This window comes from Aegilops tauschii, chromosome 7, assembly GCF_002575655.3.
Source record: "Aegilops tauschii subsp. strangulata cultivar AL8/78 chromosome 7, Aet v6.0, whole genome shotgun sequence".
NCBI lineage: Eukaryota > Viridiplantae > Streptophyta > Magnoliopsida > Poales > Poaceae > Aegilops > Aegilops tauschii.
In genome coordinates this window covers 196,011,356-196,083,444 of record NC_053041.3, presented here as the reverse complement: position 1 = coordinate 196,083,444, position 72,089 = coordinate 196,011,356, and the positions used below count along the sequence as shown (strand labels likewise).

At 48.8% G+C, this 72,089-nt stretch overlaps 1 protein-coding gene across 2 annotated transcripts; it reads right to left on the bottom strand.

The window, feature by feature from the left end:
• Positions 1–32,259: 32,259 nt before the first annotated feature.
• On the bottom strand, positions 32,260–38,005 carry LOC109739042 (probable inorganic phosphate transporter 1-10). Of its 2 annotated transcripts, XM_073505885.1 has the most exons (3): positions 37,045–38,005; positions 34,542–35,526; positions 32,260–32,667 (listed from the first exon to the last, which is right to left on the bottom strand). In XM_073505885.1, the coding sequence occupies exons 1-3, from the start codon at positions 37,953–37,955 to the stop codon at positions 32,359–32,361; spliced, it is 2,205 nt and encodes a 734-aa protein (XP_073361986.1). In that variant the 5' UTR covers positions 37,956–38,005; the 3' UTR covers positions 32,260–32,358. The 2 variants fall into 2 exon arrangements, with proteins under 2 accessions (XP_073361986.1, XP_020153712.2); XM_020298123.4 differs by lacking the exon at positions 32,260–32,667 and having other exon boundaries at positions 34,437–35,526; positions 37,045–37,997.
• Positions 38,006–72,089: the final 34,084 nt, after the last annotated feature.

Genomic DNA, 72,089 nt, shown 5'->3' with positions numbered 1-72,089 from the left:
ACACCTTGTAGTGCGAGAAATCCAACGGAGGAGATCGAGTCTTGTGGGGAAAAGTGCGCGAACCTCTGCAGAGTGTACAATCTAATCATGGTTAGCCGTGTCCCCGGTTATGGACAATCTTGAGTATCTAGTACTTGGAGTATCCTAAGTATCTCATCACTCTAAATTAATATTGTTGGGTTGATAATTACTTTAATTTGGATTGAGTTGGAGGAACCTTCTCAATGATGTTTCAACTACCATGATAGTTAAAATAAAACTTATTACTTTGTTGTAGGGAAAAATTGGCTTTTCGCAAAAACTATAACCATAGAGCTTTCCACCAGCCAAATATGCATGTGGTGATAATATTATTCTGTTCTTGCTCTACTGTGTTATATTGCCAGCATATTCCATGTGCTGACCCATTTTTGGGCTGCAACGTATTATGTTGCAGACTTTTCAGACGAAGAGTAAGGTTCGTTAGGTCGTTGCCGTGCAGCTCAGCTATGCTGTTGGAGTTGATGGACTCACTTTATCTTCCAAGCCTTCCACTGTTATTGTATTAGATGGCCTTAAGCCATATTTATTGTAATAAGTTCTCTTTTGAGACATTCGATGTAATACGTGTGTGATTGCTACTCTGTTATAAATCCTTCGAGTACTGTGTGTGTCAGCATTACCGATTCAGGGATGACACTGAAGCACAGAGACTTGACCGTTTGAGTTCGGGTCGCTACAGTATTTGTGAGGATGTGCCTGTTGTGGTTGCAAACGTTACTATTTTAACAGACTTTGTTATTCTTGATATTCCCAAGGAGGATAGTATGTTGATTATCCATGGTAGACCCTTTTTGAATACTGCAGGGGCTGTTATTGATTGCAACAAAGGCAATGTCACTTTTCATGTTAATGGTAATGAGCATACTGTACACTTTCCGAGGAAACAACCTCAAGTCCATAGTATAAATTCTATTGGAAAATTTTCAACAACTATTATTGGAGGTTTTGAATTTCCTCTTCCTACTGTCAAGAAGAAATATGATATTCTTATTGTTGGGGACATGCATATCCCCGTTGAGGTAACCTAGTGTTATTCGAAATTTCTCCGGTTCCATGTTATTCGAAAAGAGTTTGTTAACAAGACTTGATCAACCTTGTTAGTGGATTCCTTTTGATGAGCATGAGATGGATGAAGTTAGAAAGCACAATATCTGTACCCTCCTTTTACTTTCTATTATTTAGATTAAATAAAGAAAAAATAGTATTTTCTGTCTGTTTTCTGAATTATCCTTGCAATAAAAAAATACCCCGAAAATAAATGTTCTCCAAATGTCCTGGAAATGAAATATGATTTTTTGTAGAATATTTAAGAATATCTGGCACTGAGAACACACCAGGGGAGCCACTACCTGGCCACGAGGGTCCAGGGCGCGCCCCCTGCCTCCTGGGCCCCACGTGGCCCCCCTCCACTTATTCCAGCACCCACTCACTCCTTCTTCCTCCAGAAAAATCCTCCCATAGCTCAAACTCGTGTTCTAGCTCATCTTGCTACCATTTTTGATCTCCTTGCTCAAAGCTCCATTCACAAAACTGCTTTGGGGGATTGTTCTTCGGTATGTGACTCCTCCAATGGTCCAATTAGTTTTTGTTCTAGTGCTTTATACATTGCAAATTTCTGCTGCTTAGGTGACCCTGTTCTTGAGCTTGCATGTCAAATTTATTTGGTCCAAAGTAGTTTTAATGCATGATATAGCCTCTAGGCACTTGTGGGAGTAGTTGCTATCAATCTTGTTGAGTTTGGTTCACTTTTATTTTGAGTCACTAAAAATTTCAGAAATTTTTCAGAGGAAGAAATATGTTTAGGAAAATGTACCAAGGTGCATCTTCAAGGAAGCAAGGGCCCAGGCTCGCGATACGTGAGCCGGACAATGAACTACCAAGGGAAGCCCAAGTGCGGCCTTGTGAATGGCCGTCAGAAGAGTTTATGGCCCGGACAGGCTTCAAGGAAGAATTTGATGCATATGTGCGTACTGCTGATCTTGAGGGCTTCGTGTCAGATAAGTGCCCTCAATACCACTACCTAACTAATTCCTTTATGAGAAGGTTTAAATTTACATCTTCGTGCAATTCTCACACTATTTTATTTGATTTATATGATAAATCATATACCATGGACCTAGAAGATTTTAATGTTGCTTGTAAACTCCCGCAGTGGAGTAATGTTAGTGAACCTCGCAAATCTGAATATAAAGATTTTCTGGCTAGTATCACTGTGGGGGAATCTAGAGAAATAACACAAGCTACCATAGGGAGCATTCATTTTCCTTCCATACATTATTTCTCTCTCTTCATAGGTAGATGCATTAACGGTAAAGATGAGGCTTGTCACATGTGCGTTCCAGATCTTTGTGTCCTCAAAAGTGCGGTATTAGGTGATAAACAATATAACTTGGGGGCTATTGTTGCATGAAGGTTGCATCTTGTGTAGCTAGTTATCTTGAGGTACCTATACATGAAAATGATATTAGGTTGCCTCCTACTTATCTAGATTATAATGCTATGGTTCGCCAGTAGTTTGTTGAGAGGAATGAACAGTCCCTCCTGCACCGACTAATCTTCAATAGACGTCGCACTGTCCATATTGCTCTCCCTGCTTCTACTTTCTTTGACTTTCAGGCAAAAAGGAGATATGTTATAACCAGGGAGGAGGCGAACGAGTACGAGAGGAGGACGGAGGCAGCTCGCCTCCAAGCTGCAGCTCTTGAGGCAGTAGCTGCTGCATCTCAGTACGACCCCAGCTACAACTTTGGATATCCGCCAGGCTAGCCGTGGCCATAGACCAACTTAGGCCAAAAGCCTAAGCTTGGGGGAGTACGTATTTCTCACCGACATTATATTCATGTTCACACACTCATTCTAGTTGTCGGTGCTCATACTTTTTCATTGTACTATCCATGCTAGTTTATTTTCTGTTTCTAGTCTTCTTCTTGTGTGTTTGAAAAACCTTAAGAAAAACCAAAAAAATTAGTTGTAGCTTTTAGCTAGTTTACTTTCCACGCCTGTAGTAGTAGTAATTAAAAGAAAACCCAAAAAGATTTCTCGTTCTTCTTTTGCTTGTTGGGAGCTTTCCCGTGTAAATAGTTTTATTTTATTTCCTTTCTTTGGGGGTCGAGAGGAGAAGACCATAATGAAAATGTTGAAGTGGCTCTTATATGCATTATTGTTGATTCAACCAAGAGCCCATATTACCTTGTCTTCTCCCATGTATTAAATGCTTGCAGATTCCAGCTTAGTCCAATGCACGTGCACTATTATTATTATCCACACCGTTCGCTCGTGCAAGTGAAAGGCAATAATGACGATATATGATGGACTGATTGAGATGAGAAAAGCTGGTATGAACTCGACTTATCTTGTTTTTGTAAATATGATTAGTTCATCGTTCTTGATTCAGCCTATTATGAATGAAACATATTTGCAATGACAATTAGAGATTATAGTTGCTCATGCAATGCTTAATTAGTTAGGAGTTTATAAGGGTTTATCTTGCGTGCCAACATGCTATTAAAATGGTTGTGATGTGGTATGATAGGGTGGTATCCTCCTTTAAACGACTCGAGTGGCTTGACTTGGCACATGTTCACGCATGTAGTTGAAACGAAATCAACATAGCCTCCATGATATTTATGTTCATGGTGAATTATATCCTACTCATGCTTGCACTCAGTGTTGATGAATTTTAATGCATGTTCATGACTGTTGTCGCTCTCTAGTTGGTCGCTTCCCAGTCTCTTTCTAGCCTTCACTTGTACTAAGTGGGAATACTGCTTGTGCATCCACTTCCATAAACCCCAAAGTTATTCCATATGAGTCCACCATACCTTCCTATATGCGGTATCTACCTGTCGTTCCAAGTAAATTTGTATGTGCCAAACTCTAATTCTTCAAATGAAATTCTGTTTTGTATGCTCGAATAGCTCATGTATCAACTAGGGTTGTCTGTATCTTCCATGCTAGGTGGGTTATTCTCACGAGGAGTGGACTCCGCTCCTCATTCATGAGAAAATGGCTGGTACCGGGATGCCCAGTCCCATGCTTAAATCAAAATAATTGCAAACAAAACCCCCCCAGGACTGTTGTTAGTTGGAGGCACTCGTTGTTTCGGGCCAGCCATGGATTGATGCTTGTTGGTGGTGGGGGAGTATAAACTTTACCCTTCTGCTTGGGAACCGCCTATAATGTGTGTAGCATGGAGATATCGAGATCTCTCGGTTGTTATGTTGACAATGAAAGTATGCCACTCAAAATATTATTTATCTCTGTTTCAAAATCGAGCTCTGGCACCTCTACAAATCCCTGCTTCCCTCTGCGAAGGGTCTATGTATTTACTTTTATGTTGAGTCATCGCCCTCTTATTAAAAAGCACCAGCTGGAGAGCACCGCTGTCATTTGCATGCATTACTATTAGTTTACATTGAGTATGACTGTGACTGGATCTCTTTTACCATGAATTACAATGTCTAGTCAGTCCTTGATCTTCAGGGGTGCTATGCATTTATGTTTTGCGGTCTCAGAAAGGGCTAGCGAGATACCATCTTGTTATATCATATTATGATTCTTTTGAGAAAGTGTTGTCATCCGAGATTTACTATTATTGCTCGCTAGTTGATTATGCCATTGATATGAGTAAACATGAGACCTAAGTGTTATTGTGAATATGGTTAGTTCATAATCTTTGCTGAAAACTTGAATGATGGCTTTACATATTTACAACAACAAGAGCAAATAGAATTTGTAAAAGTTTTTATTTTTCACTTTCAGTTTGTCAACTGAATTGCTTGAGGATAAGCAAAGGTTTAAGCTTGGGGGAGTTGATACGTCTCCAACGTATCTACTTTTCCAAACACTTTTGCCCTTGTTTTGGACTCTAACTTGCATGATTTGAATGGAACTAACCCGGACTGACGCTATTTTCAGCAGAATTGCCATGGTGTTATTTTTATGCAGAAATAAAAGTTCTCAGAATGACCTGGAACTTCACGGAGAATATTTTGGAATTAATAAAAAATACTGGCGAAAGAATCAACACCAGGGGGCCCACACCCTGTCCACGAGGGTGGAGGGCGTGCCCACCCCCCTGGGGCGCGCCCCCTGCCTCGTGGGCCCCCTGAGGCTCCACCGACCTCAACTTCAACTCTATATATTCATGCTCGGGGAGAAAAAAATCGGAGAGAAGGATTCATCGCGTTTTACGATACGGAGCCGCCGCCAAGCCCTAATCTCTCTCGAGAGGGCTGATCTGGAGTCCGTTTGGGGCTCCGGAGAGGGGAATCCGTCGCCATCATCATCATCAACCATCCTCCATCACCAATTTCATGATGCTCACCGCCGTGCGTGAGTAATTCCATCGTAGGCTTGCTGGACGGTGATGGGTTGGATGAGATTTATCATGTAATCGAGTTAGTTTTGTTATGGTTTGATCCCTAGTATCCATTATGTTCTGAGATTGATGTTGCTATGACTTTGCTATGCTTAATGCTTGTCACTAGGGCCCGAGTGCCATGATTTCATATCTGAACCTATTATGTTTTCATGAATATATGTGAGTTCTTGATCCTATCTTGCAAGTCAATAGTCACCTACTATGTGTTATGATCCGGCAATCCCGAAGTGAAAATAATCGGGACCACTCCTGGTGATGACCGTAGTTTGAGGAGTTCATGTATTGACTAAGTGTTAATGCTTTGGTCCGGTACTCTATTAAAAGTAGGCCTTAATATCCCTTAGTTTCCAATAGGACCCCGCTGCCACGGAAGGGTAGGACAAAAGATGGCATGCAAGTTCTTTTCCATAAGCACGTATGACTATATTCGGAATACATGCCTACATTACATTCATGAACTGGAGCTAGTTCTATGTCACCCTATGTTATAACTGTTGCATGAGGAGTCGCATCCGACATAATTATCCATCATTGATCCAATGCCTACGAGCTTTTCACATATTGATCTTCGCTTAGTTACTTTTCCGTTGCCACTGTTACAATTACTACAAAACTGCTACTGTTACTTTTGCCACCGTCACCGTTACTTCCATACTACTTTGCTACTAAATATTTTGCTGCAGATATTAAATCTTCCAGGTGTGGTTGAATTGACAACTCAACTGCTGATACTTGAGAGTATTCTTTGGCTCCCCTTGTGTCGGATCAATAAATTTGGGTTGAATACTCTACCCTCGAAAACTGTTGCGATCCCCTATACTTGTGGGTTATCAGATGTACTTCTGCAGGGTCTCTCCTGGCTGCTGCTTGATGCGGCGTAGGTCACCCGCGGCTGGCGGGCAGTCGCGAGTGCCCTGGAAGTTGGCGACGAAGCGGTCGCGCATCTCACCCTAGGAGTAGATCGACCCCGGGGACAGATTCAGGAGCCACGAGCGTGCGCCATCTTTGAGAGCCATGGGACACCAGTTCGCCATGACTTTCTCATCGCCGTTGGCCGCCTCGATGCTCAGCTCGTAGAGCTGCAAGAACTCCGCAGGGTGGAGGGTGCCGTCGTAGCGCGGAGGCAGGTCTGGCTTGAACTTGCGTGGCCAAACGACGCTACGCAGCTCCGGAGTGAAGGCACGGCAGCCTGCTGTGGCCACCGGGGCCCGCCGCGGGGGCGGAGCTTGGTCTTGATTCCCGCGCACTGCTGCCGCCGGTGGCACGCGGTCTTGATGTGGTGGCACCGGGAGTGCGGGAGCGTCTTCTTGCGGTCGGGGAACTTCTTGGCAGCTTCCTTCTTCATGCGCGGGCGCCCGGCGCGGCGGGTCGCGCCGAAGGTCCGCGCGTCTTGGTGCTAGGGCGCCGCCTTGGTGTGGAGGCGGCGGAGGCGCTCCATGAGCTACATCGCCCGCAGCTGGAGGAGGGCGAGGCAGCGAGAGGGACGGTGTGGGGGAGCCCCCAGCGGCGCTGATGAGCTCGGCGATGCGGTCCAGCCAGTCCTCGTAGAGGTTGTCGACCGGGCTGTAGCGCAGGAGCTCGCGTGCCATGAGCAGCGCGGCCTGCGCGTCCATGGGGGCGCGACGAGCATGGGACGATGAGCCGGCCGGAGTCAGCGACGGGGTAGCGGTGCGGCCGTCCCGCCGCACAGAGGGGTGCAGCGAAGATGCTTGCTGCTTGTTTCCCGCCGGGCCGGTGGCGGCGTTGGCGGCGGGTGACGGAGAACGACGTCGAGGCCCGCCAACAGGGGATGTCTAAGCGACATTGGCGGCCAGGGCAGCCCGGCGCTCGGCGCGAGATCGACGCGCGTCTGCCATGGACGTGGTGGAGCGGTGGAGCGTGGATCGATGGAAGGAAAGCTTCAGCGCACCCCTACCTGGCGCGCCAAATGTCAGATTACAGGTTCCGGCAAAACCCTTGAGGTTCGAACTCTGGGGTGCGCATGAAGATCTCTCTCCCCCTAGCTCACGTTCTCACCACGATCTCAAAGCCTAGCTCGCCGAACCCGAGGAACAAGGGACACAAGAGTTTATACTGGTTCGGGCCACCGATGTGGTGTAATACCCTACTCCAGTGTGGTGTGGTGGATTGCCTTGTAGGCTGGGATGAACAAGTACAAGGGAAGAACTACCTCCTGAGGAGAGGTGTTCTTGAGCTCGGTGAGCTTGTGTGTGTGTGGATGGAATGGATCTGATCCAAGATCAGTTGCCTTCTACGGTAGTGGCTAGTCCTATTTATAGAGGCCCGGGTCCTCTTCCCAAATATTAGGCGGGAAGGGATCCCACAACGGCCAATTTGAAGGGGGACAGCTAGTACAAGCCATCCTGATAAAAGGTGGTCTTCGCCTGCCAAAGGCTCTGGTGGTGACGCCGTCGTGGGCTCCGCGATGACCTCCATCCTGATACCTCGGGACTCCTCGCCTGATACCTCGGGACTCCTCGCTGGTCTTGGTCTCGTTGCACCGATATGGAAACCTTCGCCTGATACCTCGGGACTCCTCGCCTGCGCCTGCTCCTTTAGCACCAAAGAGGAAACCAGTACTCTGCGCCCGCTGGCCCCTGCCTGGCGCCTGCCTGGCCTTGGTCGTCATGGCTCACGTCACGAGAACCTCACGAGGTGCCCCTCGCCTTGATCTCTCCGCTCCTCGCGAGCCAGCCTAGCGAGGCTGCCCCTGAGGAGGTCTTGTGTCGCCCGCCTCGCGAGGGTCTTGAGTGTTTGCTGGTGAAGATGAGCCGTACCAGGCTGCTATTGGAGCCACGCAGTGGGCCGCAGGCAGGCAAGTCTGGAGACCCCTGGTCCCAGAACGCCGACATACGTGATGAGGGAGATCCTCTCGATAGGTTTACAAACGTGTTCGATTAGGAGAATAACCGAGAGAGAGGAGGAAACAGATTACAGGAGGTTAAAATAGAGACTAGTACAACTTAAACAGAGGAGATCATATCTATCTCTATCTATCCTGTGTGGCGCACAAGGCAAGCTAGCCCGGCCCAACATATGACATGTTTAACAACTGTCAGTCTGAATGTCATTACTAAATATTTTCTCTGTTGTGTTTTCCCATCATATATATCTGTTGAGTTCAGTATTAGTATTGTCTGCCAATTTTGAGCTGTATGGATCATATGGGCCGACCTCGATCATCATCTCAGACTCACAGCGTGACAATGAACTTGCATTAAAATTGACAGTAGTACAGTACTTTTGACAAATTTGTCAGGATTCTGCAGACAGGAAATATTCAGTTAACCTGAATTTTAGTAGCGAACCCAATCGTCATGTTAGACTCATAGCGAACTTGCATTGTAGTTGAGAGTATTACATTATGTTAGCAAATTTATCATGAATCTGCAGAAAGGAAACATTTAGTTCGGTACAATGTTGGAAACCAACAAATCGGTTGCTTGATCTTCAGCAGTCCATCATCAGTCGCCTGTCGTGACAATTCCGTTGGTGCTCTAACCGTGTCGTCGCAAACGATAAAGTCTAAAACCCACTTGTTTTCTGAAAAGCCAAGACTGGTACAAATTAATACGTACTCTCTGATGTAAACACTCTTATATTTCTTTACATAGGGAGTAAGAAATAGAAGGGCTTAGAAGTTGAGGAGAGCCATTTACTATAGCTGCAGTTTACTAGTACAAATCAATGTTCAAGCTTGAAAATGTGCATGCATAACGCGGCAGAAAGCCTATTAACTACTCCCTCTGTTTCTAAATATAAAACTTTTTAGATACTTCACTATAGAGACTACATTCAGACACACATAAACGTCTTTTAAAGCATATGTTCACTCATTTTGCTCCGTATATAGTCTATAGTGGAATCTCTTAAAAGAGTAATATTTAGGAACAGAGGGAGTAGGTAGCACCTGGTAGTTTGGACAGTTAGAGGAACTTCAAATGGTAACCAGGTGGATAAATTAGTGAGGGAGAGAGGATAAATTTAATTTTTTTTTTCGGTCGGTTTCCTATTAGAATACTTACTAAACTTTATGTAAAATTTCCATAATTTAAAAATGTCTGTGAATTAAAAAAACCACAAAACTAAAAAAATGTGCACATATTTTAAAAATATTCATGAATTCTGAAAAATGTTCTTGAATTTAAAAAATGTTTATTAATTCGAAAGCATTCCCAGTTTTTAGTTTTTTTGGAAAATTTCAAAAAATGTTCATGAATTTGAAACTATACCGGATGCCAATAATATTACTGAATTTCGAAAAAATATCTGAATGCATTTTTCCAGATCCCAAAAATGTTCCGAAATTCAAAAACAAATTACGAAATTTTAAATTTAGAAGAATGCTAAAAAAAGAAATAGGAGAAAACTTGTAAAAGGCAGAAATAAACTAAAAATGGGGGGGGGGGGGCGAGGGGTGCGGGTTTGCTTGGAAGAATACGCAAATTTCTTCTCAGTCTCGCCAACTCAAGAGCAACTTGGTGGCGCAGAATGGCTTGGGCGAGTCTTTGTCTTGCTTAGTGGGACGACCCATTAGAGTTAGTTCGTTAATTCATTCGTTTCTTGTTTAGTACTTTTATTAATCTGTAAAATGAAAAAAAAGTATTTAATTTTATTTAAAAAAATATTGTGCGTTCAAAAAATATTCGCAGAACTTTTTGAAAATGTTGATAGTACTGAAAAACATGTTTGTGACATTTTTAAATGTTCATGCGTTTCAAAAAAATTGTTTGTTCATTTTTTATAAAATGTGTATGCAATGTAGAAATAAATTGCGTAATTCAAAAAATTATTTCGTACCAATAAAAAAAGTTCTCGTGTTTTAAACATATGTTCATGACATATTTTTAAATGTTTATACAATAAAAAAAGCTTTGTGTAGTTTAAAAAATCGTATAATAAAAAAACCTCAACTTCTATTTGAAAAATGTTTAACAGGTATTCAAATAAATGTTCAAAACATGCATTTGAAAAATATGTATTCCAACATGGAGTGTAGTTCGAGCTAGGCCCAGGCTTATGTTTTCATGTATTTTGGGCCAGGCTTTTGGGCTTCAGATAGGGCTTAAACATGTAAACATTGAAATTCAGCATTTGGGTCGGGCTTCCCTGCTTTCGGCTTGATTTCAGGCCGGCTTGGGCTTGAGAAAAGAGAGTATTTAGGCTTTCGGCCGGGCTCGGGCTTGAGAAAAGAAGGTCGGGCTTTTACAAGCCTAGCCCGAAACCCGACTTGGGCCGACATTTGCACAGATTTAGATGAGAAGCAAATGAGTTGCTCTTCTCTAACTCTCTTCTAATGCGGTGGGCAAATATAATGAAAAACGATGCCTAATACTCGACGAGTGTTTCTCCACAGAGCATTGTTCCTATCGCCACGTGCATCATGCGAGCGTTCGCCATGCGTTCGCTCTTATTGGGTTTAAGTATGTGTAGCCTGCACCAACATGTGCTCCTTTTCTCCTCCCCAAATCCTAAGATTCACCCCTCTCTGTATGAATTATTGTATCCGGATCTAGGTTACCATCTAGTGTATTGCTAGCGATTAACGTTTTAAGTGGGATAGGCTTGATCTTGAATTAGGATTTCGCCCCGCTTTATGGCTAAAGCAACCACCATGCCCATACAACAAGCTCAAGTTCACCTAAAGTAAAAAATAAGTCCGTTGGGGCAACAACACAAACATGCCCAAATAAAAGTAACAAAGAAAGAGGAAAAACAACAACCAAGTGACCGAAAGATCAGTGACTATGTGGCGGGGCAAGGCGACAAGCCGCCACAGTCATCACGTCCATTATGCTGCAAAGCCGGTCACGATCTCGCTGCCTAGAGAATGGGTGCCAGCCTTGCAAAAACGCCAGGAATTTGAACACAAAGATAGTGGCCCACCGTAAGAAGACCCGCTCAATGACCATCTTGTTATGCGTTGTCTAGAGGGTCCAGGTCATCACCGTGAACGCTAACCAGAAGAGGCTTCTCCTGTGACGCCCCCGATTCGACCGTACACTAATCATACACGCAAATGTGTACGATCAAGATTAGGGACTCACGGGGAGATATGACAACACAACTCTAGACACAAATCAACATAATAGAAGCTCGATGTTACAAGCCAGGGGCCTCGAGGGCTCGAATACAAGCTCGATACACAAGAGTCAGCGGAAGCAACAATATCTGAGTACAGACATAAGTTAGACAAGGATGCCTTAAGAAGGCTAGCACAAAAGCAACACGATCGAAGAGGCAAGGCCTCCTGCCTGGGACCTCCTAACTACTCCTGGTCTTCGTTGGCCTCCATGTAGTAGTATCCGTCGGCGGTGGCATCTGGCTCCAGGGATCCACCATCTGGTTGCAACAACCAGAAAGAAGAAAGAAGGGGAAAAGGGGAAGCAAAGCAACCGTGAGTACTCATCCAAAGTACTCGCAAGCATCAGATCTAAACTAAGTATGCATTGGTATCAAATGAAAGGGCTTTATCTGTGGACTGAACTGCAAAATGCCAGAATAGGGGGGAAGGCCTAGCCTATCGAAGACTAGCATCTTCAAGCAGCTCCAAGCATCTTGCAGCATATAGAAGAGTAAAGAATAGCAGTTTATAATCAAGCATGTTGTAGCAATAATGCCCAGAGATCCTTCCTCGACTCCCTGCGAGAAAGCAATCTCGGAGCCACATATCTTAAGTATCCATTTCTAGTTGTATTAGATCAAGATATAAGTGTTGGGGATCGTAGCAGAAATTAAAATTTTCTACGCATCACCAAGATCAATCTATGGAGTTTACTAGCAACGAGAGGGGAGGAGTGCATCTACATACCCTTGTAGATCGCAAGCGGAAGCGTTCAAGAGAACGGGGTTGATGGAGTCGTACTCGTCGTGATCCAAATCACCGATGATCCAAGCGCCGAACGGACGGCACCTCCGCGTTCAACACACGTACGGAGCGGTGACGTCTCCCACGCCTTGATCCAGCAAGGAGGAGGGAGAGGTTCAGGAAGAAGGCTCCAACAGCAGCACGACGGCGTGGTGGTGGTGGAGTGACAGTTCTCCGGCAGGGCTTCGCCAAGCACACGCGGAGGAGGAGAGGTGTTGGGGAGGGGAGGGGCTGCGCCTTGGGAAAGGTATGGCTGCCCTCCCACCCCTCCACTATATATAGGGGCAAGGGAGAGGGCGGCCGGCCCCCTCAGATCCCATCTGGTGGGAAGGGCGGCGGCTAGGGGGAGGTGGCTTGCCCCCCAAGCAAGGGGGGGCGCCCCCCTTTAGGGTTCCCCAAACCCTAGGCGCATGGGCCCTAGGGGGGTTGGCGCCCAGCCCACTTAGGGCTGGTTCCCTTCCACCTACAGCCCATAAGGCCCTCCGGGGCAGGTGGACCCTCCCGGTGGACCCTCGGAACCCCTTCGGTGGTCCCGGCAAAATACCGGCATACCCCCGAACACTTCCGGTGACCATATGGTGACTTCCCATATATAAATCTTTACCTCCGGACCATTCCGGAACTCCTCGTGACGTCCAGGATCTCATCTGGGACTCCGAACAACATTCGGTAATCACATACAAACCTTCCTTATAACCCTAGCATCATCGAACCTTAAGTGTGTAGACCCTACGGGTTCGGGAATCATGCAGACATGACCGAGACACCTCTCTAGCCAATAACCAACAGCAGGATCTGGATACCCATGTTGGCTCCCACATGTTCCACGATGATCTCATCGGATGAACCACGATGTCGAGGATTCAAGCAATCCCGTATACAATTCCCTTTGTCAATCGGTACTTTACTTGCCCGAGATTCGATCGTCGGTATCCCAATACCTCGTTCAATCTCGTTACCGGCAAGTCACTTTACTCGTTCCGTAATGCATTATCCCGTGACTAACTACTTAGTCACATTGAGCTCATTATGATGATGCAATACCGAGTGGGCCCAGAGATACCTCTCCGTCATACGGAGTGACAAATCCCAGTCTCGATCCGAGCCAACCCAACAGACACTTTCGGAGCTACCTGTAGTGCACCTTTATAGCCACCCAGTTACGTTGTGACGTTTGGTACACCCAAAGCATTCCTACGGTATCCGGGAGTTGCACGATCTCATGGTCTAAGGAAATGATACTTGACATTAGAAAAGCTTTAGCAAACGAACTACACGATCTAGTGCTATGCTTAGGATTGGGTCTTGTCCATCACACCATTCTCGTAATGATGTGATCCCGTTATCAATGACATCCAATGTCCATGGTCAGGAAACCGTAACCATCTATTGATCAACGAGCTAGTCAACTAGAGGCTCACTAGGGACATGTTATGGTCTATTCACACATGTATTACGATTTCCGGATAACACAATTAAAGCATGAACAACAGACAATTATCATGAACAAGGAAATACAATAATAACCATTTTATTATTGCCTCTAGGGCATATTTCCAACAGTCTCCCACTTGCACTAGAGTCAATAATCTAGTTACATTGTGATGAATTGTACACCCATAGAGTTCTGGTGTTGATCATGTTTCGCTCGTGGATGAGGTTTAATCAACGGATCTGCGACATTCAAATCCGTATGCACTTTACAAATATCTATGTCTCCATTTTGAACATTTTCACGAATGGAGTTGAAGCGACGCTTGATGTGCCTGGTCTTCTTATGAAACCTGGGCTCCTTGGCAAGGGCAATAGCTCCAGTGTTGTCACAGAAGAGAGTCATCGGCCCCGATGCATTGGGAATAACTCCTAGGTCGGCAATGAACTCCTTCATCTAGATTGCTTCATGTGCTGCCTCCGAGGCTGCCATGTACTCTGCTTCACATGTAGATCCCGCCACGACGCTTTGCTTGCAACTGCACCAGCTGACTGCCCCACCATTCAAAATATACACGTATCCGGTTTGTGACTTAGAGTCATCCAGATCTGCGTCGAAGCTAGCATCGACGTAACCCTTTACGACGAGCTCTTCGTCACCTCCATAAACGAGAAACATATCCTTAGTCCTTTTCAGGTACTTCAGGATGTTCTTGACCGCTGTCCAGTGTTCCATGCCGGGATTACTTTGGTACCTTCCTACCAAACTTACGACAAGGTTTACATCAGGTCTGGTACACAGCATGGCATACATAATAGACCCTATGGCCGAGGCATAGGGGACGACACTCATCTTTTCTCTATCTTCTGCCGTGGTCGGGCATTGAGCCATGCTCAATCTCACCCCTTGCAATACAGGCAAGAACCCCTTCTTGGACTGATCCATATTGAACTTCTCAATATCTTGTCAAGGTATGTGCTTTGTGAAAGACCTATGAGGCGTCTCGATCTATCTCTATAGATCTTGATGCCTAATATGTAAGCAGCTTCTCCAAGGTCCTTCATTAAAAAACACTTATTCAAGTAGGCCTTTATACTTTCCAAGAATTCTATATCATTTCCCATAAATAGTATGTCATCCACATATAATTAGAGAAATGCTACAGAGCTCCCACTCACTTTCTTGTAAACACAGGCTTCTCCATAAGTCTGCGTAAACCCAAACGCTTTGATCATCTCATCAAAGCAAATGTTCCAACTCCGAGATGCCTGCACCAGCCCATAGATTGAGCGCTGGAGCTTGCATACTTTGTCAGCATTCTTAGGATCGACAAAACCTTCCGGCTGCATCATATACAATTCTTCCTTAAGGAAGCCGTTAAGGAATGCCGTTTTGACGTCCATTTGCCATATTTCATAATCGTAGAATGCGGCAATTGCTAACATGATTCGGACGGACTTCAGCTTCGCTACGGGTGAGAAGGTCTCATCGTAGTCAACTCCTTGAACTTGTCGATAACCCTTAGCGACAAGTCGAGCTTTATAGATGGTAACATTTCCATCCGCGTCCGTCTTCTTCTTAAAGATCCATTTATTTTCTATCGCTCGCCGATCATCGGGCAAGTCTGTCAAAGTCCATACTTTGTTTTCATACATGGATCCTATCTCGGATTGCATGGCTTCAAGCCATTTGTTGGAATCTGGACCCGCCATTGCTTCTTTATAGTTCGAAGGTTCACCGTTGTCCAACAACATGATTTCCAGGACAGGGTTGCCGTACCACTCTGGTGCGGAACGTGTCCTTGTGGACCTACGAAGTTCAGTGGTAACTTGATCATGATCGTCATCATTAACTTCCTCTCTAGTCGGTGCAGGCACCACAGAAACATTTTCTTGTGCTGCGCTACTTTCTGGTTCGAGAGGGGTCATCTCATCAAGTTCCACTTTCCTCCCACTTACTTCTTTCGAGAGAAACTCTTTCTCCAGAAAGGACCCGTTCTTGGCAACGAAGATCTTGCCTTCGGATCTGAGGTAGAAGGTATACCCAATGGTTTCCTTAGGGTATCCTATGAAGACGCATTTTTTCGACTTGGGTTCGAGCTTTTCAGGTTGAAGTTTCTTCACATAAGCATCGCATCCCCAAACTTTAAGAAACAATAGCTTAGGTTTCTTTCCAAACCATAATTCATATGGTGTCGTCTCAACGGATTTCGATGGAGCCCTATTTAAAGTGAATGCGGCAGTCTCTAAAGCATAACCCCAGAATGATAGCGGTAGATCGGTAAGAGACATCATAGATCGCACCATATCCAATAGAGTGCGATTACGACGTTCGGACACACCATTACGCTGAGGTGTTCCAGGCGGCGTGAGTTGTGAAACAATTCCACATTTCCTTAAGTGTGTGCCAAATTCATGACTCAAATATTCCCCTCCACGATCTGATCGTAAGAACTTTATTTTCCTGCCACATTGATTCTCAACCTCACTCTGAAATTCCTTGAACTTTTCAAAGGTCTCAGACTTGTGTTTCATTAAGTAGACATACCCATATCTACTCAAGTCATCAGTGAGGGTGAGAACATAACGATAGCCACCGCGAGCCTCAACGCTCATTGGACCGCATACATCAGTATGTATGATTTCCAATAAGTTGGTTGCTCGCTCCACTGTTCCGGAGAACAGAGTCTTGGTCATTTAGCCCATGAGGCATGGTTCGCACGTGTCAAATGATTCATAATCAAGAGACTCCAAAAGTCCATCTGCATGGAGTTTCTTCATGCGTTTGACACCAATGTGACCAAGGCGGCAGTGCCACAAGTATGTGGGACTATCATTATCAACCTTACATTTCTTGGCATTCACACTATGAATATGTGTAACATCACGTTCGAGATTCATTAAGAATAAACCATTGACCAGCGGGGCATGACCATAAAACATATCTCTCATATAAATAGAACAACCATTATTCTCGGATTTAAATGAGTAGCCATCTCGCATTAAACGAGATCCAGATACAATGTTCATGCTCAAAGCTGGCACTAAATAACAATTATTGAGGTTTAAAACTACTCCCGTAGGTAAATGTTGAGGTAGCGTGCCGACGGCGATCACATCAACCTTGGAACCATTCCCGACGCGCATCGTCACCTCGTCCTTCGCCAGTCTCCGCTTATTCCGTAGCTCCTGCTTTGAGTTACAAATATGAGCAACCGCACCGGTATCAAATACCCAGGAGCTACTATGAGCGCTGGTTAGGTACACATCTATAACATGTATATCACATATACCTTTGGTATTTCCGGCCTTCTTATCCGCTAAGTACTTGGGGCAGTTCCGCTTCCAGTGACCGTTTCCCTTGCAATAAAAGCACTCAGTCTCAGGCTTGGGTCCATTCTTTGTCTTCTTTCCGGCAGCTTGCTTACCGGGCGCGGCAACTCCCTTGCCGTCTTTCTTGAAGTTCTTCTTACCCTTGCCTTTCTTGAACTTAGTGGTTTTATTCACCATCAACACTTGATGTTCCTTTTTGATCTCCACCTCCGCTGATTTCAGCATTGAATATACCTCAGGAATGGTCTTTTCCATCCCCTGCATATTGAAGTTCATCACAAAGCTCTTGTAGCTAGGTGGGAGCGACTGAAGGATTCTGTCAACGACCGCGTCATCCGGGAGATTAACTCCCAGCTGAGACAAGCGGTTGTGCAACCCAGACATTTTGAGTATGTGTTCGCTGACGGAACTATTCTCCTCCATCTTACAACTGTAGAACTTGTTGGAGACTTCATATCTCTCGACCCGGGCATGAGCTTGGAAAACCATTTTCAGCTCTTGGAACATCTCATATGCTCCGTGCTGCTCAAAACGCTTTTGCAGCCCCGGTTCTAAGCTGTAAAGCATGCCGCACTGAACCAGGGAGTAATCATCACTACGTGACTGCCAGGCGTTCAGAACGTCTTGAGTTGCTGGGAAAACAGGTGCATCACCTAGCGGTGCTTCAAGGACATATGCTTTCTTGGTAGCTATGAGGATAATCCTCAGGTTACAGACCCAGTCCGTGTAGTTGCTACCATCGTCTTTCAGCTTGGTTTTCTCTAGGAACGCGTTGAAGTTGAGGGCAACATTAGCGTGGGCCATTTGATCTACAAGACATATTGTAAAGGTTTTTAGACTAAGTTCATGATAATGAAGTTCATCTAATCAAATTATTAACGAACTCCCACTCAGATAGACATCCCTCTAGTCATCTAAGTGATACATGATCCGAGTCAACTAGGCCGTGTCCGATCATCACGTGAGACGGACTAGTCATCATCGGTGAACATCTTCATGTTGATCGTATCTGCTATACGACTCATGTTCGACCTTTCGGTCTCTTGTGTTCCGAGGCCATGTCTGTACATGCTAGGCTCGTCAAGTCAACCTAAGTGTATTGCGTGTGTAAATCTGGCTTACACCCGTTGTATGCGAACGTTAGAACCTATCACACCCGATCATCACGTGGTGCTTCGGAACAACGAACCTTCGCAACGGTGCACAGTTAGGGGGAACACTTTCTTGAAATTTTAGCGAGGGATCATCTTATTTATGCTACCGTCGTTCTAAGCAAATAAGATGTAAAACGTGATAAACATCACATGCAATCAAATAGTGACATGATATGGCCAATATCATTTCGCTCCTTTTGATCTCCATCTTCGGGGCGCCATGTTCATCATCGTCACCGGCATGACACCATGATCTCCATCATCGTGTCTTCATGAAGTTGTCTCGCCAACTATTACTTCTACTACTATGGCTAACGGTTAGCAATAAAGTAAAGTAATTACATGACGTTCCAGTTGATACGCAGGTCATAAATAAATTAAGACAACTCCTATGGCTCCTGCCGGTTGTCATACTCATCGACATGCAAGTCGTGATTCCTATTACAAGAACATGATCAATCTCATACATCACATATATCATTCATCACATCCTTCTGGCCATATCACATCACATGACACTTGCTGCAAAAACAAGTTAGACGTCCTCTAATTGTTGTTGCAAACTTTTACGTGGCTGCTATAGGTTTCTTGCAAGAACGATTCTTACCTACGCCAAAACCACAACATGATATGTAAATTTCTATTTACCCTTCATAAGGACCCTTTTCATCGAATCCGATCCGACTAAAGTGGGAGAGACAGACACCCGCTAGCCACCTTATGCAACTAGTGCATGTCAGTCGGTGGAACCTGTCTCACGTAAGCGTACGTGTAAGGTCGGTCTGGGCCGCTTCATCCCACGATGCCGCCGAATCAAGATAAGACTAGTAACAACAAGTAAATTGACAAAATCGACGCCCACAACAACTTGTGTTCTACTCGTGCATAGAAACTACGCATAGACCTAGCTCATGATGCCACTGTTGGGGATCGTAGCAGAAATTAAAATTTTCTACGCATCACCAAGATCAATCTATGGAGTTTACTAGCAACGAGAGGGGAGGAGTGCATCTACATACCCTTGTAGATCGCGAGCGGAAGCGTTCAAGAGAACGGGGTTGATGGAGTCGTACTCGTCGTGATCCAAATCACCGATGATCCAAGCGCCGAACGGACGGCACCTCCGCGTTCAACACACATACGGAGCGGTGACGTCTCCCACGCCTTGATCCAGCAAGGAGGAGGGAGAGGTTGAGGAAGAAGGCTCCAACAGCAGCACGACGGCGTGGTGGTGGTGGAGTGACAGTTCTCCGGCAGGGCTTCGCCAAGCACGCGCGGAGGAGGAGAGGTGTTGGGGAGGGGAGGGGTTGCGCCTTGGGAAAGGTATGGCTGCCCTCCCACCCCTCCACTATATATAGGGGCAAGGGAGAGGGGGGCCGGCCCCTCAGATCCCATCTGGTGGGAGGGGCGGCGGCCAGGGGGAGGTGGCTTGCCCCCAAGCAAGGGGGGGCGCCCTCTTTAGGGTTCCCCAAACCCTAGGCGCATGGGCCCTAGGGGGGTTGGCGCCCAGCCCACTTAGGGCTAGTTCCCTTCCACCTACAGCCCATAAGGCCCTCCGGGGCAGGTGGACCCTCCTGGTGGACCCCCGGAACCCCTTCGGTGGTCCCGGCACAATACCGGCATACCCCCGAACCTTCCGGTGACCGTATGGTGACTTCCCATATATAAATCTTTACCTCTGGACCATTCCGGAACTCCTCGTGACGTCCGGGATCTCATCCGGGACTCCGAACAACATTCGGTAATCACATACAAACCTTCCTTATAACCCTAGCATCATCGAACCTTAAGTGTGTAGACCCTACGGGTTCGGGAATCATGCAAACATGACCGAGACACCTCTCTAGCCAATAACCAACAGCAGGATCTGGATACCCATGTTGGCTCCCACATGTTCCACGATGATCTCATCGGATGAACCACGATGTCGAGGATTCAAGCAATCCCGTATACAATTCCCTTTGTCAATCGGTACTTTACTTGCCCGAGATTCGATCGTCGGTATCCCAATACCTCGTTCAATCTCGTTACCGGCAAGTCACTTTACTCGTTCCGTAATGCATTATCCCGTGACTAACTACTTAGTCACATTGAGCTCATTATGATGATGCAATACCGAGTGGGCCCAGAGATACCTCTCCGTCATACGGAGTGACAAATCCCAGTCTTGATCCGAGCCAACCCAACAGACACTTTCGGAGATGCCTGTAGTGCACCTTTATAGCCACCCAGTTACGTTGTGACGTTTGGTACACCCAAAGCATTCCTACGGTATCCGGGAGTTGCACGATCTCATGGTCTAAGGAAATGATACTTGACATTAGAAAAGCTTTAGCAAACGAACTACACGATCTAGTGCTATGCTTAGGATTGGGTCTTGTCCATCACATCATTCTCCTAATGATGTGATCCCGTTATCAATGACATCCAATGTCCATGGTCAGGAAACCGTCACCATCTATTGATCAACCAGCTAGTAACCTAGAGGCTCACTAGGGACATGTTATGGTCTATGTATTCACACATGTATTACGATTTCCAGATAACACAATTAAAGCATGAACAACAGACAATTATCATCAACAAGGAAATATAATAATAACCATTTTATTATTGCCTCTAGGGCATATTTCCAACAATAAGTCTGAACGTCCATTACCGTGGACACGGTATTCGAATATGTATCTTCCCTACAGGGGTGCACCACGTTTTCCAACACGCCCGATCACTCTGGCCGGACACACCTTTCTAGGGTCAATGCCCGGCCTCGGAAGATCAACACGTCGCAGCCCTACCTAGGCTCAGCAGAGAGGTCCCCGCCGGTCTACATCCTAAGCACTCCGGGGTCTGGGCCCATCGCCCGTTGCACTCCGGATCGTTGCGCGCAGGGCGGATCCAGGCTGCCCGGATGGCGCCGGCCCAGCCGTGCCGCAATGCTGAACTGGACGTCTGACAAAGCTTCGGCTGATACTGCGACGTCGAGGCCCATAACTATTCTCGCGTGGTGGTTAGTGCGTAAAGGCCAAAGGCCAACTCAGAACAAATACCCAAACCATAGTGTATTATTAGCTTGCGGAGACGAGCAGAGACTCACGATAATGTGACCCCGTCGCCCCGTCTCGAGGAAATACGGCAAGGGAAAGCCCAGGCCACTCGAGGGTTGCCTGACTTCCCGGCCGTGCCTCGTAACCATCTTGTGGGTGCTCTCCGGGCCCGCCCGACTTTCCCAAAGGTCTCAAGTAATTTCAAGGTATCCGTGTGTCCAAACATCAAGGGGAAAACCCAAGGAATCACCCTCGGAGGATTCCACTCAATGTAATCATCAAGGTGAACGTAAGAGGGACCACCCTCGAGGTTCACACTTGAGGTGTTGAACGACAGAGCCGTATCGGGAATGGTGAAAGAGGAAATCACCCTCGATGACCATGACCGAATAGCTACACTACAGAATTATCATCAGGAGTGCGTTATAAGGGATCACCCTCGGCACTCGATAGTAGCTCTGCAGAGTCGAGCAACTAAAGGGGCGTGATATGATGTGAGGTGTCAGGCTCTGGTCGTCGATCACGTTGATCGAGTCATCGATGATAAAGCAGGGGCAACAAGGACAAGGCGGGGGGTCATTGATGGATCACTATCCAACCTATACTAAGCAGTTTAGGATAAGCAGGTAGGTAACAATAAGCAGGTTACAAAAGCAGGCTATGCATCAGAATAGGAGCAATCAAATACAGTAGCAAAATCTAATGCAAGCATGAGAGAATGGAACAGGCGATATTGGGATGATCAAACGGGGGGCTTGCCTGGTTGCTCAGACAAGAAGAAGGGGTCGTCGTCGACGTAGTCGATCACAGCGGCATCAGCGGCATTCTCGGGGTCTACCGGAGAGAAGAGGGGGAAGAAACAGTAAATACAGGCATTCAGTTGCAGCACTAAGCATGACATGACGATACACGGTGTTAGGCGTGTTCTAACGCGGCGTTACACGATACCGGCGAAGGGGGAGAACATCCGGGAATGTTTCCCCGAAGTTTGGCATTTTCGGACAGACGAACCGGAGGGGGAAAGTTGCATGTTCGCTATGATAGGGGCATGCGACAGACGAACGGACCACGTATTCGGATTCGTCTCGTCGTTCTGAGCAACTTTCATGTAGAAAACTTTTTAATCCGAGTTACGGATTATTTTATATTATTTTTCAAAGTTTTAAACATTTTCTGAAATTATTATTAATTCAAAATTGGAATTATGACGTCAGCCTGACGTCATCATGATGTCAGCAGTCAACAGAGCGTTGACTGGTCAAACTAACGTGTGGGTCCCGCTGTCATAGACATAGTTTAATTAACAGGTATTACTTAACTAAACCAGTTAATTAGGTAAATTAAACAGAAGTAATTAAGTTAAGTTATTAATTAAACTAATTAATTAATTATTATTATTATTAATGTTATATTTTTTAAACGTTTTTTTAACAGGGGCGTGGGCCCCTAATGTCAGTGGCCCAGGGGGCCTTAGCGGGGCGGGCGAAACGGGTGCGGGAGTGGGCGCCCGTGTGCGCCCGAGGCCACCAGGGGGCGTCGGCCACCGCGGCTGGCCGAAGTAGGGCGGCGCGGCGAGTGCCGCAGAGGCACGGGCGAGCGGCATGCGAGCCGCAGCAGCGCTAGGCGGCAGCGGGCGGAGCGTGCGCGGGACGACCGCGGGTGCGGGGAAGGGCGCCTAGCGCGCGCACCGCGGGCACGACAGTGCGCCGTTGAGCGCGAGCGCGCGAGGAAGAAGGCGCGGGGTGACCACGGCGAGCAGCCGGGACCGCGGGGCGTGCACGGCGGTGACAAGGGTAAGGGAGAGACAGGGGGTTCTCACCCCCGTTTTAGATGAACAGGGGGCCGGCGAGGCTTGACGGAGCCGATGAGGGAGAGATGAGGAGGCGAGGCGACGGCGGCGAGGCGGCGCCGAGGACGGGCACCGGCGTCGAGGAGCAAGGCGGCGCGGTCGCCGGGGTTGCCGCCCCTCGATCTGGATCGGGACGGGGGGCAGAGGAGTGAGGGAAACGTGGGGGAGTGGGGCACGTGGGGAGGGAGTGGGGGAACGGGGCAACCGGGTTAGGGTTAGCGAGGGAGTGGGGGTTAGGTAGGCGTGGCTGGGCCGGCCTGGGGGCTACCTGGGCCGAGGCCCACTGAGGGGCGGGGCCTCTCCCCTTCTTTTTTTGTGTGTGTCTTACCTTTTCTTTTATTTACTTTTGCCTTTTCTTTTTACTTATTTTAAATTTGAATTTGGAACGGACTTTGAATCAACGCGAGCTTAACAACAGTAAAAAATCATTGACATGCCACCATTAGCATGATTGTTGTTGCATAATTATTCGGGCGTTACAATTCTCCTCCACTACAAGAAATCTCGTCCCGAGATTTAGGAGGTAGAAGGAAACAAAGCGGGGTATTCATCACGCAGGCGATCCTCGCGTTCCCAGGTGGCTTCGTCTTCAGAGTGATGCGACCACTGGACCTTGAGGAACTTGATCGCCTTCTGACGTGTGCGGCGTTCAGCTTGGTCGAGAATGCGGACTGGATGCTCTTTCTAGGAGAGGTCCTGTTGCAACTCAAGCACTTCATGATCCACTGCTCGGATTGGGTCCTTGAAGCAGCAGCGGAGTTGTGACACGTGGAACACATCGTGAACCTGAGAAAGGTTTGACGGAAGCTCCAACTGGTATGCCACTTTCCACGCCTTTCGAGAATAGTGAAAGGACCAATATAGCGAGGAGCTAGCTTGCCCTTGATCCCGAAGCGGTGTGCACCCTTCATTGGTGTGACTCGAAGGTAAGCCTTTTCGCCAGGTTGATAGACCATGTCTTTATGATGACGGTCATAATTACTCTTTTGACGTGACTGAGCAGTCTTGAGATTCTCGCGAATGACGCAGACTTGTTCTTCGGCGTGTTGGATAATATCCGGACCGAAGAGTGGACGTTCCCCAGTTTCTGACCAGTTCAGAGGTGTTCGGCACTTTTGTCCATATAACACTTCGAATGGGGCCATCTTCAGACTAGCTTGATAGCTATTGTTTTAGGAGAACTCAGCGTATGGGAGAGAGTCCTCCCATTTCTTGCCAAAGGAAATGACACAAGATCGAAGCATGTCTTCGAGAACTTGATTGACACGTTCAACTTGTCCCTGCGACCGAGGGTGAAAAGCAGTACTGAAACACAGATGAGTTCCCATAGCTTCTTGGAAACTTGCCCAGAATCTTGAAGTGAATAAGCTGCCACGGTTTGAGCTGATTACCAGCGGAATACCGTGAAGCGAAACAATTCTGGACATATAGAGAGTTGCCAGCTGACTAGCAGTGATCGTTTCTTTGACGGCCAGGAAGTGTGCAACATTAGAAAGCCGGTCAATGACGACAAGAATGGCATCGTTACCTTTCTGCGATTTGGGAAATCCAGTGACGAAGTCCATTTCAACATGGTCCCGTTTCCATTCAGGAATAGAGATAGGTTGCAGAGTTCCAGCAGGCCTTTGATGTTCTTCTTTGATACGACGGCAAACGTCACATTCAGCAACATAACGAGCAATGTCTTGCTTCATATTAGACCACCAGAATCTCTGACGAATGTCTTGGTACATCTTGGTACTACCGGGATGAATAGACAACAGAGTGTCATGAGCTTCTTCCATAACCTCCTTAGTCATATCCAGGTTTTTCTCCTTACACGACACCACTAGGCGGCCTTTCAAGTACAAAGTGCCATCATCAGTAACAGTGAAGAATGAGGGCTTTCCTTCTGCGAGGTAGCGCTTAATCTTCTCAACTTGAGAGTCATAATTCTGCAGTTCCTTGATGATATCCACGAGATCTGGTTTAGCAACCAGGGTATTGAGAGAACCCTGGGAAACAACATGGAGGTTCACTTTGCGGTACCCTGGAGGAGGGGGAGCGAGTGCACCTGGAGGAACAATATGGAGGTTCAGCTTTCTGAATTCTTCAACAAGCGAAGGCTGAACTTTTCGAACCTCGAGGTGATTGCAATATGACTTGCGGCTCAAAGCATCAACCATTACATTAGCCTTGCCTGGTGTATAAGAAATGCCCATGTCAAAGTCTGCTACGATCTCCATCCATCTCTGCTGACGAAGGTTCAACTCTGGCTGAGTAAATAGATACTTCAGACTTTGATGGTCGGTCAAGATCTCGCAACGATTGCCGAGGAGGTAATGTCGCCACTGTTTCAGTGCATGAATGACAGCAGCAAGCTCGAGGTCATGAACTGGATAGTTCTCTTCGTGTGGGCGCAACTGACGAGAGGCATAAGCAATCACTCTGCACTCTTGCATTAGGACACAGCCTAATCCTTGTCGTGAAGCGTCGCAATAAATGACAAAATCCTTCTTAGTATCGGGAGGAGCAAGCACTGGGGCAGAAGTCAGCTTGTCCTTGAGTGTCTGGAAACTTTCCTGACATTTTTTTGTCCATTCGAACTTGACGCCTTTGTGAAGCAGACCAGTCAGGGGCTTGGCTATCTTGGAGAAGTTCTCGACAAATCGACGGCAATAGCTGGCGAGTCCGAGAAAAGTTCTGACTTGTTTGACATTCTTCGGAGGAGTCCAATCGAGAATAGCCTGAACTCGCTCTGGGTTGACGGCAATACCATCCTTGGAGATGACATGCCCAAGGTAGGTCACTTCGGGTAGCCAGAATTCACACTTGGAATACTTAGCATATAGTTGATGTTCTCGAAGCTTTTCCAAAACAAGTCGAAGATGTTCAGCATGTTCTTCTTTGTTCTTGTAATATACAAGGATATCATCCACATAAACCACGACGAACTTGTCGAGGTATTCCATGAATATATAGTTCATCAGACGAGAGAATGTCGCTGGAGCATTTGTCAAACCAAAGGACATGACGGTGTACTCGTATGAACCATAGCGAGTAACGAAAGCGGTCTTGGGAATATCCTCTTCACGAACCCGAATCTGGTGGTAACCCAACCTCAAATCAAGTTTTGAGAATACTGAGGAACCAGCAAGCTGATCATACAAATCATTGATTCTGGGAAGCGGATACTTGTTCTGAATTGTTGCCTGGTTGATAGGACGGTAATCTTGGACCAAACGATTAGTTCCATCCTTCTTCTTGACAAAGAGAGAAGGTTCTTCCCAAGCAGAGGAACTTGGACGGATAAAACCCTGACGAAGTGAAGTGTCAATTTCCTCCTTGAGCTCAAGGAGTTCATGCGGCGGCATCTTGTAGGGTCGCTTGGCAATAGGAGTTGTGCCCGGTTTCAAGTCTATGACGAATTCAACAGCTCTAGTGGGGGGTATTCCTGGAAGTTCTTTTGGAAAGACATCTTCAAATTCACGAACGACTGGAATGTTCTCTATTCCCTCAAGAGGTGAAGCATTCAATGCATTCAAAACATATATCTGATTCTCGGCATCCTGGATCATCTGAGTTGAGTAGTTGATCAACTGACCAGAAGGGTGAGTGAGCTGGACTGTCTTGGCGGCACAATCGATCTTAGCATTATGGGCTGTCAACCAGTCCATACCAAGAATGATGTCTATGTTGGAAGGTCCGAGTACAATGAGAGAAGCCGGAAAAAGTAAGCCTCCAATCTCGATTTGGTTGCGAGGGCTTATCATTGTGGTTTGCCACTTGGATCCCGGAGATTGAACTGCTAGAGGAGTGGGCAAATTTTCCATATCTAACCCATGCAACTTAGCAAATTGTTGGGACACAAAAGCATGTGATGCTCCTGAATCAAAGAGAACAGAAGCTGGCACTGAATTAACGCGAAGCGTAGCCATCACAATTTTTGGGGACTCACGAGCTTCTTCAATCTTGACATGGGTGACTCGACCACCACTCATTGCAGGAGGTCTGGCACTACAACTTCTGTTAGGATGATTTCGACGGCCCTTCCTACGGCCAAAAGGAGGACGTGAAGCATTTCCCAGCTGACCCTGGCAACAGTTGGGAGTAAGCTGCCCTGGCTGTCCACACCTGTGGCATAAGCCATCATTATGGGGAGGAGCTACAGCATTGGATTGTCCACCCTGAGTCGTTAGCAGTCTCGGCGGCGGAGGCAGACGAGGTGCAACATAAGACGGCCTTGGTGTTGGAGCAGGTCGGTGATGGACATTATGTGGGATCCAGACTCGACGTTTCTGAGCAGGCTGAGTCGAGGATGGGCCAACATCTCAAGTACGCTTGAGTGACTCCTGGTACTCAGTCAAACCAGTTTCGGTTCGGAATGATTGGCTGACAAGCGTCGCAAGGTCCGCGCAATCATGAGCAACAAGTGCGAGCTTTATATCGGGACGCAGACCTTCACGGAATTTCTCCTGCTTGCGAGCGTCAGTGCAGATGTCATCCGCAACATAGCGAGATAATTCAAGGAATTTCCTCTGATACTCATCCACTGTCATTGTGTCCTGTGAGAGTTTGCGAAACTCCTTCTTCTTCTGGTCCATCAGACCTTGCGGAATGTGTCGTGCACGGAAGGCTAACTAAAATTCCTGCCAAGTGGTTACAGTCTCTGCAGGCAGCATACCCCTGTGGCTTTCCCACCATTGAGCAGCTGGACCCTTCAAGTGAAATGTCGCAAAGGTGACATAACTGGCAGGGGCAACATTAGCTGACTCCATCTCAGACATGATGTCACGAAGCCAATCATTAGCATCCATAGGATTGGTGGAGTTGCGGAAAATGGACGGATTGAGGCGCACAAATTCTGGCAGTGTTATTGGGGCAGGCTGTTGATGAGCATTCTGGTTTGGAAACTGAGCGATTACTCCAGTCATAAACTGACGATTCAGCTCAAACTGCTGCATCATTGCGGCAATATAGGGTGGAGGTGGAGGATCGTCAGCCATCCTGCTAAGAACATCAGGGAGCAGTTTTAACAAGAGATTGGAGCAGGTGTATGGAGTCAATCATGATGTAACTCGAACAATGAGCAAAGGTGCAGTATGTACAAAGCAGTAGTCATTAAAGACATACATATACATATATAGAGCCATTTACACGTTGTTAGTATGAGTTCGGACAAGAGAATCATCCTAGACATACTAGGCGGCACGCTGGCACGCGATGGAAGGATACAACAACGAGACATAGCAAAGGCTACATCCACGTCGGAGAAAACCACTAGAGCGAGGAATCTGCAGGGGACGACGCAGGGTGCCCTCGATAAAAGGATCCTGCGGCCCGTGAACAATGTGAAGCAGATCCCGGCTCCCAATTCAAGAAAGGCATAATACAAATCTCTGGATGGATGTGATCACGAGAACCTAGAATAGAGTTAGCAAAATCATTTAACCCGAATAGAAGAGAGATCAGAGTCCCAGAGTAAAGACGAGGAATAAAAGATCCTAATACCACACAATTGGCAACGTGGGCCCGTAAGCCACACAACCATGTTAGTAAAACAGTTTTTCGAAGACTAGACTCAACTTCGGCCAAGGAGTTGGAAAGGGGGATCCTACAGGCAGTCGGCTCTGATACCAACTTGTGACGCCCCCGATTCGACCGTACACTAATCATACACGCAAATGTGTACGATCAAGATCAGGGACTCACGGGAAGATATCACAACACAACTCTAGACACAAATCAAAATAATACAAGCTCGATATTACAAGGCAGGGGCCTCGAGGGCTCGAATACAAGCTCGATACACAAGAGTCAGCGGAAGCAACAATATCTGAGTACAGACATAAGTTAGACAAGGATGCCTTAAGAAGGCTAGCACAAAAGCAACACGATCGAAGAGGCAAGGCCTCCTGCCTGGGACCTCCTAACTACTCCGGGTCTTCGTTGGCCTCCATGTAGTAGTATCCGTCGGCGGTGGCATCTGGCTCCAGGGATCCACCATCTGGTTGCAACAACCAGAAAGAAGAAAGAAGGGGAAAAGGGGAAGCAAAGCAACCGTGAGTACTCATCCAAAGTACTCGCAAGCATCAGATCTAAACTAAATATGCATTGGTATCAAATGAAAGGGCTGTATCTGTGGACTGAACTGCAGAATGCCAGAATAGGGGGGAGGGCCTAGCCTATCGAAGACTAGCATCTTCAAGCAGCTTTAAGCATCTTGCAACATATATAAGAGTAAAGAATAGCAGTTTATAATCAAGCAAGTTGTAGCAATAATGCCCAGAGATCCTTCCTCGACTCCCTGCGAGAAAGCAATCTCGGAGCCACATATCTTAAGTATCCATTTCTAGTTGTATTAGATCAAGATATAAGTCTGAACGTCCATTACCGTGGACACGGTATTCGAATATGTATCTTCCCTGCAGGGGTGCACCACGTTTTCCAACACGCTCGATCACTCTGGCCGGACATACCTTTCTGGGGTCAATGCCCGGCCTCGGAAGATCAACACGTCGCAGCCCTACCTAGGCTCAGCAGAGAGGTCCCCGCCGGTCTACATCCTAAGCACTCCGGGGTCTGGGCCCATCGCCCGTTGCACTCCGGATCGTTGCGCGCAGGGCAGATCCAGGCTGCCCAGATGGCGCCGGCTAGCCGTGCCGCAATGCTGAACTGGACGTCTGACAAAGCTTCGGCTGATACTGCGACGTCGAGGCCCATAACTATTCTCGCGTGGTGGTTAGTGCGTAAAGGCCAAAGGCCAACTCAGAACAAATACCCAAACCATAGTGTACTATTAGCTTGCGGAGACGAGCAAAGACTCACGATAATGTGACCTCGTCCCCCCGTCTCGAGGAAATACGGCAAGGGCAAGCCCAGCCCACTCGAGGGTTGCCTGACTTCCCGGCCGTACCTCGTAACCATCTTGCGGGTGCTCTCCGGGCCCGCCCGACTTTCCCAAAGGTCTCAAGTAATGTCAAGGTATCCTTGTGTCCAAACATCAAGAGGAAAACCCAAGGAATCACCCTCGGAGGATTCCACTCAATGTAATCATCAAGGTGAACGTAAGAGGGACCACCCTCAAGGTTCACACTTGAGGTGTTGAACGACAGAGCCGTATCGGGAATGGTGAAAGAGGAAATCACCCTCGATGACCACGACCGAATAGCTACACTACAGAATTATCATCAGGAGTGCGTTATAAGGGATCACCCTCGGCACTCGATAGTAGCTCTGCAGAGTCGAGCAACTAAAGGGGCGTGATATGATGTGAGGTGTCAGGCTCTGGTCGTCGATCACGTTGATCGAGTCGTCGATGATGAAGCAGGGGCAACAAGGACAAGGTGGGGGGTCACTGATGGATCACTATCCAACCTATACTAAGCAGTTTAGGATAAGCAAGTAGGTAACAATAAGCGGGTTACAAAAGCAGGCTATGCATCAGAATAGGAGCAATCAAATACAGTAGCAAAATCTAATGCAAGCATGAGAGAATGGAACAGGCGATATTGGGATGATCAAACGGGGGGCTTGCCTGGTTGCTCAGACAAGAAGAAGGGGTCGTCGTCGACGTAGTCGATCACAGCGGCATCAGCGGCATTCTCGGGGTCTACCGGAGAGAAGAGGGGGAAGAAACAGTAAATACAGGCATTCAGTTGCAGCACTAAGCATGACATGACGATACACGGTGTTAGGCGTGTTCTAACGCGGCGTTACACGATACCGGCGAAGGGGGAGAACATCCGGGAATGTTTCCCCGAAGTTTGGCATTTTCGGACAGACGAACCGGAGGGGGAAAGTTGCATGTTCGCTATGATAGGGGCATGCGACAGACGAACGGACCACGGATTCGGATTCGTCTCGTCGTTCTGAGCAACTTTCATGTAGAAAACTTTTTAATCCGAGTTACGGATTATTTTATATTATTTTTCAAAGTTTTAAACATTTTCTGAAATTATTATTAATTCAAAATTGGAATTATGACGTCAGCCTGACGTCATCATGATGTCAGCAGTCAACAGAGCGTTGACTGGTCAAACTGACGTGTGGGTCCCGCTGTCATAGACATAGTTTAATTAACAGATATTACTTAACTAAACCAGTTAATTAGGTAAATTAAATAGAAGTAATTAAGTTAAGTTATTAATTAAACTAATTAATTAATTATTATTATTATTAATGTTATATTTTTTAAACGTTTTTATTAACAGGGCCGTGGGCCCCTAATGTCAGTGGCCCAGGGGGCCTTAGCGGGGCGGGCGAAATGGGTGCGGGCGTGGGCGCCCGTGTGCGCCCGAGGCCACCAGGGGGCGTCGGCCACTACGGCTGGCCGGAGTAGGGCGGCGCGGTGAGTGCCGCAGAGGCACGGACGAGCGGTGTGCGAGCCGCAGCAGCGCTAGGCGGCAGCGGGCGGAGCGTGCGCGGGACGACCACGGGTGCGGGGAAGGGCGCCTAGCGCGCGCCGCGGGCACGACAGTGCGACGTTGAGCGCGAGCGCGCGAGGAAGAAGGCGCGGGGTGACCACGGCGAGCAGCCGGGACCGCGGGGCGTGCACGGCGGTGACAAGGGTAAGGGAGAGACAAGGGGGTTTTCACCCCCGTTGTAGATGAATAGGGGGCCGGCGAGGCTTGACGGAGCCGGCGAGGGAGAGATGAGGAGGCGAGGCGACGGCGAGCGGCGATGGGTGGCGACGTCGGCCTCGGGGCGCCGCGGGTGTCGGGGGCGAGGAGGGGAGGCGACGGTGACGAGGCCTGGGGCGCAGCGTCCGGGGCGTCGCAGCGAGGGAGGGCTTCGGGGAGGATGGGTGAGGCGACGACGGCGAGGCGGCGCCGAGGACGGGCGCCGGCGTCGAGGAGCAGGGCGGCGCGGTCGCCGGGGTTGCCGCCCCTCGATCTGGATCAGGACCGCGGGGGGGGGGGGGGGGGGGGGGGGGGCAGAGAAGCGAGGGAAACGTGGCGGAGTGGGGGCGCGTGGGGAGGGAGTGGGGGAACAGGGCGACCGGGTTAGGGTTAGCGAGGGAGTGGGGGTTAGGTAGGCGCGGCTGGGCCTGCCTGGGGGCTACCTGGGCCGAGGCCCAGTGAGGGGCGGGGCCTCTCCCCTTCTCTCTTTTTTTGTGTGTGTCTTACCTTTTCTTTTATTTACTTTTGCCTTTTCTTTTTATTTATTTTAAATTTGAATTTGGAACGGACTTTGAATGAACGCGAGCTTAACAACAGTAAAAATCAATGACATGGCACCATTAGCATGATTGTTGTTGCATAATTATTCGGGCGTTACATCTCCTCCATGGTCTGGTTGGCTTGAGCTTCGAAAAACTCAACCAGGTCCAGGGCCTTCCCACTCAGGCCCAAGAGCCTTTTGTCCAAAGTACCAAACAAAACGAGCCACGGGGCAGACAAAGAAGACGTGGTACCAATCTCCAAAGCACCACAAAGAGGACATAATCCATCGCCACCAGACGCGTCCGCTTGATCACCTCCGTCTCTGACGGGAGGTGACCCCACATAAGCTGTCACACAAATATCTTCATCTTCAGAGGACAAGGCGTTTTCCACATAGGTGTGGTCCACATGAGCGCCGACCTTCGGTGAGTGCATGATATGTGGAGCCAACAGAAAAGAACCCCAAATGGGTCAAGTGCCAAGACATGGCATCCGAATAATTCGGGCGCAATGTCGGAACGGCCGCCCGATGGCTGGCCTAGGCAACAGTTTCCTCGGGCCCAAATGTATGACGGAATGAGATATTCCAGCCTCCATTGTGGGCGGCTGAGGAAACCAACAACAAGGGGTCCGCGCAGATAGCAAATAAGTCCGGGAAGTCAACGCATAGCGTAGATCCACTCACGTGTCAAGCCTGAAGAGCATCTCACCTCTATTGCCTGTGAAGACAGAGAGCCCTAGACGAATCTCATTCTTGATCGACTGAATCGACTACCAGAACTAAGATTCCTCCCTACAAACACACACAAGAAGAAGGTAACCTTGCAAATACTTTGCTTTAATAAGATGCAGCCACAGGCCGCCATCCTCTTCGAGGATCCGCCAAACCCATCTCAATGTAAGGGTCACATTAATGCGACCCTTCACAAGAATACCTTTTTTTAGTCTAGCCACAACGCAAGAATCTACTATATCAAAATAGTTAGCCCTCACCATTAAAAATTCTCTAGCTTCTCCTTAGCTACATCACCCAAATTTCTTCTCCTTAGCTACATCACCCAAATTATTTTAGTCGTTGGATATTCTAGATTAGTCTACGACAGTCATCGGATCTACACTTGGGAGAAGCTGCACTAGGCTCATGCACGCATTCATGCAATGCCTCTGGTAACTGACGTCTAAACATGCATGCGTCACCATTTATGACGTCGTTTATTTGCTTTGTGGTTCTCAACGTATTGTAAACTCCACCAGTCAAGCAATGAACTAATTGTTTTGCCGCTGCTGGTGGTGACCGCAGCTAGGTAGGTATCCCTCCGTAAACTAATATAAGAGCGTTTAGATCTCTACTTTAGTGATCTAAACACTCTTATATTAGTTTACAGAGGGAGTAGCTCTTTTGATAATTTGCTTTTCATTTTCAGTATTACTTTCCTCTTTATCTATGAATTGGATTGTTGATCTCCCTTGAAGTTGATTTTTTACTATAGCTTCCACAATCTCAAGTCTTAACCCGTCAAGGTGCTAAAGTAAGTTCCCCCTTATCTATCAAACATGTTATAGAATCTCCATCTTGCCCATATATCTTGCATGCCATATTTATTGATGATTAAATTATTTTCCCATGTTTACAAAATAATCTGACACAATCATTGGATCCAAAACCTTACTGTTTTCCTTATGTATCAAGCATTTGATGCTTTAAGTTACACGAAAAAACTATTAGTACCATCAGACCTATTTGCCCATTGAATTATTATCATGCATACGCCAACAGTTATAATTTGCATTTTAATTCTTCCTTTCTCATACCAGTATAACACAAGAAATCATGTAGCAACGTTGCGGGGTATCTACTAGTACCTAAAGTCTTAGACCCCCAAGTCCTTGGGCAACCAAATATCAGCCCACCAACTCATATATATTTTTAAGTGGGATGGGCTTGATGTTGCGCACTGATGCTCGTACCGACCGACCTGACTAACATATTTGTGTTTTGTGTGACACCACAATCACCATCACCAACTCACATATATAATAGCATAGCTAGTTACATACGACGAGACCTTTACAAAGTTTGAGCTATGTTGTAATTTTATCTCAACCAATCAAACGAAGCAACCATGCGGGAAATCTACATATGTATTTTTTTTTGAGAAACGCCGGAGACGAAGATGACAGACAGCACATATGTATTTTTTTTGTAGGATTATCTACATCTGTATTTCACGTGCCAGTAACCGAAAAGCGGAACTGCTTATGCGTGGCGCTAAGTTTTCAAAGTTCCATCATACCGAAAAGCGGTGCGGATGGATGGGCGAGGTGCTGACGTGCGAGCTCACCAAGGACCCCGGGCTCTTGGGCGTCAGAGTTAGTTCCTGGAAGCACATCCCGCCGTCGCCGTCCTGGTTCTGGTCCCGCTCGCTCTCGTTCTCCTCCAGCGACCGCCTCATCGTCTCCGGCGTGAAGAAGTAGGTGACGACGAGCCCGAGCAGGCTGATGGCTCCAAGAATGATGAGCGCGTACATCATGCCGATGCCGGGCTCGTACCCGGCCTGCACATCTCCCCTGTCCCGCGACTGCGACGCCCAAAGGAACCCCACCGAGCCAACGAGCGCGCCGACCTTCCCGGCGGCGGCGGATATCCCGTGGCACGTGGACCGGAACCGCGCCGGGAAGAGCTCGGCCGGCAGGATGAAGGTGGTGGTGTTGGGCCCGAGGTTGGCGGAGAAGAAGGTGAGCGCGTAGAGCACGATGTACCAGGCGTTCTTGGCGTTGCCGCGCCAGTAGTGGTCGTACGGGCCCGCGAGCGCGAAGAGGAACGCGGCCATGAGGAAGAAGCCGGCCATCTGCAGGCGGCGCCGGCCGGTGCGGTCGATGAGCAGGACGGCGGCGAAGTATCCCGGGATGGTGGAGGCGACTGCGATGATGGCCTGGAACCTGGCGACGTTGTACGCCTCCTGGAACACGTTCTGGTGGCTCGCCGGCGGGAACCACGGCCGGTAGATCTGGGACTGGAACAGGGTGCTGCTGTAGTAGGGGATGTCGAGCAGGAACCACGTCGCCGCGCACCCGAAGAGGTTCCGGCCGTGCTCCCGTAGGAACCCGCGGGAGAAGAGGCCGTACTGAGCGGCCGGCGCGTACCCGAACGGCGCCGGGGTGCGGGGCATGGCCGCCGCGTCCTCCCCCTCGTACATCGCGTTCAGGTCGAGGTCGGTGAGGACGCAGCCCATGTCGCTGGTCGCCTTGAGCACGTCGCGCTGTACCAGCGCCGTAAACCTGCACCACCAGCACCCATCAGATAGAGTACTTGTTCAGTTAATTACTGAACTTTAGTTGGTTACTACTTTAACTTTCTTTTTTGACACTACAATAGTACTTTACTACTTTAGCTTTAGTTGGTTATCCTGATCGAGCTGGTTTGTTAACTGCAAAGAGAAAACTAAAGTGAGCCAGATTCAGTGCCATGCCACTTGAATTTGATATGCCGGCCTGACGTGTGGTGTGACGAAGCCAATCCTATGCAAACTGTTTAAGTATGCTTATGCAACTTGTTCAAGTATGCTTAAACTTGACAGCCAGATGCACGACTAGTTCTAGAAGCTAGTGCAAGGTCAAACTGAGCTAGGCAACTTGACGATAAGATATAATACCAAAACTAGGCAAGTATAACCAGCAACCTTATGATGGTGACCAGAGCCTGACAGTACACTTAAACTTTGGCTCAGAGAAAATAATTAGGCAAACTGCGCCCAGGTTCGCCTACGGGGAACAGACTGAATTCCTTCGTTGGTCAGCAGGAAGCTGCTGCTTCTTCGGATCTCAAGTATCCCGCGGTATATTCTTCTCCGCGCCATTTGTTTGAGATACCAGTCAGTGTACACATCGATCATCGCAGTTTAGTTTAGTCTACCAATCAATGCGACGACTTGCTGAAATGTTTAGTGCAAGGTGTGCCACTCGCGCTCGTGTGTCTTATGATTGTACTCGAATATAACCCAGGATGCCAACTCAAAAAATATTGTATAATCCCAGGATTAACAATCATGGCAGCAACAGCTGGTATTATTAACTTACCATGGAGCCGTTCAAATGTACTTCATTCACAGCTTAGAAACAGACACACAGTACGAGAAAATCACCTGCGAATTAACTGACTGTGCAATGGAACTAAATGTTGAAAACTTCCTAAACGCAGCCTAGAACTCTTGAACTGTCCATTTTTTACCCCTTTCAGATGTATCAGCTTAAATCCGGGATTTCATGTGAGGTGGGCAGTGGTTATCACAGTCAATATTTTGATCAAAGTTACTCCCAAACGTGAGACTACGGTTTGACTTGTATGAAAATTAGAGCAATCTCTAAGGTGCCTAGAGGGAGAAATTTTTACTGTGTACTGACAATGTGCTGAAACATACGTATGTACTACTCCCTTCGTAAACTAATATAAGAATATTTATAAAACACTAAAGTACTGATCTAAACGCTCTTATATTAATTTACAAGGAAGTACATGATGACACCATGTATGAATGTCACTCGTACAGAGTACTAGTACTACGTTAGGGAAATACTCCCTCCGTTCCTAAATATAAGTCTTTGTAGACATTTTAAATGGAATATAATATACGGATGCATGTAGACATATTTTAGTGTGTAGATTCACTCATTTTGCTCCGTATGTAGTCACCTGTTGAAATCTCTAGAAAGACTTATACTTGGGAACGGAGGGAGTACAACGTACGTGGTCCAAGAGACACGTAGTGCACCAGTTGGGAGTTAGGACAACCGACGTACCTGGCTGTTTCTGGCATGGCCATCCTCCAGTAGAAGGTGAGCCCGGCAGGGACGGCGCCGGCCATGAGTATGACGCGCCAGGCGAGGTCGGCGGCCTCCGGAGTGTCGAGCGGGTCCGGGTGGCCCGCGAACCGGTCGAACGCGGCGGCGACGACCATGGTGACGCCGGAGCTGGCCAGTATCCCAAACCCTTGCATGGAGAACACGGCGGCGATGAACGCTCCCCGCGTGCGCTTGTTGGCGAACTCCGACATGATGGTCGCGGACAGCGGGTAGTCTCCCCCGACGCCCACCCCGAGGATGAAGCGGAAGAAGCAGAGGCTGGAGAGCACGCAGCGGCGCGTGCGGCAGATGGAGAAGCCGCTCCCGACGGAGCTGCACACCAGCAGCAGAAGGCACGGGCCGTAGACGCGCCGGCGCCCGACGCGGTCGCCGAGCGCGCCGAAGAGGAGGTTCCCGACCACCGCGCCCAGCAGGGCGACGCCGACCGTGGCCGAGACGACGGCGGGCGGCGTCACGCCCGGCCTCCCGTCGCCGGCGGGCGAAGGGTAGTACACGCGCCCGATGATCTTCATGACGGGCACGATGCAGAAGAGGTCGTAGGAGTCGGTGAAGAGGCCCATGCCGGCGATGATGATGGCCTTGAAGTGGTAGTACTGCGTGCGGGCGTGGTCCAGCGCCGTGAGCACGCGTATCGGCGCCATTCCGAGACCGCCGCCGCGGCAGCGACCGATCGGCCGAGCGAGAGCCCGCGGGGAAAAGATTGGAACCTGCGGTCGGGTTTGATTAGGGAGGGCACTGATCTGACTGCAGCTTAGATTTTGCTTTGTTTTATCAGGCGCGAGGTAGATGGTGGCCGTACCGGTGATGGCTACGTGCTGGAGTAAAGAAACGGCCGTGCGCGTTGACATGGGCGAGTATGTGCCGGGTGGAACTGAGATGCGGAGGAAGATGCCACTGCCTCGCTATGTAAGGGCGTGTTTGATTGCATGTGTGAAGCCCAATCAGGCCCGCGCGGAAAGCGAATGGGCTGTTTGGTTGTCTGATTTTACTATTGGACCTGTATAGCACAAAACTTGTATAGCACGAAACTTAAAGCACCTCCGGACTGCCTCGCTGTGCTTATCTTCTCCTACATCAAGTAACCTTCCCTCTAATTCTGTTCTTCCTTGCCCCTTCCGATCTACACAACGGTGCTTCGATTCGAGGTAAGCTCCACACGAAAAAGATGCACCTCGATGCTACGGTTCCATTCAGGCGATCGGTTCGTAGTTTCGTCGGCTGTAAGTTCTTAATTTCGTCTTCCCGTTTGAAGCTGTTCTTGACGAATTTTGTTAGATTCGTCGCGCACGATCGATCGTTTGAGTTTTCCTTTGACCAGTAGCCTAATCTCGCAGTTCCTCACAACATTCGTGTTGTAAGTTTTTGGTTTCGACGATCGTAGCTTCATCTCTCTTTCGACAGCAGTCTACTGCACTGACGATCCTCACGTGCTTGTGCTGCTGCTGCGGCTGGTGGTGCTGCGGCGGTGCGGCCGCGACGAGGAGCACCGCGCAGTAGGCGGTGACGGCAAGCAGAGCCGCCGCTGGCGCGGACGGCCTGGTCCCCGCCCCCATTTGTCTCTCTCGCCAACGCTGTGCTCCGGTCCGGGATGGCGCGAGCACTACATTCTCCTCCTCTGTCGACTGTCTTTGCGCGAGCACCGCAACTAGGTCATCGACGGTGTCGCTCGCCATGCCGCCGACGGGGTCGCTCGTCGACGACTCCATGCTCGTCATGTCGGACACGGCGCCACATCCACTATCCACCGCAGTCGCCATGGTCTGGCGCACACTGCATTTCTTCTCCCCCTCCCTCTGCTAGCTCTTAACCCTGTGTGCTAAGTGCAAGTGCTAGCTCTTAATCACACCCCATGCGGGCAACTAAACACTGTGTTCATGTGCCACTTGGGCTAATGCAGGCAACCAAACAAAGTGCACTTGGGTATTACCTCATGCAGCGACCCTCGATGCAGGCAACCAAACAACTTGCAGATGACGCATTTGGGGCTGTTTTTGCTCACCCAGGCTGGGTTGAGAAGTGTATGCAATGCGACTACTGTTTTAAACTTGAACCAAACACGCCCTAAGACTCTCCCGCTCCATTGGCGGGCCACGAGCATTTTACGGAGCCATCAGAAAAATAATAATTGATCTGCTAATTTCTCAATCGAGAAATAGTAGGGCATCTCTATCTAAGGGACTTTTTTGGGTTACCATTTCTTTCGATTCGGACCAAAAAACCCGGTTTCCTAAAACTCTCGAAACTTTTGTTATTGTTTCGTCCGAAATTGTCAAACGAAAACTGGATTCATTTTTTTCAAACCAAGTGCTATTCTTCTCGGCAACGGCGCCGGAAAAGCACGATGACTTGCGAGTACACATGGCTATTGTAATTCATTTTTTTGTGCGTAATAAGGAGGCACTTCCTTGCGTGCGAAGATATAGCTGGTGGGTCCGAGCTGTCATTGGGAGTATTCATTCTTTTTGGCGTAATAAGGAGATACTTGCTTGCGTGCGGCCATGGACCATGTGGGTCCCAACTTTCAGCCTCTCCATGTACATCCCTCTTCCGATATTGTCGTTTGTTGACAATGTTGACCACGCCGTGCCGAGAACACAAGCGCGATGGACGACGGCGAGACCCAGGAAGGGAATGTCCCGGAGGCGGCGAAGCCACAACAGTGGAGGGATGTGGGTGAGTAGAGGGATGGCCTGTCCAGCGATGGGAGTAGTAGGGGCGGTGAGGCCTGCGCGGCAGCACAGCCGGCCACGGGAGGCGGGAGCAGGCAGTCCCGCCGCCATTGGATTTGGCGGCTGGAGCAAGAAGATCAGAGATTGAAAAAATACGACGGCCCGGTTACGTCTGCTAGAATCGTTTGTTGACGTATATATTAAGTAAACAAATCTTGTATATATTAAGAAAATTGTTTGTTGACCATTCTCTATTATTTTAATAATTTATATATAGCTTATTGCAACTTCTTATGCAATTTATTGCAGTCCGTTTTTTTGTTGGCCACGGCCAGGGTTAAAAATTTAAACAAAATTTCGCATATTTCTGTGGGTTCCAAACTATTTTTAGTACCGAAATGTCGAGCCAAATTTAAAGTACTTTGAAGATATATTTAAATTAGGTTAAAGCCCAGTAAAATTGGAATCTGAAAATGTAAAAAAATTCAGAAATTATAAAGTAATTGCCAATTTGTCATCTGTTTTTATATTTACAGCCCATTCCATATTACTTTCAAGATTTGCACACGTCTTGAAAGAGTTGCAACCCATCAGGGCATAGAAAAATAAGTAGGCCTGGATTGGGTATTCTTCAAAAAAATAAATTAGGCTCATTTTCACAAAGAAAAAATAGCTGAGCTGCTCATGTGGTGAACACAAAATATAAGCCTGGGCTAGATGGGCCACAACCCAGTTGAAAGCCTGCTCCGTCTCGACAATAAAAAAAATACTGCTCAAGCAGCTATGTCCCAAGTGTCAGCCGATCTTGTGCTGTTCTTTTGTCTATTGACTATATACGCTGACAATGTCATGGGTCCCAGATGTCAGGAAACCACTAGGAGGAAGCATTTTCTTTTTTCATACGCTGACAATGGAGTATATATAACAAAAAAATGAGGAACTTCCTTGCGTCCGGCTATGGACATGGTGGGCCCCTATTGTCATACTCTCCACGTACAGTCCTCTGCCGATTCCTCTTGTTTGTCGACCATGTTGACAACGCGAGAGGGCGGCGCCGTGGCGAGCGCACCAAAGCGTGCCGAGGACAACGACGAGGCATCGGACATCGGCGTTAACGATTTAGGAGATGGTGGGGCGGCGATGCGTACACTGAGGCGCAGCCAGCCGTGGGAGGCGGAAGCAGGCGGCCCCGCCGGCGCTGGTTTGGTTTTGGTGGCTGGAGGAAGACAGGACTGAAGAAACACGATAGACTATAAAAGCAGCAGGGGTACTTAACAACCTTAACTAAAATCAGCAGGGGCACTTAATAACCATAGCTGGAAGCAGTATGAGTACTTATACAGGTTCAACCGTACAAAGCATGCCTCGAACAGTCCTACTTTGCCTACAGTTAACAAAGGGTGAGGCCGCCAAGCCCCAGGACAAGGCCCAGGCGCCACCCCGTGCATCCACAACCTTCTGAAAGCGGCTTCATCTCGCAATATGGTCAATAAACAGGATATTCGCTTTAGAGCCATGGAAAAACATGAACATAATCTTATGTCCTATTCTCCAAGATGGACGGGCCTTCATTATTTGAGACCACCCATGAATAAGTATCTTTTCACCTCCAAGGGGAATGGAGTAGGTCGACATAAACATCATGTTGTGGCCAAGCGCAAGTCTGACCCAACCATGGTCAGGCATATGTATAGGAACAATAGAACTGGGCAGTTTCTGTTTTAAGAAGATCACAACTGTAAAACTGTGTATAAAGCAAGAGTTTATGAACAACATATATAACAGAAAATAGCTCGTACCATAAGTTTCTCGACACAGTTGGACCTGTTCAACGAGTGCAGCAGTGGCACACATATCCCTGCCTACCACCATTGAAACGCCCCACAAGGACCTCAAGACGATCAATAAAGTGTAGGAACTTGTGGATGTCGTCCAAGTCAACTTCAGTGCCATCAGTAACAGCCGAGTTCTTACAGAATAACAAACGAGTAGCCTGCTTAACTTTGAAAAAACCTACATGTGCCACCAATTATAAGAACTATTAGTTAGAAGTAGCATCTTCGTGAGAGATTCGTTGCTACTTCTAAAGTTAAATTGTGATTAGTTAGACATAATAGGTGGATTAAGAAGTAATCGAGGCAACAAGCAAGAACCAGATACAAAACTAACATGGATGAACAATTGGAACGACGTCGGGGTGGAAGATCGTAGTGAAGATGAGACCAGGTTCTGCTATTTCCATCAACATTCGTGCGCCAATTTTTAGTCCGTAACACTTGAGAAAGTTTATCCAAGTTCGGCCATAAAAAAGCAGCGATCTTCTTGGTTCATGAACCCAACTCGGAACTTATATCCATGGCTTGTCTTCAATGTGACCATTAAACTGGTGTATTTAGTTATGGCAAGGCCGAGCATCTTGAGTACATGTGTTCTGGCAGAGCAATAAATGCACTGCAGGAAAAATAATATGAGAACACAATGTATTCCCTATCCAAATCTAGAAATAATTTCCTCCTTCACGTCAGTGTTGACCATGGTACTAGTACCTTTTATCCAAATATAGCAATCCAAATTTCCAAATTAGTCGACAGCATGTTTGAAAAATCCCACCCTCCCGGATAGAAAAGAGGATTATAGGAACATACTGTGCGCATTTTAAAATCCTGTGTTAGGATAAGAAGGAACAAGTGTGGCGTCTCGCCGAGGGCATAGAAACCTGTAGGGTCCTCGCACTTTGGGCAATGCAAATGCAACACACTAGATTCAGTAGGAAGAAAAATGCATCAACGGCGGCGGCTGCCATCCTAGGATTACCCGCGACTAAGGGACTTGGATTTATCAGGGATGGATGAAGAATTCGTACCTGGTTCTCCATGAGAAAACCCTGTGCAATCGCCGAGAGGGGGTTTTCTCTGAACAAGCAGATGAGGGAGAAGGAGATTCAGGCCCAGTGAAATATTGCCGCTTCGTCCATCCAGCTTACCGCTAAAGCTGGAAAGGTGGGGGGGTTTTGTGATTTGATGGCTCATTGGGCATTACTGCGGCGGTACGACCGGGGTGAGTCTACCGTGCAGTTGTGCACTCTAATTTGGTGCATGGCACGTGGACCTCGTTGCCGGATGCCCCACATATCAGCGAAAGGAAGTTGAAAGACAGGAGTAACTAGTTACACATAAATATATTTTTGACAGAGAGATACTCCCTCTGTAAAGAAATATAAAAATCTTTTATATCACAACTTTATATATAAGAAAAACCAAGGGGAATATATATAACATATATATAATTATAAAAAATAGAGTTGGTGATGATGGTGTGCCTGCCATCCTTCAATATAGGCCATCCGATTTATATCTGACGGATAGGAAGGAAACTATGGCAATTTTGCAAAAAGGTACCCACACACCTCTCCACATTTTTAAATAAGGCCTTCCCACGTTCATCCTTTTCTCTCACAAGATAAAATACTCATACAAATGCATCTTGATGTTACGTGCAACACACGGGCATTATGGGGGTTCAGCTGAGAATATAATACTCAGACAGGCTCACGGTTCTGGACTTTGGGCCACAAGCCGGTGGGCCTGCATGTTTGGGAGCCCATGTGTTCTACCTCATCGCTTTTCATATTGCAAGCGATCGGTACGGCGCTGGTTTTAGATGCTGTCCCAAGGCGAATACACAAAATTGAATAAAGCACGGCAGCTGTTAGAATGAAATCAAACGACAGTTCGTAACCAGCAATCAGAGTTGCAATTCTATCAACGATATACCACGTGATAAATAATACCGTCGTACTACTTATACACACTGGACACTTGTTTCACCATGCCAGATTATTACATCAAAACCTCTCGGAAGATAGATCAGTTCGGCAGTTGCGTGCTGCTACTGAAGAATTTCAAAGTTGATTTAGACCAGCTCTCCTTGCCGAGAAAGTTTGATTTTGACATCATCCCCTACCGCAAGATATGATTTAGATTTGAACCTTGACCATTGATGCGGAGCATCCCAAGTTCATCCCCATGGACCCACCTGCATCTCCCATGACACCGCTTGGACCAATAACAAGAGCCCGTGCGAGAGCTATCGAGAACGAGGTTAACTCTCTCATTGTTGAACTCCCCTTTGACCCACTCGAGACATGGCTACTACCTCAAACGGAGATGCTTTGTGTGCTTAGGTACCATGGAAGCAACCAAGGAGAAGTTACAGTGCAAGATGGACATTGAGAGCATGAAGAACATCTTCCTAGCGCAGAAATCCCGGTACTACCACCCATGTACCGCCCAACTACCGCCCGGGTGGTACAACCGCTCAACCACCGCCCAACTACCGCCCAAGCTTCCATGATCGAGCGGTGTAAGGCCGGTACAACACCGGTTTATACCGGTAACAGCCACCAGACTGGTACAACCTCCCCAAGCACCGGTACAACCGCTAAGCACCTTCGGAAACACCTCCAGGAACCAGTACCTGAGCTCCCAGCGGTACAACCGCCTCCTTGACCGGAACAACTGCCCTGCCTGTGCGCAGTGAAAGGGGTTTTCACCCCATGTATCCCCAACATACCCCTTGGACTATATATACTTGTCCCTTAGCTCCGTACTAGGATTAGCAAAGGATTAGCTCATATTAGAGATAGAGCTTTGCTCATCCACTTGGTTACCTTCTCCTCGGAGTTCACGACCTTTTCGGAGAAGATCCCCCAAGCGGATTCAAGACCTCCTCACGGAGAAGACCACAAGACCTCCTCTTGGAGAAGACCTCAAGACCTCCTCCCAGAGAAGAACCGGCTACCCTATGTATCGTCCCTTGTTGATCGTGGATCGTGTATCTCTTTGTGTTTCGAGGATCTAGCATATGTGTGACCTAACCTTGTCGGTTGAGTGATTTCTCTCGCATTTTCCCTCGTGTTCTTCGTATTCTTTGTGGGATTCGCTCCAATCGTGAAAGATCGGCCACCTAGGGTTCTACCCTACATCATCTTGGTATCATGAGCTACGTTAATCACGAATTTGGAGTCTCCCCCACCGTTTTCTAGCCTTCTTTTGTTTTTTTCATACTAAATTCGAAAATCCCCACCAAAAATAGCCCGAAATCTTTTTGTGATTTGTTGGTGTGATGAAGTTCTGTTGGATTTGATCCATGGATTTGCTGTGTCGCAGGTAGATTTAGCTTCCCCACAAGTTTCCCTACCTTCCATCCACAAAATCTCTGCAATTTTACCCCGAAATCACCCATTTCCGCCCCAAAATCCATCCCGTATCCAGATCTGAGAATTTTCCCGAAAAAGCGGTACAATCGGCTCCCAAGGCAGTACTACCGCTCCCCATCACCTGGCAGCCAAAGCTGGTACCCCAGGACGCTCCAGGAGCGGTACAACCGCCAGCCCAAGCTGTACAACCGCCCCTCCCAGTTTCAGCCTCGGTTGATTGACAGTTTTGACCATAACTTTCACATCCGGACTCGGATTCTTACGTTCTTTAGCTCGTTGGATAGCTATTGAGATATCCCATCCACTTAGATAGGTTCCAACACAATTTGACACCATAATTTTTTTTCATTTCAACATCTTTGCCTAGGTCCTCCACCATATCATCCATATTACCATTCCACCTTCCACATACGCACTTGCAAACCACCATCGCATTCCGCAACCACCATTTGACTTTGGTTCTGAGAATTTGAGTTGTGGTTCATCGTTTCCTAGGGTGTTTCGGCTAACTAGGAACGGTTCGACATCCACATCACCGCCGCTCATCTTCGCCTCGGACCCGTCATCAACAATGACCACTTCACCATTTTGACACCACCACCATAAGCAAAAAACCATAACCTCATCTTGGTATCGTGATATATCATCATTCTACATTCTTTCCATTGCGTTGATAACCCCATAGACCATTTTGCGTACCTTTCCTATCGAGACTAGCCTTTGAGTATTGCCGGCAATGCTACTTGTGCACATTAGTGAGCATAGCTCCCATTGCATACATACCATATCATCTTGGTGCATATCTTGGCATCATCTCTTGTGTCACAAGGTTGTCAAAGCATATACGCAATTGCTATCTTGGTTCATGAAGTATTGCATGAGAAAGAGCTCACAAGTGATAGAGCCAAACAAGCTTTTAAGCAAAAGGGAAAGATAAGCAAATAGCTTATAAGCAAGAACCATAGCATCATACTACATTAAGATTGTCATACTCGATCATCTTGGATCATATCATCGGAATACCATACATATAGCATACTTGGGATTGAAGTCATTGCATTTTTTTGCTTAGTAGGTTGTGCACAAGTTCGTATCTGCCTATTGTGCAATCGTGCTGGCGTCTCTCTAGTGTTGTGCAACAAGAGCATTTTCGTGGAATCCACATTTTGGCTCATCCCTTGGTTGCACGAACCCATTTATCTATTTGCGTGTGCGTTTCCGTGTACCGCTATCTTGCTATTGGTCTACTTGTTGCATTTGCAAATTTGTGAATCTTTTCCAACATTATTGAGGCTCACTAACAATTGCATCAAACTTTGTGCCACCATCCTAACCGAGCTCCACTATAAGCTTTTACTTGTGTAGGTGTGAGAAACCGACAAGAATTGGTACCAATTGTGCTATTTCCTTGTTCCACATTTGAGTGATCACTGATCCATCTTCAACATCGGTCAAGGTACATTTTGTATAAGTTCTTCTCTTTCGCCCACTCACATATTTGCTTGAAATGATGGATAGGCCAAGTTTTTCTACCAACCCACTCTTCCTAGAGCAAGACGACGACCCGAACAACTACGTCACCAAGATCCACCTCTTTGGTACACAACAAGCTTTCCATCAAGAGCAACAAGCAATGAGCGACCACATCGACAACCTCGCCACCGACTTACGATTCTCCGAGCAACATACAAGAGACTACTTCGACATCAAGCTCGATGAAAAAAGCAAGAGAGCAATGCAAGAATGGACGAGATTCGTGCCTTGTTGGTCAACCGCTGTTCTACCTCTTCGTCCTACTCAAGACGGAGCTACTCAAGTCGACACTCCGACGACACCATCTCCGGCTCAAGTACTCCGACATCAAACACTCTTCGACGAGCCGCGCGCCAAGACCGTCAAGCCAGCCGCAATCCTCTACACGACAACAACTCTCAAGAGCAAGCTCGCGCGCAAGGAACATCGACATCGTCAAAACCAAGCTACTTTCGCGCAAGCACAAGAACGGCAACGTCTACGCCAACAAGAGGAAGAACGAGCGAGACTGCACCAAGACGAACAAGATGTCGAGGCACTACGTCAACTACAACAACGTCGAGAAGCTCAAGCACTTGAGGCCCAATGTGCCCTCCATGAAACAAGTCGCGCCATCGCCGACCGCACCGGTCAAATGCGCGAGCAACAAGAAGCGCTTCGCGAAGAAGTTCAAGAGAGGAACTATCAAGCTCGAGTGCATCGTCAAGTTCCCCAAGCTCCTCGACAAGAACCCCAAGTTCGCCAAGAGAAAAATGAGGTTGACAACCCTCCACACCAAGAGCAACATGAGGTTGACAATCCTCCACGTCAAGGGCATCATCATCCCCGACCCCAACACAATGAAGAGCAACGCTACGGCAAGCTAAAGTTCACCATGCCCAAGTTTTCTGGAAGCAATGATCCCGAAGAGTACCTTTCATGGGCATTGAAGGTTGACAAAATCTTCCACTTGCACAACTATGAGGAAGAGAAGAAGATCGCGATGGCATCCCTTGAGTTCCAAGATCACATCCTCATTTGGTGGGAACAAGTCATTAAGCGCCGAATGGCAAGAGGTGAACCACCTCATGAAGCCATGTACCTAGGGTAGGGTCATAGGCCTGACCTAGACATCCTCCCCTAGGACATCACCCTAAAACCAGAAGCATTCGAAGAGGAGTCATCATCCACTCGACCATGAGGCGTTCCACTCGGAAGACTTGAAGTCACTCGACCATGGAGACTGTCACTCGACCGCTAGAAGATCTAAAGCCACTCCACACTGCAACGGTCGGACATTACATCATCGCTATAATGGTCATTATGTCTCTTTATTACTAGCGTTACCAGTAACGCCCCCCTCTTGATGTACCTTAAATCCCTTGGAATGTGGGCTGGCTGGGGTCCTGGCACACTCTATATAAGCCACCCCCTCCACAGGCACAAGGGTTCGCACCCCCTGTAACTTACACGCGCATAATCCAGTCGACCGCCTCCGGGCTCCGAGACGTAGGGCTGTTACTTCTTCCGAGAAGGGCCTGAACTCGTAAAACTCGTGTGTACAACTTCACCATATCTAGGATCTTGCCTCTCCATACTTACCCCCCTATTCTACTGCCAGTCTTAGTACCACGACAGTTGGCGCCCACCGTGGGGCAGGTGTCTTAGCGACTTGTTGGAGAAGTTGCAATTTTTTCGATTCCCATCATCATGGTTTCTGGCGGAGGATTGGCCGAGGGCCGCGAGATCCGTCTCGGTGTGCTAGTGTTCGTCACCGACGACTCCGCTTGGCTCCAAGAGGCTCCACTCGACGTCGAGGCGCTCCACGTCCACGGGGCAACGCACTTTCGCGCGTGCGTCCGCAACGTCCTTCTTCGGCAGCCGTCGACTCAGTATCGGTCGGCTCCTGCGGCGTCCTCGCTCCCTGTTGCTCGCCGGCGCAAGCGTTCCGGTCGGTCGCGGCTCCAGCGACGGGTGAGGCACACGGTGGCTCGCCAGTCGGCCACCCCACAAGTCGTGGCAATCGAGCCTGACAAAACTCTCTACGGCCTGTTCGACTGGCTCCGTCGAGACTGCATCCGAGTGCGACAGCAGTGACCCCGCGGCGGAAGTCCTGATGGTCAACGGACCGTGCAGTCCTCCTGGCTTCCCCCGCGATGACGGTGGCGATGGCAGCGGCGATCCGTCGCACATCCACGAGGAGTACCGCCCCAAGCCCCTCTCTTCGCAACAGAGGGAAGAGCTTCGCCGCCGTAACATGGATGCACTTCACACTCCTATCGTTGGAGAAACCCCCGAGGCCCGGGCCTTGGAGGAGGCGCGCTTGGCCAACTTGGCTGAGCGCACTCGACTGGAGAACCTCCAGCACGCACTCGACGAGCGTGCTCGGCAGCGGATTCCTGAGTCTAGTCGATGATAGCTCTTTTTGCCTCCAACTCAGGTATACCGAACTCCGATTCAGAATCTCACAGCTGCAGCCCGAATAGCAGAATCAATTCAGCCTTCCCAGTCGGAAGCTGGCAGAGGTTTGATGCAGATCCGGGCTTTACTCCGGGCAGCGGGAGAGTAGAACACGGCATTATCTCAGTCGCGGAATAGGATTCATAGCAGGTCTGTGATGGCAGACACCGTTCAGTTGGCTCACAGCCCGAGATCGCCTCCACGACATGAGGGACATGGAGACCAGCGAGATCAGTACAGAAACCGTGAGCAGTATGATCACCGACTCGACCACGATGACCGTCGTCGAGTCCCCACGCCTCCCCTGAGGAGTGGGTCATATGTGCCTCGGCAGCACGATGACAGACGCCCTCACAGTGGCAGACGTAGAATTCCAGTCGACCCCAGGGAGCAGGGCTTTGATGCGAGATCTATTCTCGTTCAAGGTCTGGTTGACAGGAACAGAGCGCACAGAGAAGGCCATGATAGAGATTACCCGACTAGCAGTAGAGTGCATGTTTCAGGTCCCGAGTGTTTCAGCAGAGCCATCAGAGCAGCAGTGATTCCTCCCAACTTCAGGTTGGTGACTGGAGTCAGCAAGTTCACCGGTGAGTCCAAACCTGACACTTGGCTTGAGGACTACCGAGTGGCTGTACAGATCGGTGGTGGCAATGATGAAGTGGCCATGAAGCACCTTCCTCTGATGTTGGAAGTCTCAGCCAGAGCATGGTTGAATCAGTTAGCACCTGGCAGCATATATAGTTGGGAAGAACTTGCCCGAGTGTTTGTTAGAACCTTTGAAGGTACATGCAAACGACCAGCGGGCTTAACAGAGTTGCAGTCCTGTGTGCAGAAACCGAATGAGACCTTGAGAGATTATATCCAGAGGTGGATCACATTGCATCACACATTGGAGAATGTGTCAGATCACCAAGTAGTTTGTGCCTTCAAGGAGGGTGTTAAGTATCGAGAATTGAACCTGAAGTTCGGTCGGACAGGAGATATGTCCCTGAGTCGGATGATGGAGATCGCCACCAAGTATGCCAATGGTGAAGAGGAGGACCGACTCCGGAGTGGCAAGCACAAAACAGTCGCCCAAGAAACCGGAGGAGGGAATTCCAGTCGGAAATAGAAACACAAGGCCGAGCCAGCAGCTCCTGGTGAAGCTTTAGTTGTGGCCCAAGGGAAGTTCAAGGGGAAGCCCAAAGGGCCATGGAACCCTAAGAAAGTGAAAGATCAAGATGGAAATGATGTGTTGGATTTACCGTGCCACATTCACACCAAAAAAGATGAAGAGGGTAATCTTATTTACCCTAAACACACCACTCGACAGTGTCGGCTCTTGATCCAGCAGTTCCGAGAGAAACAACCCAAGGAAAAGGAAAAGGAGTCGGACAAGGGTGAGGATAGGAAAGAAGATGATGATGGTTTTCCCAATGTCAATTCCACTCTGATGATTTTTGCTGATGTTGAAAGCAAAAGTCGACTGAAAGTTATAAACAGAGAGGTGAACATGGTTGCTCCGGCAACACCAATTATCTGAAGTGGTCCCAGACTGCCATCACATTCGACCAGTCTGACCACCCATCACGTATAGCCACCCCTAGGAGGCAAGCGCTGGTTGTTGACCCAGTTGTTGAAGGCACTCGACTGACTAAAGTGCTGATGGATGGTGGTAGTGGCCTAAATATCCTGTATGCGAAGACCTTGAAGGGAATGGGCATTCCGATGTCCAAGCTCAGTGAAAGCAATATGAGTTTCCATGGCATCATACCTGGCAAGAAGGCTGAATCACTCGTCCAGATCGCCCTTGATGTGGTTTTCGGTGATTCCAAAAATTACCGCAAGGAAAAGTTGACATTTGAGGTAGTGGATTTCCAGAGTGCTTATCATGCCATTCTGGGTAGGCCTGCCTATGCACGTTTCATGGCTCGACCATGTTACGTATACCTCAAGTTGGAGATGCCTGGTCCCAGAGGAGTGATCACTATCACTGGCAATCGGCAGAAGGCAGAAGAGTGCTTCCAGAAGGGCTCAAAAATCGTCGATGCACAAATGGCAGTAGTAGAATTGCAAGAGTACCAGAAAAATGCAGATCCGAGTGATTTGTTGCGAGCCAAGAAGCCTGCCACAGACTCTGCATTTCAGTCGTCCGGTGAAACCAAGCCGATTCATATTCACCTGACCGATCCCAATGCTGCTCCGACTCATATCTCAACAACACTCGACAGCAAATAGGAAGAAGCGCTCATCCAGTTCCTCCGTGAGAACTGGGACATCTTTGCATAGAAACCTTCTGACATGCCGGGTGTACCCAGGGGACTGGCTGAGCATCGTTTGCGAGTCGACCCGAAGGTAAAACCAGTCAAGGAACATCTTCGACGGTCCGCCATACAGAAGAGGAAAGCAATTGGTGAGGAAGTGGCTCGGCTCCTAGCAGCTAAGTTCATACGAGAAATCTACCACTCCGAGTGGCTTGCCAATGTTGTCATGGTCCCCAAGAAGGACGATTCACTTCGGCTGTGCATTGACTTTAAGCATATCAATGGGGCCTGCCCGAAAGATCATTTTCCTCTCCCCCGCATCGACCAAATCGTCGACTCGACTGTGGGGTGTGAGTGATTGTCTTTTCTGGACGCCTATTCCGGGTATCATCAGATCCGACTGTATGGACCCGATGAGATAAAAACGGCTTTCATCACTCCATTTGGATGCTTTTGTTATGTCACCATGCCATTCGGCCTGAAGAATGCCGGAGCCACATTCATGAGGATGATTCAGAAGTGTTTGCTCACTCAAATCAGTCAGAATGTGGAAGCATACATGGATGACATTGTGGTCAAGTCACGTAAGGGTTCCGACCTACTGGCTGACCTTGCTGAAACTTTTGCCAACCTCAGAAGGTATGATATCAAGCTTAATCCATCAAAGTGCACATTCGGAGTTCCTGGCGGAAAATTACTCGGTTTCCTCATTTCCGAACGAGGGATCGACGCTAACCCAGAGAAAGTTGGTGCTATACTCCGGATGAAACGCCCTGTGCGTGTGCACGATGTCCAGAAGCTTACTGGTTGTTTGGCCGCCTTGAGTCGATTCATTTCTCACCTCGGTGAAAAGGCATTGCCTCTTTACCGATTGATGAAAAAGTCTGATAAGTTCGAGTGGACTCCTGAAGCTGATGCAGCGTTTGTAGAGCTCAAAGCCCTGCTTTCCACCCAGCCGGTGCTCGCTGCCCCAATCAGCAAAGAATCTTTACTGCTTTACATTGCAGCCACTGGACAAGTTGTCAGTACAGTACTCACAGTCGAGCGAGAAGAAGAAGGAAAAGCCTATAAAGTTCAGCGCCCAGTATATTATGTTTCTGAAGTTCTGACTCCATCCGAGCAAAGATATCCACATTATCAGAAGCTTGTTTATGGGATTTACATGACCATGAAGAAGGTTGCACATTACTTCTCTGATCACTCCATTATAGTCGTCAGAGACGCACCATTGTCAGAGATCCTGAACAACAGAGATGCAACTGGTCGAGTGGCAAAGTGGGCGATTGAACTCCTTCCCTTGGATATCAAGTTTGAGGCAAAGAAAGCTATCAAGTCCCAAGCAATAGCAGATTTCCTCGCCGAGTGGATTGAACAACAACTGCCGACTCAGATTCACTCAGAGCATTGGACCATGTTCTTCGATGGATCCAAGATGCTGAATGGTTCCGGTGCTGGGGTGGTATTGGTATTCCCCCGAGGCGACAAACTCAGCTATGTTCTCCAGATTCATTTTGACTCCTCCAACAACGAAGCTGAATATGAAGCACTTCTGTACGGGTTGCGTATGGCCATTTCACTCGGCGTCCGTCGCCTCGTGGTTTACGGCGACTCAGATTTAGTGGTTAATCAAGTGATGAAGGAGTGGGATGTCAGAAGCCCAGCTATGACTGGCTACTGTAATGCAGTGAGAAAGTTCGAGAAGAAGTTTGAGAGCTTAGAGATCCATCACATACCCCGACTGAAAAATCAAGCAGCCGATGATCTGGCAAAGATAGGTTCCAAGAGGGAGGCCATTCCCAGCAATGTGTTCTTAGAACATATTCATACACCTTCAGTTCAAGAAGATCCTTTCACTGAAGAGCCCCCACAACCAAAAAGTGCCACTGATCCGACTGAAGTTGAAGTCCCAGCCGTGGTAGACTTGATCATGGAGGTTTTGGTCATCACTCCCGACTGGACAGTGCCGTACATTTCATACATCCTTAGGAAAGAACTCCCAGAGGAGAGTCTGCCAGAAATGCATAACACCAGAGGAAGGTCGAGTGATCCTCAATGACATCCACTCGGGGACCTGTGGACACCATGCGTCCTCTCGGACCATTGTGGCCAAAGCATACCGAGCGGGATTTTATTGGCCACGAGCAAACGAGATGGCAAAAGAAATAGTCGACAAATGTGAAGGTTGCCAGTTTTACTCCAACATGTCTCACAAGCCTGCATCAGCCCTGAAGACCATTCCACTCATCTGGCCCTTTGCTGTTTGGGGTTTGGATATGGTTGGACCTCTGAGGACTGGTAGGAGCGGCTTCACTCACGTGCTCGTGGCAGTCGACAAGTTCACCAAATGGATTGAAGCCAAGCCTATCAAAAACCTTGAAGCCAGTACTGCTGTCAGCTTCATCAGAGAGTTAACATTCAGATATGGTGTTCCACACAGCATCATCACTGACAATGGGTCGAACTTCGATTCTGATGAGTTCAGAGCCTTCTGTGCTTCCCAAGGTACTCGAGTCGACTACGCTTCAGTCGCCCACCCCCAGTCAAATGGACAAGCTGAAAGAGCAAACAGATTGATTCTCAAAGGACTGAAACCCCGAATGATGCATGATCTCAAACACGCAGCAGGAGCCTGGGTTGATGAACTTCCGTTAGTGCTGTGGGGACTAAGGACAACTCCCAATCAGTCGACTAGCCGAACTCCATTTTTCTTGGTTTATGGAGCTGAAGCTGTACTTCCGAGTGAATTGCTCCACAATGCACCCCGAGTCGAGCTTTTCTTAGAGGATGAAGCAGAACAGGCATGACAAGATGCAGTCGATCTCCTGGAAGAGGAAAGAGAGATGGACCTGATCCGATCGACCATTTATCAGCAAGACTTGCGTCGATTTCACGCCAGAAACGTAAGGGGTCGGGCATTTCAAGAGGGAGACTTGGTTCTCCGAGTGGATCAGCAGAAACCACACAAGCTCGCTCCTGCCTAGGAAGGTCCCTTCATTGTCACCAGAGTGCTCCACAATGGAGCGTACCACCTCTACAATGTCGATCACAAGAAAGACGAGCCACGCGCTTGGAATGCGGAGCTGCTCCGCCCTTTTATACTTAAGCACTCATTCCGTTGAGATGTAATAAGAAATACCTTTGTACTTTGTTTATTAAAGACAAGAGCTTTACAGTCTTCTAAAAAGATTGTCGTTGCTTATATTTGTGTCTGAAATCCCCAAGTGGGTGGCTTAACCGCAAATCCGTTTCGCCTAAGTTTATAAAATCCTACCGAGTGGTGAGCAAGCCTCTCACTCGGGGGCTCAGTTGCGAATCCGTTTTGCCTAAGTTTATAAAATCCTATGAGTGGTGAGCAAGCCTCTCACTCGGGGGCTTAGCCGCGAACCCGCTTCGCCTAAGTTTATAAAATCCTACCGAGTGGTGAGCAAGCCTCTCACTCGTGGGCTTAGCTGCAGTCCAGTACTCACCTATGTTTGAAAAATCCCACCGAGTGGTGAGCAAGCCTCTCACTCGGGGGCTTAGCTGCAGTCCAGTACTCGCCTAAGTTTGAAAAATCCCACCGAGTGGTGAGCAAGCCTCTCACTCGGGGGCTTAGCTGCAGTCCAGTACTCGCCTAAGTTTGAAAAATCCCACCGAGTGGTGAGCAAGCTGTTGGGGATCGTAGCAGAATTTTAAAATTTTCCTACGCTCACCAAGATCCATCTATGGAGTATACTAGCAACGAGGGGAAAGGAGTGCATCTACATAATCACGAGCGGAAGCGTTCCAATGAACGAGGTTGATGGAGTCGTACTCGCCGTGATCCAAATCACCGATGACCGAGTGCCGAACGGACGGCACCTCCGCGTTCAACACACGTACGGAGCAGCGACGTCTCCTCCTTCTTGATCCAGCAAGGGGAAGGAGAGGTTGATGGAGATCCAGCAGCACGACGGCGTGGTGGTGGATGTAGTGGGGTCTCGGCAGGGCTTCGCCGAGCTTCTGCGAGAGGGAGAGGTGTTGCAGGGGAGGAGGGAGGCGCCAAGGGCTGTTGTACTACTGCCCTCCCTCCCCCTTTATATAGGCCCCCTGGGAGGGGGGGGGGGGGTGGCCGGCCAAGCCCCATCTACATGGGGGGCGGCGGCCAGGGGGGAGACTTGCCCCCCAAGGCAAGTGGGGCGCCCCCCCACCCTAGGGTTTCCAACCCTAGGCGCAGGGGGGAGGCCCATGGGGGGCGCCCCAGCCCACTAAGGGCTGGTTCCCTTCCCACTTCAGCCCATGGGGCCCTCCGAGATAGGTGGCCCCACCCGGTGGACCCCCGGGACCCTTCCGGTGGTCCCGGTACAATACCGGTGACCCCCGAAACTTTCCCGGTGGCCGAAACATGACTTCCTATATATAATTCTTCACCTCCGGACCATTATGGAACTCCTCGTGACGTCCGGGATCTCATCCGGGACTCCGAACAACTTTCAGGTTTCCGCATACTCATATCTCAACAACCCTAGCGTCACCGAACCTTAAGTGTGTAGACCCTACGGGTTCGGGAGACATGCACACATGACCGAGACGCCTCTCCGGTCAATAACCAACAGCGGGATCTGGATACCCATGTTGGCTCCCACATGTTCCACGATGATCTCATCGGATGAACCACGATTTCGAGGATTCAATCAATCCCGTATACAATTCCCTTTGTCAATCGGTATGTTACTTGCCCGAGATTCGATCGTCGGTATCCCAATACCTTGTTCAATCTCGTTACCGGCAAGTCTCTTTACTCGTACCGCAATGCATGATCCCGTGACTAACGCCTTAGTCACATTGAGCTCATTATGATGATGCATTACCGAGTGGGCCCAGAGATACCTCTCCGTCATACGGAGTGACAAATCCCAGTCTCGATCCGTGCCAACCCAACAGACACTTTCGGAGATACCCGTAGTGTACCTTTATAGTCACCCAGTTACGTTGTGACGTTTGGCACACCCAAAGTAGTCCTACGGTATCCGGGAGTTGCACGATCTCATGGTCTAAGGAGAAGATACTTGACATTGGAAAAGCTCTAGCTAACGAACTACACGATCTTTGAGCTATGCTTAGGATTGGGTCTTGTCCATCACATCATTCTCCTAATGATGTGATCCCGTTATCAATGACATCCAATGTCCATAGTCAGGAAACCATGACTATCTGTTGATCAACGAGCTAGTCAACTAGAGGCTTACTAGGGACACGTTGTGGTCTATGTATTCACACATGCATTACGATTTTCGGATAACACAATTATAGCATGAACAATAGACAATTACCATGAACAAAGAAATATAATAATAACCATTTATTATTGCCTCTAGGGCATATTTCCAACAGTCTCCCACTTGCACTAGAGTCAATAATCTAGTTACATTGTGATGAATCGAACACCCATTGCGTCCTGGTGTTGATCATGTTTTGCTCTAGGGAGAGGTTTAGTCAACGGATCTGCTACATTCAGGTCCGTATGTACTTTACAAATATCTATGTCTCCATTTTGAACACTTTCACGAATGGAGTTGAAGCGACGCTTGATATGCCTGGTCTTCCTGTGAAACCTGGGCTACTTGGCAAGGGCAATAGCTCCAGTGTTGTCACAGAAGAGAGTCATCGGGCCCGACGCATTGGGAATCACCCCTAGGTCGGTAATGAACTCCTTCATCCAGACTGCTTCCTGTGCTGCCTCCGAGGCTGCCATGTACTCTGCTTCACATGTAGATCCCGCCACGACGCTTTGCTTGCAACTGCACCAGCTTACTGCTCCTCCATTCAAAATATACACGTATCCGGTTTGTGACTTCGAGTCATCTAGATCTGTGTCGAAGCTAGCGTCGACGTAACCCTTTACGGCGAGCTCTTCGTCACCTCCATAAACGAGAAACATATCCTTAGTCCTCTTCAGGTACTTTAGGATATTCTTGACCGCTGTCCAGTGTTCCATGCCGGGATTACTTTGTTACCTTCCTACCAAACTTACGGCAAGGTTTACATCAGGTCTGGTACACAGCATGGCATACATAATAGACCCTATGGCCGAGGCATTGGGGATGACACTCATCTTTTCTCTATCTTCTGCCGTGGTCGGGCATTGAGCCGTGCTCAATTGCACACCTTGCAATACAGGCAAGAACCCCTTCTTGGACTGATCCATATTGAACTTCTTCAATATCTTGGTCAAGGTACGTACTCTGTGAAAGACCAATGAGGCGTCTTGATCTATCTCTATAGATCTTGATGCCTAATATATAAGCAGCTTCTCCAAGGTCCTTCATTGAAAAACACTTATTCAAATAGGCCTTTATACTTTCCAAGAATTCTATATCATTTCCCATCAATAGTATGTCATCCACATATAATAAGAGAAATGCTACAGAGCTCCCACTCACTCTCTTGTAAACACAGGCTTCTCCATAAGTCTGTGTAAACCCAAACGCTTTGATCATCTCATCAAAACGAATGTTCCAACTCCGAGATGCTTGCACCAGCCCATAGATTGAGCGCTGGAGCTTGCATACTTTGTTAGCATTCTTAGGATCGACAAAACCTTCCGGCTGCATCATATACAATTCTTCCTTAAGGAAGCCGTTAAGGAATGCCGTTTTGACGTCCATCTGCCATATCTCATAATCATAGTATGCGGCAATTGCTAACATGATTCGGACGGACTTCAGCTTCGCTACGGGTGAGAAAGTCTCATCATAGTCAACCCCTTGAACTTGTCGATAACCCTTAGCGACAAGTCGAGCCTTATAGATGGTCACATTACCATCCGCGTCTGCCTTCTTCTTAAAGATCCATTTATTTTCTATGGCTCGCCGATCATCGGGCAAGTCAGTCAAAGTCCATACTTCGTTTTCATACATGGATCCTATCTCGGATTTCATGGCTTCTAGCCATTTGTCGGAATCCGGGCCCGCCATCGCTTCTTCATAGTTCGAAGGTTCACCGTTGTCTAACAACATGATTTCCAGGACAGGGTTGCCGTACCACTCTGGTGCGGAACGTGTCCTTGTGGACCTACGAAGTTCAGCAGTAACTTGATCCGAAGCTTCATGATCATCATCATTAACTTCCTCCCCAGTCGGTGTAGGCACCACAGGAACATCTTCCCGTGCTGCGCTACTTTCCGGTTTGGAAGGGGTGACTATCACCTCATCAAGTTCCACTTTCCTCCCACTTACTTCCTTCGAGAGAAACTCTTTCTCCAGAAAGGACCCGTTCTTGGCAACGAAGATCTTGCCTTCGGATCTGAGGTAGAAGGTATACCCAATAGTTTCCTTAGGGTATCCTATGAAGACGCATTTTTCCGACTTGGGTTCGAGCTTTTCAGGTTGAAGTTTCTTGACATAAGCATCGCATCCCCAAACTTTTAGAAACGACAGCTTAGGTTTCTTCCCAAACCATAATTCATACGGTGTCGTCTCAACGGATTTCGACGGAGCCCTATTTAAAGTGAATGCGGCAGTCTCTAAAGCATAGCCCCAAAATGAGAGCGGTAAATCGGTAAGAGACATCATAGATCGCACCATATCCAATAGAGTGCGATTACGACGTTCGGACACACCGTTTCGCTGAGGTGTTCCAGGCGGCGTGAGTTGTGAAACGATTCCACATTTCCTTAAGTGCGCACCAAATTCGTGACTTAAATATTCTCCACCACGATCTGATCGTAAGAATTTTATTTTCTTGTCACGTTGATTCTCAACCTCACTCTGAAATTCCTTGAACTTTTCAAAGGTTTCAGACTTGTGTTTCATTAGGTAGACATACCCATATCTACTTAAGTCATCAGAGAGAGTGAGAACATAACGATATCCTCCGCGAGCCTCAACACTCATTGGACCGCACACATCGGTATGTATGATTTCCAATAAGTTGGTTGCTCACTCCATTGTTCCGGAGAACGGAGTCTTGGTCATCTTACCCATGAGGCATGGTTCGCACATGTCAAATGATTCGTAATCAAGAGACTCCAAAAGTCCATCTGCATGGAGCTTCTTCATGCGCTTGACACCAATGTGACCAAGGCGGCAGTGCCACAAGTATGTGGGACTATCGTTATCAACTTTACATCTTTTGGTATTCACATTATGAATATGTGTAACATCACGTTCGAGATTCATCAAGAATAAACCATTGACCAGCGGGGCATGACCATAAAACATATCTCTCAAATAAATAGAACAACCATTATTCTCGGATTTAAATGAGTAGCCATCTCGAATTAAACGAGATCCAGATACAATGTTCATGCTCAAAGCTGGCACTAAATAACAATTATCGAGGTTTAAAACTAATCCCGTAGGTAGATGCAGAGGTAGCGTGCCGACGGCGATCACATCGACCTTGGAACCATTCCCGACGCGCATCGTCACCTCGTCCTTTGCCAGTCTCCGTTTATTCCGCAGTTCCTGTTTTGAGTTACAAATATGAGCAACCGCACCGGTATCAAATACCCAGGAGCTACTACGAGTACTGGTAAGGTACACATCAATTACATGTATATCACATATACCTTTGGTGTTGCCGGCCTTCTTGTCCGCTAAGTATTTGGGGCAGTTCCGCTTCCAGTGACCACTTCCCTTGCAATAAAAGCACTCAGTCTCAGGCTTGGGTCCATTCTTTGACTTCTTCCCGGCAATTGGCTTACCGGGCGCGGCAACTCCCTTGCCGTCCTTCTTGAAGTTCTTCTTACCCTTGCCCTTCTTGAACTTAGTGGTTTTATTCACCATCAACACTTGATGTTCTTTTCTGATCTCCACCTCCGCTGATTTCAGCATCGAATATACCTCAGGAATGGTCTTTTCCATCCCCTGCATATTGAAGTTCATCACAAAGCTCTTGTAGCTTGGTGGAAGCGACTGAAGGATTCTGTCAATGACCGCGTCATCCGGGAGATTAACTCCCAGCTGAGACAAGCGGTTGTGTAACCCAGACATTCTGAGTATGTGCTCACTAACAGAACTATTCTCCTGTATTTTACAGCTGAAGAACTTGTCAGAGACTTCATATCTCTCGACCCGGGCATGAGCTTGGAAAACCATTTTCAGCTCTTCGAACATCTCATATGCTCCATGCTTCTCAAAACGCTTTTGGAGCCCCGGTTCTAAGCTGTAAAGCATGCCGCACTGAACGAGGGAGTAATCATCAGCACGAGATTGCCAAGCGTTCATAACGTCTTGGTTCTCTGGGATTGGTGCTTCACCTAGCGGTGCTTCTAGGACATAATCTTTCTTGGCTGCTATGAGGATGATCCTCAGGTTCCGGACCCAGTCCGTATAGTTGCTGCCATCATCTTTCAGCTTGGTTTTCTCCAGCAACGCGTTGAAGTTGAGGACAACGTGGGCCATTTGATCTACACGACATATTGTAAAGATTTTAGACTAAGTTCATGATAATTAAGTTCATATAATCAAATTATTCAATGAACTCCCACTCAGACAGACATCCCTCTAGTCATCCAAGTGAAACATGATCCGAGTTAACTAGGCCGTGTCCGATCATCACGTGAGACGGACTAGTCAAGATCGGTGAACATCTCCATGTTGATCGTATCTTCTATACGACTCATGCTCGACCTTTCGGTCCTCCGTGTTCCGAGGCCATGTCTGTACATGCCAGGCTCGTCAAGTCAACCTAAGTGTATTGCGTGTGTTCCGAGGCCATGTCTGTACATGCTAGGCTCGTCAACACCCGTTGTATGCGAACGTTAGAATCTATCACACCCGATCATCACGTGGTGCTTCGAAACAACGAACCTTCGCAACGGTGCACAGTTAGGGGGAACACTTTCTTGAAATTATCATAAGGGATCATCTTACTTACTACCGTCGTTCTAAGAAAATAAGATGCAAAAACATGATAAACATCACATGCAATCAAATAGTGACATGATATGGCCAATATCATTTTTGCTCCTTTGATCTCCATCTTCGGGGCACCATGATCATCTTCGTCACCGGCATGACACCATGTTCTCCGTCATCATGATCTCCATCATTGTGTCTTCATGAAGTTGTCACGCCAATGATTACTTCTACTTACATGGCTAACGCGTTTAGCAATAAAGTAAAGTAATTTACATGGCATTATTCAATGACACACAGGTCATACAAAATAATAAAGACAACTCCTATGGCTCCTGCCGGTTGTCATACTCATCGACATGCAAGTCGTGATTCCTATTACAAGAATATGATCAATCTCATACATCACATATATCATTCATCACATCTTCTGGCCATATCACATCACATAGCACATGCTGCAAAAACAAGTTAGACGTCCTCTAATTGTTGTTGCAAGTTTTTTTATGTGGCTTATAGGTTTATAGCAAGAACGTTTCTTACCTACGTATGACCACAACGTGATATGCCAATTTCTATTTACCCTTCATAAGGACCCTTTTCATCGAATCCGTTCCGACTAAAGTGGGAGAGACAGACACCCGCTAGCCACCTTATGCAACTAGTGCATGTCAGTTAGTGGAACTTGTCTCACGTAAGCGTACGTGTAAGGTCGGTCTGGGCCACTTCATCCCACAATGCCGCCGAAACAAGATAAGACTAGTAGCGGCAAGAAGAATTGGCAACATCTACGCCCACAACTGCTTTGTGTTCTACTCGTGCATAGTAACTACGCATAGGCCTGGCTCTGATACCACTGTTGGGGATCGTAGCAGAATTTTAAAATTTTCCTACGCTCACCAAGATCCATCTATGGAGTATACTAGCAACGAGGGGAAAGGAGTGCATCTACATACCCTTGTAGATCGCGAGCGGAAGCGTTCCAATGAACGAGGTTGATGGAGTCGTACTCGCCGTGATCCAAATCACCGATGACCGAGTGCCGAACGGACGGCACCTCCGCGTTCAACACACGTACGGAGCAGCGACGTCTCCTCCTTCTTGATCCAGCAAGGGGAAGGAGAGGTTGATGGAGATCCAGCAGCACGACGGCGTGGTGGTGGATGTAGCGGGGTCTCGGCAGGGCTTCGCCGAGCTTCTGCGAGAGGGAGAGGTGTTGCAGGGGAGGAGGGAGGCGCCAAGGGCTGTTGTACTACTGCCCTCCCTCCCCCCCTTTATATAGGCCCCCTGGGAGGGGGGGCGCCGGCCAAGCCCCATCTACATGGGGGGCGCCGGCCAGGGGGGAGACTTGCCCCCCAAGGCAAGTGGGGCGCCCCCACCCTAGGGTTTCCAACCCTAGGCGCAGGGGGGAGGCCCATGGGGGGCGCCCCAGCCCACTAAGGGCTGGTTCCCTTCCCACTTCAGCCCATGGGGCCCTCCGGGATAGGTGGCCCCACCCAGTGGACCCCCGGGACCCTTCCGGTGGTCCCGGTACAATACCGGTGACCCCCAAAACTTTCCCGGTGGCCGAAACTTGACTTCCTATATATAATTCTTCACCTCCGGACCATTCCGGAACTCCTCATGACGTCCGGGATCTCATCCGGGACTCTGAACAACTTTTAGGTTTCCGCATACTCATATCTCTACAACCCTAGCGTCACCGAACCTTAAGTGTGTAGACCCTACGGGTTCGGGAGACATGCAGACATGACCGAGACGCCTCTCCGGTCAATAACCAGCAGCGGGACTGGATACCCATGTTGGCTCCCACATGTTCCACGATGATCTCATCGGATGAACCACGATGTCGAGGATTCAATCAATCCCGTATACAATTCTCTTTGTCAATCGGTATGTTACTTGCCCGAGATTCGATCGTCGGTATCCCAATACCTTGTTCAATCTCGTTACCGGCAAGTCTCTTTACTCGTACCGCAATGCATGATCCCATGACTAACGCCTTAGTCACATTGAGCTCATTATGATGATGCATTACCGAGTGGGCCCAGAGATACCTCTCCGTCATACGGAGTGACAAATCCCAGTCTCGATCCGTGCCAACCCAACAGACACTTTCGGAGATACCCGTAGTGTACCTTTATAGTCACCCAGTTACGTTGTGACGTTTGGCACACCCAAAGTAGTCCTACGGTATCCGGGAGTTGCACGATCTCATGGTCTAAGGAGAAGATACTTGACATTGGAAAAGCTCTAGCAAACGAACTACACGATCTTTGAGCTATGCTCAGGATTGGGTCTTGTCCATCACATCATTCTCCTAATGATGTGATCCCGTTATCAATGACATCCAATGTCCATAGTCAGGAAACCATGACTATCTGTTGATCAACGAGCTAGTCAACTAGAGGCTTACTAGGGACACGTTGTGGTCTATGTATTCACACATGCATTACGATTTCCGGATAACACAATTATAGCATGAACAATAGACAATTACCATGAACAAAGAAATATAATAATAACCATTTATTATTGCCTCTAGGGCATATTTTCAACACAAGCCTCTCACTCGGGGGCTTAGCTGCAGTCCCGAACTCGCCTAAGTTTGAAAAATCCCACCGAGTGGTGAGCAACTCTCCCACTCGGGCGCTTAGCTGCAGTCCAGTACTCGCCTAAGTTTGAAAAATCCCACCGAGTGGTGAGCAACCCTCCCACTCGGGGGCTTAGCTGCAGTCCAGTACTCGCCTAAGTTTGAAAAATCCTACCGAGTGGTGAGGAACCCTCCCACTAGGGGGCTTAGCCGCAGTCCCGTACTCGCCTAAGTTTGAAAAATCCCACCGAGTGGTGAGCAACCCTCCCACTCGGGGGCTTAGCTGCAGTCCAGTACTCGCCTAAGTTTGAAAAATCCTACCGAGTGGTGAGGAACCCTCCCACTCGGGGGCTTAGCTGTAGTCCAGTAATCGCCTAAGTTTGAAAAATCCTACCGAGTGGTGAGCAACCCTCCCACTCGGGGGCTTAGCTGCAGTCCAGTACTCGCCTAAGTTTGAAAAATCCTACCGAGTGGTGAGCAAGCCTCTCACTCGGAGGCTTAGCTGCAGTCCAGTACTCGCCTAAGTTTGAAACACGTCCCTATCCGCAAGGACGACGAGGTGCAGGTCGATTGCAGCCTTCTCCTCGGAGCTGCGCCACAAATACAATGTGCGCTCCATCCTTATCCGCAAGGACGACGAGGTGCAGGTCGACTGCAACCTTCTCCTCAGAGCCGCGCCACAAATATAATGTGTGCTCCATCCTTATCCGCAAGGACGATGAGGTGCAGGTCGACTGCAACCTTCTCCTCAGAGCTGCGCCACAAGTATAACGTGCGCTCCATCCTCATCCATAAGGACGACGAGGTGCAGGTCGACTGGAACCTCTTCCCTAGAGCTGCATCTCAAATACAAAAATATATTCTGAGTGAGGAGCAAGTTCCACTCGAAGACAAGCACAAGCATATTCGGAGATAAACCAAATTCAGATAAATCCTAAGGTCCCGACCGCGGATTAAAGTACTCGGGCATCAAGCCCGAAGGAGTTTAACGGTTACAAAATCACTCGGCATTCCGAGGCAAATTTAAGGTGGGGCATAAAAGTTTGTTCACTCCGCAGGAGGAGGGCTCGCAGGCTCGACGAATTCGTCCAGGTCAGTTGCGTCGGCAATCCGAGTGGCAGCAACAATGAAGGTCTCCATGAAAGATTGGAAGTCATGCTTCTTGGTGTTGGCAACCTTGATCGCTGCCAGCTTCTCTTCTCGCGCTTCCTTGCAATGGACACGAACCAAAGACAGAGCCACATCAGTGCCACAACGGGCAGAAGACTTCTTCCATTCTTGCACTCGATCGGGAATCTCATTAAGTCGAGTCATCAGAGACTCGAGGTCATTTTGGAGCGTTGCCCCTGGCCAGAGTGTTGTGTCGATCCGCGACATTGCGACCTTCAGTCGAGCAAGATAATCAACAACACCAGCAGCACGAGATTCCAATCGGAGTACATTCATGGCAGCTTCATCTTTCACTGGAGAATGGATGGGGTCCAAGCTTGTCTCGACTCGCCCAGTTTCTTCCTCGAAGTTCCGGCAAAATTCTGCATGCACAATTCAAGGATGAGTCAGTGGTTGTATGTCGAGTCGACAGTAACAAGTCAGTCGGGTCAAAGAAAATACCTTCAAGCATGACGAACAGCTTCTTAGCAAGGCCTCCCAGATAGTTCTCCAGATCGTCCCTCCTGCGAGCAATTCCTTCTATCTTCTCGTTCAGATTGTTCTTGTCCTTCTTCAGGCGAGTCGCTTCCTTATTGGCTTCATCAAGGGCAGTTTTTAGCTTGGCGTTTTCTTCCTCCAGTTTGCCGACTGAAGCTAGCTTCTGTTCTGCGAGTGCAGTTTTCTCATCAGCTGTTTTTTTGTGCGGCCGCTAGATCTTGGTCCTTTTTCGCCAGAGCTTGGTTCAGTTTCTCTAAAAGAGTCAATGCTTGGTTCAGAAAAAGCAGAATGAAATCCAGTTCAGAGATAAATCAGTCGACAAGTCTTTCTTACCAGCAGCTTCATCCTTGGCTTTCGTCATATTTGTCTTGGCTAGCTCTAGATCGAGGTTGAGTTGAATCTGCTGCCTCTCCAGGTCAGCAAAACGAGCTCCAAGTTCACATGATTTCTGCAACCAAAGAACAAGTCAGTCGACGGATGAAAAGATTGGTTATTTCGGAGAGATAAAGCGTTAAAGTTAGCAAATTCTAAGACTACTGCCGAATCAAACATCCAACAGTAGTCTTGGGGACTACACCCAGTGGGTGTACTTAGCGTGCCCCCACTGGTCCAATTTTGACTCGACACGGTCTGTCCAGGTTGAGTGTTAAAAAAAAGTTGCTCTCAGACCATAGTCGACTGCCTGCAGTCGACCACGGTCTCGGGGACTACACCCAGTGGGTGCACTTAGCGTGCCCCCACTGGTTCAGGTTCCACTCGCCATGGTCCATCCAGGTCGAGTGAGGAAATTCCGATTCTCAGACCACAGCGGACTGCTCGCAGTCAACTATGGTCTCGGGGACTACACCCAGTGGGTGCACTCAACGTGCCCCCACTGGTTCAAAGATTCAATCGACAACAACATAGTCAGCTCAAAGTGCAAGTTTACTTAGTGACAAGTCAAAACACCCAGTGGGTGGACAAATGCAAAGCACAGACCGATGGAAAGATTCCTCTAAGAAAGTTTTTAGGTACCATATCCTAACAGAACAATCGGCAAGCTGAAGGGTCAGTCGGTGATCAACTAACCTGGACGTTGCTCTGAAGTGTTGAACTGGTGTCGTAAGCAGCTTGGCTAGCCTCTCGGATCACCTTCATCTGCTCCATCATGATGCTCGTTTGGCGAATAGCCTCCTTGGCAGCACCCGCTTGGTCCTCTGGGACGTGATGTGCGGCAAAGAGTGAAGATGGATCGACTGGAGTCTTGGCAGTTGACGCTGAAGGCTGAGCACTCGTCAGCGGTATGACAAAAGTCACAGTAGTCCGATTGGTGTCGCCGGCTTCCTGGATCACCGGTTCCGTCACCGGCGTCGACAGAGGCGCCTTGTCGGTTGATGTCTTCCTGCTTCCTCTTTTCCTGGGCCTCAGCGGCACATCTTCATCGTCATCCGGAAGGTCAATGACATTGGGAAGAGCTGCGAAAAAGATCGACCACAAGAATTCAGTCGACCAACAAAACAGTCGAGAAAATAAAGACAAGATTGAGAGTGGTACTCGGATTAGAGGTGACTGCATCCTCCATTTCCTCGTCCTCATTCTTGTAAGCAGAAGTCCCAGAGGTAGCAGCACTGCAAATTCCAGAATTCAGTCGGTCATGTCTGTTGAAATGAGTCGACTCAAATCCAAATTCATACTAAACCAAGAAATCAAGTCCAACTAATACCCGTAATCAATGGGGATGGCCACTTTGATCTTGGGCAAGGCTTTCAGCGGTTTGGACGGCGCAGCTTTCGGGTGCTTCGGCGCCTTTTCAGTCGGTGCTGGAGAGGACGTCCGAGGGCGCTTTGATGACTGCCCGGTTTGCGCGGTCGCTTTGCCACGGACGCTTGCTGGATCGTGAGTGAGCTTGGATCACCTTTCCCTACGGGGAGGAGAGTCGACCTCTTCTTCATCGCTCGGGTCGTCGCTATCCTCGTCCTCTTCACCATCAGAATGCCACTCGCCGCTCTCGCCTCCGCTCGCCTCTCCCTCTGGGTCCTGCTCCTGCTCTCCGCTGGGCATTGAGTACATCTCAGTCAGGGCCTGGAAGACAACAATCAAGACAGAAGTCAGTCGGGTGACAGCAAACAGTTATTTGATAAATCAAGAAGACACTCGACCATGTGGAGTTGTACCTTGTCTGTTTCATACGTGTTGTTGAGTGGACGGATCCTCCTGGATCCCCTAGGGTTATCTTTGTTGCCAGTGATTCCCCTCAGCCACCCCTCCAACGTAGCTTCATCGACTTCCTCTGGATGGATCCGAGTGGTATCGTCAGTGCCCGAATACATCCACATCGGATGGTCACGAGCTTGAAGTGGTTGAATGCGTCGCCTGAGGAAGACCTCCAACAGATCCATGCAGGTTACCCCATCACGGACAAGCTGAACTACTCGCTTGACCAGCACCTTCACCTGTGCCTTCTCCTCTGGGATTACTTTCAAGGCTGAGGGCTTCTTCACTCGGGCCATGGAAAAGGGGGAAGTCTAGTCGACTGTCCTGGAGTCGGCTGGTCTTTGCAGTAGAACCATGTCGACTGCCACCCTCGGACCGACTCGGGAAGGATCATGGCTGGTAAAGAGCTTTTACCCCTCATCTGAATTCCAAGACCCCCGCACATCTGGATCACATGCGTCCTCTCGTCACTCGGGTTGGCCTTCTTGACCGACTGAGAACGACACGTGAATATGTGCTTGAAGAGACCCCAGTGTGGTCGACAACCCAGGAAGTTCTCGCACATGGACACGAAAGCAGCAAGATACACGATGGTGTTTGGGGTAAAGTGGTGGAGTTGCGCCCCAAAGAAGTTCAAGAAACCTCGAAAGAAAGGATGGGGAGGCAAAGAAAACCTGCGGTCGACGTGAGTAGCGAGGAGAACGCACTCACCCTCCCGTGGCCGCGGCTCGGTCTCGTCCCCCGGGAGCCGCGCCAATTCGTGGGGGATCAGTCCCCCCTCGACCAGGTCGTCGATGTCGTCTTGACGGATCGCCGAGCGAATCTAGTCGCCCTGGATCCAGCCGGGCGGCAGGCCGGACCTCGAGGAAGATCCGCCCTTGCTAGACTTCTTCCCCTTCGCCTTTGTCGTCGCCTTCTTCATGCGCTCCAATGCCACTGTCTTCTCCTTCCCCATCGCAGCAGACAGAGATTGAGTGGAGCAGCGGCGCTGGGGTAGGAGCGGATGCGGTGGAGAAAACAAAGAAGGAAGAGGAAGAATGAGAGCGCACTATTCAAAAACCCCGGACCGATGCCTTATATGAGGTTGCTTCTGAGTGATTGACTTGTGGACCCGGGCGATCTTATCAAATCCCGCAACAGTCGCGCGAGCGATACGTGGCGAAAAAGGCGGTGCGGAAATCGAGGCAGCTCTGCCTTATCCAACCCGATTGCTGCGGCCTCCTCCGTCCCGCGCGCTTCCCCAAATTCGAATCCCGAAAGATCCGCAGACAGCAGAACAACCCGTCAGACGGAAGATTTTTTCCCATATCAACAGTCGAAGCTTAACAATGAAAGTTCACTCGACAAAACCAAGAATGGATCAAGGCGACTGAACAAGAAGTTGAAGTCCTCATGATTGTTGGTTTGATCCTTAGACAAGACGTTTCCGAAGCGCACAAGTTGAATCGGAGAGATTATCAATTCCTTCTCCACTCGAACCCTGAACCATTCGGGGGCTAATGATGAAGCCATGTACCTAGGGTAGGGTCATAGGCCTGACCTAGACATCCTCCCCTAGGACATCACCCTAAAACCAGAAGCATTTGAAGAGGAGTCATCATCCACTCGACCATGAGGCATTCCACTCGGAAGACTTGAAGTCACTCGACCGCCAGAAGATCTAAAGCCACTCCACACTGCAACGGTCGGACATTACATCATAGCTTTAATGGTCATTATGTCTTTATTACTAGCGTTACCAGTAACGCCCCCCTCTTGATGTACCTTAAACCCCTTGTAACGTGGGCTGGCTGGGGTCCTGGCACACTCTATATAAGCCACCCCCTCCACAGGCACAAGGGTTCGCTCCTGTAACTTACACGCGCATAATCCAGTCGACTGCCTACGGGCTCCGAGACGTAGGGCTGTTACTTCTTCCGAGAAGGGCATGAACTCGTAAAACTCGTGTGTACAACTTCGCCATAGCTAGGATCTTGCACTACTGGAATCAGCTAATTTGCCATCTGCCAGCTCTTTGCCGTCTGCTAGCTGACGGCAAAGAAGCTCTTTGCCATCAGCTACCCAAAAGCGAACGGCAAAGAAACGGCAGACGACAAAGAAGCTCTTTGCCATCTGCGAGCTCTTTGCCGTCCGCTGGCAGACGGCAAAGAGTGAGGTGGCCCCCACCCCCCGCCTGTTTGGGAAAAACTTAACGGCCCACCTCTTTGCCGTTTGCTAGCAGACGGCAAAGAGGCAAAAAGGCGGACGGCAAAGAGAGGCGGACGGCAAAGAGGGCACTACCTAACGGCCCGTACCCCCCCGCCCGTTACTCACTTCTTCTCTCCTCGCCGTTCTCTCCTCCCACCCCGCCGCCGCCGCCGCCCCCACCAGTCGCCGCCGCCCCGGGGCCCCGCCGCCCCACCGCCCGTTGCCCCCGTCGCCCGTCGCCCGCCGTCGCCCCCGTCGCGCCGTCGCCCCCGTCGCCCCGGCTCCCTGCCGCCCCGGGGCCCGCCGCCCCACCGCCCCGGGGCCCCGCCGCCCCACCGCCCCGTCGCCCCCCCGCCCCGCCCCCCCGCCGCCCCGGCCCCCCTCGCGCCCCGGCCCCCCGCCGCCCCGCGCCCCACCGCCCTGGGCCCGGCCACCCGCCGCCCCGCGCCCCACCGCCCCGGGCCCGGCCCCCCGCCGCCCCAGGCCGCCTCCTCCACCGCCCCGCCCCCCTCCTCCACCGGCCTCCTCCACCGGCCCTGCCCCAGGTGAGCCCCCCTTTTTTCTGTTTTTTTCCTTTTTAGTTTTAGTTTTAGTTTAGATTTAGTTTTAGTTGTAGTTTTAGGTTTAGTTTTAGTTTAGTTTTAGTTTTAGGTTTAGTTTTAGGTTTAGTTTAGTTTGAGGAAAGAAGAAGAGAAAAAGAGGAGAGGAAGAAGAAGAAGAGGAGGAGGAGAAGAAAAAAGAAGAAGAGGAAGAAGAAGAAGAAGAAAAAAGAGGAGAGGAGGAGAAGAAGAAGAGGAAAAAGGAAAGGAAGAAGAAGAGGAGGAGGAGAAGAAAAAAGAAGAAGAGGAAGAAGAAGAAGAAGAAGAAAGAGGAGAGGAGGAGAAGAAGAAGAGGAAAAAGGAAAGGAAGAAGAAGAAGAGGAGGAGGAGAAGAAAAAAGAAGAAGAGGAAGAATAGGAAGAAGAAGAAAAGGAAAAAAGAGGAAAAAAACCCGACCCGACCCGGCACCCCGACCCCGACCCGGCACCCCGACACGACACCCCGACCCCTAGACCCCGACCCCGACACCCCGACCCCAACCCCGACCCCGACACCCCGACCCCGAGCCTGACCCGACACCCCGGCCCCGACACCGACACGGCACCCCGACCCCGACCCGGCACCCCGACCCCGACCCCGACCCCGACACCCCAACCCCGAGCCTGACCCGACACCCCGACCCCGACACCGACACGGCACCCCGACCCCGACCCGGCACCCCGACCCGACACCCCGACCCCGAGACCCCGACCCCGACACCGACATGACACCCCGACACCGACACCCTGACACCACACCCACCCTTACCCTGACACCGACACGGCACCTCGACCCCGACCCGGCACCCCGACCCGACACCCCGACCCCGAGACGGCACCCCGACCCGACACCCCGACCCGACGGCAAAGAGTAAAAGAGTTTGCCGTCAGCGGCGGACGGCAAAGGCCTGCCATGTAGTGACGTGTAGATGACATCATATGGCAGACGGCAAAGGCACTAGAAAGTTTGCCGTCCGCGGTGGACGGCAAAGGCCTGCCGTTAGCCACTTAATGGACTGAAGGCACAATTATTGCCGTCCGCCCTCTTTGCCGTCCGCGGCGGATGGCAAAGGGCCTTTGCCGTCAGCCGCCAGGAAGCAGACGGCAAAGTAGCTGTTTACCGTAGCCTACTTTGCCGGAGCCTGTTGCCGTCCGCGGCTGACGGCAAAGGCCTTTGCCGTCCGCCGTTCATGCCTTTGCCGTCCGCCATGGCAGACGGCAAAATAGCTGATTCCTGTAGTGTTGCCTCTCCATACTTACCCCCTATTCTACTGTCAGTCTTAGTACCACGACACCACCCATCACAACTTGGGCGCAAATGAAGGATGTCATGAGAGCACGTTTCGTACCTACCTACTACAACCGTGACCTCTTCAAGAAACTCCAACTCCTCAAGCAAGGAACCAAGAGCGTTGAAGAGTACTACAAGGAAATGGAGATTGCCATGATACGAGCCAATGTCATGGAAGATGATGAGCAAACTATGGCACGTTTCTTGAATGGACTCAATCATCCTATCAAGAAGATCGCCGACTTCCAACCTTACTCCAACCTCATCGAGCTTGTGCATCAAGCTACCAAGGCGGAACGACAAGTGCAAGATGACTTGAAGTATGCCAAGTTATCATCCAAGTCCTATGGCTTCTCCAACAACCAAGCTTCAACGACTCCAACACCTTCTACCTCAACCAAGCCATCTACAAGCAACGGCGACAAGTCAAGTTACAAGAAAACTTCGACAACCTCAAGTCGTCCTCCTACTACAAGCAACTTCAAGCCGAGAGCTTCATCATCATCTACCCCAACTGATGAGACCATCAAGACAAGTTCCTTCAAATGCTTCACATGCGGCGGCCGAGGCC

Bases quoted from the DNA above. Each gene is read 5' to 3' on its own strand.
- LOC109739042 (XM_073505885.1), bottom strand. From the start codon at position 37,955: ATGTCAACGCGCACGGCCGTTTCTTTACTCCAGCACGTAGCCATCACC. The intron at 35,527-37,044 runs GTACGTCGGTTG...CTGGTGGTGCAG, and splicing joins GCCATGCCAGAAACAGCCAG to GTTTACGGCGCTGGTACAGC. The intron at 32,668-34,541 runs GTATGATGGAAC...CACTCACCGAAG, and splicing joins TCCATCCGCACCGCTTTTCG to GTCGGCGCTCATGTGGACCA.